A 72,089-nucleotide genomic window follows, 5' to 3' on the forward strand; every position below is an offset into this window, starting at 1 on the left:
TTTGTTATTTACAAGTAATCTGTACTTTAAAAATACACATTTTGAAACAGAGACTCTGAATACTTTTTTTTGCTGTAGTAATAACCAGGCATATATAAAGATACAGTCAATTTTCACCATCTTTAAATTTAATCAGATAATGACCTAATCCAAACTTACTAAAACAGATTCACATTTAAAACAGATTCTATCACATTAACAACAATGAGTGTCATCTTAAGTTCCAGCACCATACAGAGAATACACCATACATAAAATGCCCTAATAATGATTTTAAAAAATTGCCCTGTGTGCTGCTGAGCAAAGAATTTGGAATGAGGTCCAGGAGAGAGACTTCTGGGGTGAATATAGTGAGGACGAGGGGTGGCTGCGAGCCTAGCATAAGAGAGGGCTAGCTAGCAAGATTTGGAGAACTTGGGGGAGTGTAGGAGATCTGGAACTAGGGGCATCTCTGGAAGGCCGCGAAGGGGCTATTGGCAGAAGACAGGAGATGAAGGAGAAAAGAGAGGATGGGAAACCGTCACAAGGGCACATCACTATTCTTTAATGATCAATTGTAAGCCGCTCCGGGAAACTTTTAGGCTGAGGTGCGGGATAAAAATACTCTAAATAAAAATACTCTAAATAAAATAAGGGCAAAAGAAGAGGATTGGCATAGGGGGAGCCCTGGGGAAAGAAGAAAGAGAAATGCCCCTATGTGTGGGGTAGAAGAGGGAGAAAGGGTGCAGACAGGAGAGGTATGAGTGTCCCAGAGGGGAGAGGAAACAGAGGTAATGTTTAGCCTTGAGGAGAAGCCTGAGGGGAGACATAACACTCCTCAAATACTTGAAAGATTGACACACACAGGAGGGCCAGGATCTCTTCTCGATCATCCCAGAGTGCAGGACACGGAATAATGGGCTCAAGTTATAGGAAGTCAGATTCCAGCTGGACATCAGGAAAAACCTCCTGACTGTTAGAGCAGTATGACAGTAGAACCAGTTACCTAGGAAGGTTGTGGGCTCTCCCACACTAGAGGCATTCAAGAAGCAGCTGGACAACCACCTGTCAGAGATGCTTTAAGGTGGATTCCTGCATTGAGCAGGACTTGATGGCCTTATAGACCTCTTCCAACTCTATGATTCTATGATTCTATTAAAACAGTAGTGTAGATCCTGCCTGAGACACCTGGGCCCTGTACACCTAGGAAACCCAATGCATGTTGTTCAGTATCTAAAATATAGTCAGCTCTTGCCAGGGCTGGTCCAAGACATTTTGCTGCCCAAAGCGGAATAGCAAATGACATGACCCCCCACCCCACCCCCCAAACTCACAGTGCCAAGCCAGTAAAGTCATTTTGGCACTTGAGGCCAGTGGCCAACAGCTTATTAGGCCATAATAAAGTTGTGAGTCTTCCAGATCTCACAGGATACTTTACAGCTTTTGAACACAAAAGAAGAAGAGGACTATACCACAACCTGGCCTTGTGGGTCATGTAACCAGCAAGTCCAGTCCAGAAAGGAAATCCAGACACAAGCAATTCAAGCCAAACCACACCACATACCCACATACTGTATAAGAAGTCCTACAATTCTCAGCATACCCCAGCCAGCCATGCTGGCTAGGGGATTCTAGGAGTTGAAGGACTTTTTTCTGTCTAAAGATGCATAAAATTGTGCCTTTAACTTATCATGTCACACTAACAGGAATACAGGAATCAAATAGGATTTCCTTCTTCAGTGGGACACACTTACTTAGGAGTAAGTACCATTTTGTTATAGGAAAGGATAATATATTTTTAATTAAAATTTAAAAATAACTATCACCTGGTACAGAGTTTTCCTATGGAAGACCTGGCTGGTTCACTGTTGTAATTATTTGATTGGGACTGAAGTAGAGGGGCACTAATTTTGCTGTACTTATTGTCTTTAACTATGGTTAAATATCCCACAGTTACCTTGCTATTCTATTTCTACAATTCTTTTTCTCCTGTCCTTTCTTCATCCTCGCTTCACTTTCAGGCTGCATCCGGTGCACATTTACCTCAGAGTAAGTTTGATTGATCTCAGTGGGGCTTACTTCTGAGTAGACATACATAGGATCGTGCTGCAGCTCTGTTTTAAAGTGACACAAGAGACACACATACCATATTTACCAAAAGAATGGCTTGAAAAATAAATATTGTAGAGCTAGGAACAGTGTAGGCCCCTGACTGTAAGCCCCACCGCTGGCCGGCCTAGGGTTTATTTATGGAAGAGAAGACATCTGTGAACAGCTACTAGTCATGATGGCAACATGGAACACCCTATGCACATTTACCTGGGATTAAGTTTCATTGAAATCATTGGGGATTACTAGACAACTCCAGGATTTCACTGCAAAGATTTATAGAGTGATCCTACACCTGCTTCCTCAGAAGAAAGCCCAACCAAGTTCAATGAGACTTTATCCCCTCTCTGGATTCTGTATTTTGGTGTTTTTTTGTTGTTGTAAATTTGGTGCCAATTACCCTTTGATATTCTATGTTTCATTTTTGTGCAGATTTAAGACACCTTGAGACCAAACTATATAGGCCATATAAATATATACATTAAGTAACAGTAAATTATGACTAGGGTTGCAATCTTCATGCCACTCTTCATTCACTCTTCCCCTTTTTAATACATCCTCTTTTATTCAATCCTATGCCTGTTTAGACAGAAAAAAGTCCTAATACTTCCAGCATGCCCCAGGCTTCTATGCTGGCTGGGACATGCTGGGAGCTGTAGGACTTTTTTCTTTCTATAGGACTGCACCCTAACTCAAGCTGACTTCACAAAAGCACAAGCTCTTGGGCCTAGTTCTAACCTTAACCCTAAGAAGAGCCCTGCTGCATGAGACCAAAGGGCCACCTCCAGTGCAGCCCTATGCATGGCTACTCAGAAGTAAACATGCTGGCTGGGGCATGCTGGGAGCTGTAGTAGGGCTTTCTTTCCTGTCTAAACCGACATAGGATCGCGCCCTAAATGAACGAAAGGAAGAGAATCATAACATTAATCATTAAAAGGCAAGGAAAGTGGTTCCCAAGCCTGGTAGGGTAGTGGATTGGCGCATGGGTCAGTCTGTGCCTTGGCTCTCCCTTCCCTCCCTCCTTCCCTCGTCCCCTTATGACCATACTGTCCATGGCCGGGAAGGGCAGCGGCTGTACCCTGAGCTGTTGCTTCACCGCTGTTGCTTCTCCAGCCTGCAGGTCGAACTTGACGCTAGTGATGAGCTCCTGCACAAGGGCAGCAGCAGCAGCGCCCACTTGGCGCCCTGTTTCCCCCACGCAGACCACCGGGTCAAGAAGCCTCGCCTCCCCGGGCAGGGGCGGGGACAGTCACTCACTCACTCCACGCCATGGCTGCTCGGCAATTGGCTCCCACCTGCTATTAACCTACACCGTGTGGCTTCGCCACGGCAACTGCCTCAATCCGAAAGGGGGCCAAAGAGGTAAAAAGTGAAGAGAGGAGAGCCAGCTCCGGCACTAAACTGAAAGCCAACGATTTTCAGAGTGGCGTCGCTTGGAAGTTTGCCTCCTCAGGCCTGGGCCGCAGCACATTAGGGGGTTCAATGGAACCCTCTGCACCCGCTGTGCGCACGCCAATGCATGTCAATTATGGCCTAGAAATTGTTTTATTTACAAATGATTTGGTTCTATTCTGCATCATCATCAGCTTTCATTTGTTCCAAAGCAACTTATATTTTTTTGGCCCAAAAGACAATATGAGTTCTGCTACTGGCAGTCAATTTCTGCTTTGATATCAAGTTTAGAGTAACAGCTCCATCACAATAGTGATTTATCACACTCTCGCCATGCCTGGTATGTGTTTTTGCAGTGCGGTACACACATGATGTCATCCCTGTCTTGTGCTCATCTTGCCCCTTCCCCTCCCTTTTCCATCTTATTTTGGATCGGGGAACGTCCATTTCCCCCCCTCCATGCACAATAAAGCCACTCCTCCATTCTTTGTATTGCTGTCCTCGCGCTATATTGGACCATCCCATTTTTTTGTTGGGGGCGTGTGTGTCAAAGGGTGATCTTGCTGACAAAAGAGGTGGGTGGAGCAGTTTTCTGCTCAACTGCTCAACCGTGAAGGGGAGGGAGAGAGAAGGCGAGCAAGGTTGCCACCGCCCATGCCTCGACTTGGTCCCATTCAACTCTATGGTTCTTACTCCTGAGTAGGCATGTCTAGGTTTCCTCAACAGAACAGTGTCAGCTTCCCATTGTCATGACAACATTGACCACAAACTTCTCCAAAAACTAATTGTAATACTTTCTCTTCGCTTGTATGTTTAATATGATCTTAGGGGAAAACATAGTGTGTTGTTTTACTGTAATTGTGCAGTTGCAGGCTGACGTACTGTTGTATTTGTATCTATCTATCTATCTATCTATCTATCTATCTATCTATCTATCTATCTGTCTGTCTGTCTGTCTATTTATCTATATGGGGAAGGAGAATGTAGGGGGTAGGGCAGGAGATTTCGCCAGCACAGTAGTGCTACAGGTGAAAAGATACATGAACTGAAATAGCACAACAACGCACAGATGTGAAAGTGCCCAGTGCTAGACTCCTAAGGAAACGGAAGGGGAAACTGCGGACTCAAAGCGTGCGGGGGGGGGGAGTAGGTGTGATGGAGCTCTAAGAGTAAAACTGGTGACACAGAGTCACTTTCAACTAGAAAAGAGAGACAGTCATGAAGACCAGGCCTCAGACCCCTGCCCCAGCTGGACTTCCTCACAGGGCAATTACCACCAACTATGGGAAGATTTCCAAGAGAAGGAGGCAGGCAGGCAAAGACTACTGCAGGCCCTGTCTCCAGCAGGCTGCCCCTCTTCCCCACTCATTCTGGGCCTTCTATCATAAATTGCCCTGTGGGACGAATCTTTGTGAGTTTTTTTTTAAATTATTGTTTATTAATTGTTTTTATTAATATATCTACGTAGCTTACTTGTAAACTGCCCTGGGCGGATTTCTATCATGAAAGTTGGGATAAAAATAACTGGAACAACAGCAACACCCAACACTTGACTTTTATTTGTTTATTTATTTACTGCTTTTATATGCCGTCCTTTTTCATCCAAGGAACTCAAGACGATGTACATAATCATCATCCTCTCCATTTTTATCCTGTGAGGTAGGTTGGGCTGAGAGTCTGTGACAGGCCCAAAGTCGCCAGTGAGCTTCATGGCTGAGCGGGGACTGGAATCCTGATCTCCTGACTCCCAGTCCAACTCTTTATCCACCACGCCATACTGTTAGATTGGTATATTGCTCAACTGGCAAATATCCTCAGAGCAATTTACAATCCTATTATTATTATTATTATTATTATTATTATTATTATTATTATTTTATTTATTTTTTATATAGCACCATCAATGTACATGGTGCTGTACAGAGTAAAACAATAAAATAGAAAAACCCTGCCGCATAGGCTTACATCCTAAAAATAAATAAATAAATCCCCAAACCCCGAACAACAATAACATAACCAACCCAAAAATACAGCAAAGAAATATCAAAGTAATACAATATTAAACATTAAAAACCTGAAGGAGACAGTAAAATGAATAATCTGATCAACAGTATCATTACAATCAACTCTGTGACATCAATTTACACAGATGTGCAAGTGCTTGAAAGAATATATAAATCAAAACATTTTAGGGACTCCTGCTTTATGTTAAAGCTTACTCACTGATGCAGCTAGATTAGTTACCAGGTCTGTAAATTGCTATGGATTGTGTACTACTATGGTATAATATATCAGAAATCTTCTTCACACTCTCTTTCGAACTTAATTTGATCTGACCAATTGTTTGCACAAGTTACGTCTATTCCAGGCAAAGCTAAGCAGTTTTAGTCCCATTGATTTCAAAAGGAGAACTAAGTAAATGTTGAGATTGATATGAGTTTTTTATTTAGTACATAAAATGCACCGTATATGTTTCTGTTTCTACAACAATACTTTGTTCACTAGAAAATTTCCAGGGCACCATTTTAGAAGTGCAAGCCACTCATCAGCTCTTACCTTGGGCTTGGTTCCAACCCACTCAACAGTCTGCTTTTTCCCATATGGGTGCCTTCTTGAGCTCACTTCTCCAATGCCAGATTAGGACTACAAAGGGCCCCTCAGTTGTCAGAACCAGCATTGCCAAAATCTGAGTGTCTTTCAGTTGTATTGCCAAACTGTTTCATTGGGTCTTGGTTTGGGGCCTGAAGCTAGAATAGTCTGGAATTTTAATTTGTTGGGTACTGTTGATTGCATGTTAACACACTGCCTTTTCTTTTAATATATGTTTTAAGAAACTGTACTACCCTATTTCTTCGATTCTAAGATGCACTTTTTTCCCATATAAACATCTCTAAAAATGGGGTGCGTCTTAGAATCACGGGTGCGTCTTAGGTTTTTTTTTTCTGTTGGTGGTACTGAAATTAGTGTGCGTCTTACAATTGATTGTGTTTTACAATTGAAGAAATACAGTAGTTCTCATGTAAACCAGCCTTCCCCAACATAGTGCTCTCCAGATGTTGACTACAGTGCCCATCAACCCCAGCCAACATGACCAATAGCCAGAGGTGATGGGAGTTGTAGTCCAAAACATCTGGAGAGGCCATGGTTGGGGGAGTTCTTATTCATATATGGGGAGAGGCTACAGCACAGTGGTAGAGCACATGCTGTGCAGGCACATGTCCCTGGTATCTCCAGTGAAAAAGCTCTTTGATGGCAGTGTTGGGGAAGGCAGCTGCTTGAGATCTTGAGGAAGCACTGCCATTCCAACTAGACAACACAGGGATAAGTCAGACTCAGAATGCGTTAATCAGTGGAGTCACTAATATGCAGTTTGCACTGGTGAATATGTGGACATTTTGGACAGCTCCTTTGGAGTTCTGACTGGTTCTGCCTGAAACCTGGAGCAGAGTGACTACTTTTTACCATATGGGTGCCTTCTTGAGCTCAATTCTCCAATGCCAGATTAGGACTACAAAGGGCCCCTCAGTTGTCACTGACATCAGCCTCCACTGATGTCTGTTTGTTTGTTTGTTTATTTATTTATTTATCGCATTTTTATACCACCCAATAGCCGAAGCTCTTTGGATGGTTCACAACAATGACGCCTGCTTGGTGTAGCTGAGCACACAGTATAGCAAAAGCTTCAATGTACAGCAAAAGCTACAGAAGTAGGTATGAGTGAAGTTAATTTCAGATACATTGAATGTCTCACTTATACTTTATTCCAGTGATTTTAACATTAAGATGTTATGTAGAACAGGTTTGTCTTAATTGTGTGCTGTGAAATCAGACCTGTGACCAAGGCCATGTTTGGGTGGGCACGCCCCTTTGGGGGCTGGGCATGCTGGTGAGCACGCCCCTTGGGGTCTGGACATGTTGGTGGGCATGCCCCCTTGGGGGCTGGACATGTTGGTGGGCACACCCCCATGGGGTGGCCATGTTGTCCTCCTTTCTGGTTTCCAAAATATGGTCACCCTATATTATGTATACGGTTCCAGGAAATAAGTAGGCCTCAAGGTACTTACAATTTGTAAACGGGGGGTTGAATGCCTGAGTGTTGATTGGATGGTTGAGGGGGACTTCAGATTGGCTGAGTAAGAGTGGGAGGAGCTGGAGAAATGTATCTATATATGTAGTTAAGTGAGTGAGAGGAGGTGTGGTATGAAGTAGTATGAGATGGTATGAGGGTGTATGAGATGGTTATGTGAAGAGAGTGAGAGATACAGTGTGTAGGTTAGAATTCTGTGAAGTAGAGAGAAGTAGATGATTTTAGGACTATATAGTGGAACCTTGTAATAAAGAAGCGACAAAAACCTGGTAACCATACGCATTTGTACTGTGGAAACCATTAAGCTTGTACACACATTTACTTAAGTTAGGGTGACCATATGACCAGATTTGCCCAGATTTGTCCGGGTTTTTGCTGACAAATCCGGGAGGGGGAGGGGAAATCCGGATTTTTCCAAAGAGCAGCTCTAATGGGAATTAACAGAAATGCTTATAACTCCATCATTTTTTAAGATAAAGCCATGAAACTTTGCATGATGGTAGCTCTTAGGAAGGGGTTTAGTCATACCAAATTTGAAACAGATCCATTCATTCATTGGTTTTTTAGGTTTTTTAAAAAAATTGAGGTTTTAATTTTTTTAAAAATCATCATGAAACTTTGCACCATGATAGTATTTAGGTAGAGCTTTAGCCTCACCAAATTTGAAACAGGTCTATTCATCCATTGATTTTTTAGGATTTTTTTTTAAAACTGAAGTTTTTAAATTATTATTTTTTAAACTGTCATTTTTAAAGATAAAAAGCTGAAAGTTGGCACCATGATAGCTTTTAGGTAGAGCTTTAGCCATACCAAATTTGAAACAGATCTGTTCATCCATTGATTTTTAGGAATTTTTTAAAATTTGAGGATTTTTTTAAAAAAATTAAAAATATATTATTTTTAAAGATAAAGAGATGAAACTTGGCACCATGATTGCTCTTAATAAGGACTTTAGCTATGCCAAGTTTAAAACAGATGTTCATCCATTGAGTTTTAGGATTTTTTAAAAAAGTTTGAGGTTTTAAAATTATTTTTTAAAAATGACATTTTTAAAAGATAAAGAGCTGAAAGTTGGCACCATGATAGCTCTTAAGGAGAGATTTAGCCATGCCAGGTTTGAATCAGATCTGTTCATCCATTGTTTTTTTTAGGATTTTTTAAAAAGTTCAAAGTTTTAAAATTATTGTGTTTTAAAACTGCTGGAGCCACATCCTTCAAACTCAGGTTGTCAAACCTCCTCTTTGGGGTTTTGCATATTGAGCAGTTTCAGCCCTTGGCATTAAGGGGATCTCCAGTCTTTAGGTAAACTGCCACAACACCCACCCTAATGTTAGAGTAGAGAAACTTGTGACAATTATACACAAGCTTTTTTAAAAAAATTGAAATTAAAAAAAGCCAGCCATCCAGCCGGCCAGTAGCAAACCCTGTTAACAACAACAGCTATAGTAATCTCGCACACTGATGGGTGATGATGGTAATCACAATTTATTCAGAACATGCAAAGAGTTTATATACCATTTCTTCCCTCCCCTACTACAAGACTACTCTTGTAGTCTTTGGATGCTGGAAGACTACTGCAACTGATGTCTTCTGTACTGCAGTTCATCTGGGTTTCATCTTTCATTATTACTTTTCTGAGAGGACTTCTTGCATCTCTTTAGGGTTATGATGGTGTTGTCAAAAACCTGCATATTGGAAATAAACTACAAAGAGGTGTGGACTCTCTCCATCGCTGGATGAAGAGCAATAACAAAACAATAACTATGTACATGAATCTGTGCATCTTTTTTCTTTTTCTTAAGATTTAGGGGCTAATTTTTCACTCTGCACATGCTCTTGGCTAGGCTGCCAAGGGCTAATTAAAGCTGAGTGAAACTCTCAATCAGGGGGCTTTGGGGGTGGTAGCATCAGCACGGGCATTACCCTCAGCAATATGCTTAGGGAGGCTTGAATGGCTCTGAATTTGAGCAACAAAGAAAGGGTCTTGTTAGACCTGTTGTAATGTTAAAAAGAGAGCCATTAGATTTGCATCTACCTTTGGAGTGATATAAGCTCCAGGTAAATTAGCAATAACAAAGCACACATATGGGAAGTTCAAAATAAGATTCAATTCTGAAAGGGGATACATCTGTAGCACCAAAATAGAAGTGATGAGTCAATACACAGGAAAACCAAGGGTCAGGGGGGAGGTGAAAAGAAAAGATCCCCACAAACCCATCTAATGATGGCGTGCAACTATTGTGCAAATTTTCTGAAGGAATTTTTTGGAAGTGTTTGAGCGCTGAACTCTTTACTTCCCTGATAGACATAGCAAAGGGAACCAACCATTTCACACAGTCTTCTATGTTACATAATTCATAACTTGAAACTTTTTGCATCAGCTCACAAGAGGAGAAGTGATATAAAGCAAAAGCAGCCAGGAAGCCGTATGGGTATTCTAGGCAACCTACATTCAGCACACAGATCTAAAAGCTCAGCTATTTACATAAATATCTGTTGGGGTGAGATTTAAGAGTTAGCATTTGAAAGAGTGGCGATAAGAGATCTGTGCCTAGAAGCTGTTGTAACTCCATTAAGGAAATTTTTGGAGGAAGGGTTAGTTGTTTTTGAACTAATTCTTGTAAAGACAAACTTTTCTTGATCAGTTTTTGCCAGAGGAATAGTAAAAAAGCAGTCTTTCAAATCAATCACCACAACTTGGAAATCTTGGGGAATTAAATTCGGGTTGGGCGTGTCAAAGTTATAACAAGCTCCTTTTGGTTTAGCTCTTTTTACAAGAGCTACAGCTAAAATGCATATATGATGAGAGGCTGTGCCAATATTCTGGCAGATTTTAATTATATCTGCTAGCTCAGGGTTCATGCCTAGCCTTGTAATGGCATAGACACATCTGGAAAAGGGAGCTGGGCAGGGGCAACCCTGCATTAACGTGTGAAGGCATGCTGCTGAGGGCAGACAAAGCACACGCAACGAGAGAGGAGGGGAGGCAGCCTTTGAGTTTAAACACGAAAAGTCTGGCCTTTGTGGCTTCAGGGCGCGTGCGGGACTTAAGACGTGCTTGTCTGAACGCGGCCAGCTTGTTGCGCGGGGAGGAAGCGCTCTTCCTGGGCCCGTTTTCCCAAGTGGCCGCCTTCCCCATGCGACGGTGCGGGGCTTTGGTCTGCATTTCTGGCTGCCGCGTGCAGAGGCACCACTAAAGCATTTCTGAGCCCAGGCCAGCAGTCTGGGCAACTCGCTGCGCTCCCACCCCACCTCACTCGCTCTCTAGCACTGACTTGGTGCTTTTGTCTCCCATGGCTGGTGGCAGCTCCGCGGCGGCGGCGCGCTGCCCGGCCGCCTCGCCGAGAAATCTGGGCTCTGTGGGCAGCGGGCGGCGGTGCGGAGGAGGAGGTGGAGGCAGAGCTGGTAGGATGGCGAGGGAGCTTCTGTGCTTGCTGCCCAGGGAGGGAGGGAGGGAGGAAGGAGGCGCAGCTGCTGCGCGGAGCAGCGGAGGGATGCAGCGAAGGGAGCCCTCCTTGCCTGCCTGCCTGCCCGGGGGAGGCGGATGCGAGTGGCTGCCTATCCGCCTTCACAGGCCGGGCTGTTGCTCCTGGCAAAATGATCTGCGCTTGAGGCGTGTCAAAGACAGGGCATGGCGAGGGTTTATAATCTACAATACAGGCATTTTGTGGATTTACTTGGCCAGTATCGTGCACAGGACATGAGAAAAACATTTATGACAATTTTACTATGTCTCCTTGTTCGCAAGTTAATTGGACTTCTAAAACTTGCCGAGGTGAAACATATTGAGGTGGCTGCTGATCAGGAACTGGTGCTGATGTAAAAGCGGGGGTTAGGGAAGATTTTGGCTTTCATATCTCTATTGCATTATGGTGTGGTGGCGGATTAATGCTCAAACCGCTAGCAGCTACACCCTGGCGAGGTGACACATACTGAGGTGGGCTTTCCTTGGGAGCGGGTGCCAATGCAAAAGCAGGAGCCACGGGGGATGCTGGCTTACAAATTTCGACTGCCTTGTACTGGGGTGGTGGGTTAATGCTTAATGCGCCAGTAGGCAAAGTGGCTGAATTTAGATGGTGGAATTTTCCAAGAGCTACAAGACACTGAAACTAAGAAAGCAGAATTTCAACAGAGGTGCGGGGTTCTTGATGAAAAACAGTCCCTATCCTTTCCCAATGGGACAACCAGAGCGACCCGCACTCCGGATACCAGGGACATGCCTTCCCTATCTCACCAACCAGCTTCTGAAACGAGGACACTGTTCCTTGCCCTCCCGTCTTATGGACAATGCGGGATAATTCCGCCGCGTGTTTCTGCTGGAGGTGGGATAGATTGCAGCCCATACTTACCGCTGAAGGGGTCTTTAGAAGACGAGGGGTCTCGAAGAGACGAAGGTACCACGGGGCCTGTGCCAGGCGACGATCAGTATGTTTGGCAGCTGCTGGGTCCCTGTTCGGGGCGCCACTCTGTAGTAATCTCGCACACCAATGGGTGATGATGGTAATCACACTTTATTCAGAACATGCAAAGAGTTTATATACAATTCCTTCCCTCCCCTCTTCTTCTGCTCTTCCTATGTGAGGCAACCCAATTATCACCTTGCTCTTGTGTGAGGCGGAAGGTAAACAAGGTAAACAGGATGTTTGTTAGGGGTAAACAGAACGTTTGTTCCTGCGTGATAAGAAAGGAAAAAAGGAACGTGATAAGAGAGGCATGAGTTAAGCAATGAGGCAGGGGATCAGACCTTTGATTCCACAGAGGCAGTTTGCTGCCGTAAGGAGATCCCAGATCTGTCAACCCTACAAACAGCAGCTTGCAATGAGTGATGATACAGTCAGAAAAGATATTTGAATCATAGAATCATAGAATAGCAGAGTTGGAAGGGGCCTACAAGGCCATCGAGTCCAACCCCCTGCTCAATGCAGGAATCCACCCTAAAGCATCCCTGACAGATGGTTGTCCAGCTGCCTCTTGAAGGCCTCTAGTGTGGGAGAGCCCACAACCTCCCTAGGTAACTGATTCCATTGTCGTACTGCTCTAACAGTCAGGAAGCTTTTCCTGATGTCCAGCTGGAATCTGGTTTCCTTTAACTTGAGCCCGTTATTCCGTGTCCTGCACTCTGGGAGGATCGAGAAGAGATCCTGGCACTCCTCTGTGTGACAACCTTTTAAGTATTTGAAGAGTGCTATCATGTCTCCCCTCAATCTTCTCTTCTCCAGGATAAACATGCCCAGTTCTTTCAGTCTCTCTTCATAGGGCTTTGTTTCCAGACCCCTGATCATCCTGGTTGCCCTCCTCTGGACACGCTCCAGCTTGTCTGTGTCCTTCTTGAATTGTGGAGCCCAGAACTGGACGCAATACTCTAGATGAGGCCTAACCAGGGCTGAATAGAGAGGAACCAGTACCTCACGTGATTTGGAAGCTATACTTTCCTAAATGTAGAACTTGGCATTTATCCTTATTAAATTTCATCCTGTTGTTTTCAGCCCAGCACTCCAGCCTATCAAGATCACTTTGAAGTTTGTTTCTGTCTTCCAGGGTATTAGCTATCCCACCCAATTTTGTGTCATCTGCAAATTTGATAAGCGTTCCCTGCACCTCCTCATCCAAATCATTAATAAAAATGTTGAAGAGCATTGGGCCCAGGACTGAGCCCTGCGGTACCCCACTCGTTGCCTCTCCCCAGTTTGAGAAGGTTCCATTGATAAGTACTCTTTGAGTCCGATTCTGTAGCCAACTGTGAATCCACCTAATAGTTGTTCCATCTAGCCCACTTTTAGCTAGTTTGTTTGAGGGAAGGGGAGACTGTATCACACAAAGCATAGCAAAAGCTTTGAAGTACAGCAAAACCTACAAAAGTAGGAGTGAGTGAAGTTAATTTCAGATCCATTGAATCTCTCACTTGTTCTTTATTTCAGTGATTTTAACATTAAGATGCTATGTAGAACAGATTTGTCTTAAATGTGTGCTGTAAAATCAGACATGTGACCAAGGCTATGTTCGGGTGGGCACGCCCCCTTGGTGCTGGACACGCCCCCTTGGGGGCCGACCATGTTGTCCTCCTTTTTGGTTTCCAAAATATGGTCACCCTACTTAAATTAATAAATTCAAATTATATTTACAAACAATTGGTGTGGTCTGTGGAGTGTCTGAGGAGAAAACAATTAATGGTGGCAGTGGAATGGGAAACAGGGCTAGGTTGCTGGGCTGTGGAGCTGTGGGGCCTGAAGAATAAGGTGAGACAGGAGCAGCAGCAGTAGGCCTAAATCCTCACACACGTCATTAGCACAGGGGGGTTTGAAGTGGTCCTGGTTGCTAGTGGCGTGGATAGTCCTGTCAGGTACCTTGTGGGTGTCTCAGGTGAAGTTGAGACAATACAGGAGGGCAGGATGTGTCACAGTGGCCATCACCACATCTTGTGGTAGTGAATTCCATAATTTAACTATGCGCTGTGTAAAGAAGGACTTCATTTTATCTGTCCTGAATCTCCCACTAAACAGCTTCATGGGATGACCCCAGGTTCTAGTATCATGAGTTCTATCCTCCACCTATTTTTCATACCAGGTGTGATTACTCCTCTAACCAGCTCACTGTTTTCACATACTGAGCAGGAACTCCCAATTTAAACAATTAAAAGGTCCTATGTAGTAGGAACAAATGCCAAATGGATATAGCCTTTCACATGAAATTTAAAATGGACACAGGTGGTGGTCGTGGTAGTAGTAGTAGGAAACTAGTTTTGTTTTTACTTATGCTGTAACACTGCTGTAGGTTTAATATGAAGTGATCATTTCAGTGCTGTAACCATTGGGTTGGCTCTAAAGGTGCCCTTTCACATAGAAAGGCTGTTATATGCTACATGCTAGGGTGTTGCACAGGAAAAGTGAAAATTAACCCAGTGCTATACTACCATTTGTGGAAGAGCGTGCACACGAGCTTTTACAACCTCTTACGGAAGGATGGGAACTTCTACCTAAGGAACATAGGAATCTGAGCAACAACGTAGCCCAACAGCAGCCTGGGTTGTTTAAGAGTTACTGCCCATCCCAAACATGCAATGCTGCTTGGGGTTGGATGATACAGCAAACTGCGCTGGTGTGGGTAATTAGGGAAATCCAGCTGGCACATCTTGGCATGCACGGTGGCTGCAGCAAGCCACAGTGGCTTGTTTTAGCCACCGTGATCATGTGTGAACCGGGTCACTGAGTCAAACCACTGGTTCAGCTAGTCCACTCTTGTTGATGCTGGCTGGCTGTGACTCGCCAGGGTTCCAGGCAGGTGTTTTTCCAGCTCTCCCTGGAGATGCTGGGGAGTCACCTGGGATCCTTTGCATGCAAAGCCTGTGCTCTGCCACTGAGCTACTGCTGCTCCCTTCCACTTAAGCTTCCCTTGATGAATAGACAGCACTAATCTATTAATATGATAGCACTTGGCAAACTCGTGCACAAACTTTGCCCAAGTGTTTGCAGAACAGCGCTACTTCTTGGTTCTTTGGATTCATCCTACCCATTGAAAAGGACTATGCTTGCTTCAAGTATTTTTTAAAAAAATATATGTACAAACATGGGGAAGAAACGATGAATAGGCGCTTTCTTTTCTCTCTGAGGGCCTATCGCTTCTCTACTGTTTCAAGATGCAGATATATGTTCCGTATTCAGGTTCACCGTTTGACCCATTAAACTAGTATTGAGGAATAATTTGTGTGTTTTCCCAGTATGGCTGCATGTAGAATGGGGCTCATTTCCACAAGTTTGAATAAATTTATCCAGTTCAGTGAACCTGTTGTTAAGCTTAGCAAAACTCAGTAGGTGGCTTTAAAGTCCTGTAATTAGCCCATTACATAAAATCTGTACTTTAGATTTTTGCGCATTGGTTAATAAGCATAATGCTTCATATATATAAATAACATTACATTAAATGATGCCGCATAAAGGAATTAAAGGCCAAAGTAGTTAAATAAAATACTTGAAAGAGACCTTAAATTAGCATGTTTAATTCCAAGTCATTGAACAGGAAAAGACTTGCAGCCTTACTGTAACATTTCCATATGACAACATGCAATAATGGAAACAGAAATTTGGCCGCCTTGTTTTGTATACAGTATAACTGTATTAGTGCCAGTTATATATGATTTTGGATGAATTTTGTAATTAAAATATTCCCACATACCAGGAATGTACCAATAACTGTAATAAGCACCATTATGAGTTATCATAATACTTCTTGCTTAAACACTTTTTCTGTTATTTCTACAGATCTGCCACTGTTAGTGCAGGACAATCCTCAGCAGTTCCACGGAATTCAGTGTGACTTAATCAGTGTCACTTAGGGTTGCAGACTTTTAGTTTATTTATTCAGAAAAGAAAAAAAAATGGGTTCAATTATTTCAGGTGGTTTATTGCAGGGAGGACGTGTTGCCAATCAAATACAACTTCTGTAGTTTACACTTCTCTGGGTGGAATTTCACAATGGTGAATTAGAAAATTACAACTTGTTATTTGTAATATACTATAAACATATACATTTTAAACCCCAATTCGCAATATTTGGCTTTACAAAACCACAGATGTGGGGAAACCTTATTGATGTTAGAAAAGCAGATATGGACCCTTCCTCTTGTTTTGGACTACAACAGGATAGTCCTATATGCCACTGTGGAGAGCACTAGAGCCTCAGAGATATCCAAAGCTCTGACAGCATGCAGATGGCAAGGTGGAAGAGAGAATTCCCCACCATCACTGCACTGCCCCCCACACCCTCATTGGGTTTTCTTTTTAATAAAAAAATATTGCTCTCCCATTGTAAGCTGGCATACCTGCCCCCCACCCCCATGTTTGGTGTGTGTCTGGGGATGCAAAGCTTCCTCCAATCCTCGCTGTTTTTGTCTCTCCTAACATTGGATCTCTGATGTCAAGGAGATAAGGGCCACGGATATTTCCACAGAGACTGGGCTGGGTGGCAGTGGTGTGGATTCAAGTTCCTTCCTCTTTGAGGACAGGCCTCTCTCTCCACCCTTAGAAGGGGAGATCTGAAAAACTGCAGCCTAAGAGTTGTAGCCAATGTTATTCCTACTTAGAGTAGACCCATTTAAATGAGCAGGATTTGACTTGCCATGACCAATGTAATTCTCATTCATTTCCAAGTAGGAGTAACATTGGGTACAACCCTAAGGTTAGATCTGACAGCACATCTGCACACGGCAATCAAAATGTTCAACAATGAATTCATAAATACCTTAAAAACTTGGATTATTTTGTAAAAGTCAGGAAGGTTGGCATAGGACATATCAGCCTGAGTTTACTTGAGAAATAAACTGATGCACAGTTGGAAGTGAAATATGGTGCAATTCAAATGTTTACTAGCTTGCTAAGAAGCTAGTAGCCTGCCTTTCCATGCCAGCTACAGTGGAAGAAACTCTTCTCTGCAGCCAATATCCTGACATTCAGCCTCTTAGCTAAGGGTGGATGAATATCTCCGTTATGTTTTCTCTTTGTTTCTCATTTGTCCAATCTTAAATTAGTTTCATCCCATTTATGCATCATTTTGAATTTAAAAAAAGTCTGCCCCCACCCAAATTGAACACACTTTCGTGCACATTTGTCCCAATACGCGCTTTTGTAAACAATTTTGCCTAATATATTTATCTTGTTGCAGGCAACTTTCCCTAACACAATGTATTTTTGTATGTCATTTTCACTAACATACACACTTTCCCCTAATATCTGCAATTTTTGTAGACAGCTTTTGATTGGAGAACTGCACTGTAAAATTTAGAAAAGTGTGAACAGCATTTTGGTTTCTGAAGTGCGAATTTTGTAAGTTCACATGAAAATGAAAGCAGAATGAATTTCTCCCCCATCCCTACTCTTAGCTGGCTAGTAAATAATTATTATAATAAGCAACCTTTCTCACAAGACTATTGGTGAAGGAGAGATAGAGGGTTCCATTCATCCTCTACTAGCCCACAACGTTTCTGTACTGGTCATGGAGGAAGGGGTTCCTCACTCACCAACACTGAATTCCTGGTTTCCTTTGGTGACTAGGCAAATTGCTAAGTACAAGACTGTTTTTAATTATTCATGAAAAGTTGAAGTTGACATGCACACAAATTCTGAAGAATGTCTAAGAGACAATCCACAAATTATGCAGAATTGGTTGGTATAGTTGTAATACTATATTGTTTCCTAGACAGCAACAAGATTGGACTCTGTGCTTAAAATATGGAAGGAGGGTTGGTTCCCTTACCTTTATGTATGTATTTGCTTATTAAAAAACATTCATGTCATGTTTTTCCATTCCCCCCTCCAAGTTGGTTTACAAACAAATCTAAACACATCACAACATCATCAATAAAATTAAAATTTTAGATTGAAAGATGCAGTCAGTGGTTAAATCAATAAGCCACTCAGTGGTCAGCAGGTTCACTTCAGCCTGGAAGGCCAAAAGCCTGCTGGAAAAGGAAGGCCTTTACCAACCACCAGAAGACTTTCAAAATGGGGGTGGGGTGCCACGACACAGGCTCTGAACACCAGTCCTGGCTGCGGCTACTCCCTGCTCAAGCCAAGCACCACCGCTTGATACGCCTGAGGCGAGGGACAAACACCACCTTCCTCCATACTATGTGGACAAAGGGGTTAAATGGAGAAGGATTTCAATAATAAAACAATGCGCTGTGAGTTATATGTACTGAGGTGAATTATTGTTAGAATGGGTGTTAAATGTAAATAACTTCAGATCATAAATGCCAAACAGACACGTGGGATTTTTGTGGTAGTTATAACAAAATGATTAAAATTTATTTTTAAAAGTTCACAAGCTTTGTTTCAAATTAAAACATTTCAAAACCTTTTTGAAACCTTTCATCCAATCCTTTCATCCATTCACATACACACTTTCCTTTCTCTCACATATTCACTCTTGAACTTTCTTTATTATCAGTGTTGATTAATATACACCAACTATCACCACACCACCCTCAAAAGACACCACTCTCTACACTGAACCTCAAACTCTCCAGAACCCAAGTACTCTACACACCAAGAGCTAAAGCACTAAAGGCTAAAGACTCTAAGAGTACCTAAAAGTCTCCCTCAATCCCCTCAGTCATTCCCTTATATATCACTCCTCCCCACTCCTCGGACATTCTAACTCCACCCACTCAGGCCAACATTCGAAGCACCACAGACTTACCAATTGCAGACATGCATTAGGGAATTGACTTGTGGGGTGTAACGCCACAGGGGGCATCTTGAACCTCTCTGGGCAGGGAATTCTGTAATCCTGGTGAGCCCACAGAAAGGAGTCTTTACCATCACCACTGTCAGCTAAGCCTCAGCTACTGTTGAGAGCCATGTAGTTGCTATTGAGAAGGACCTGTAAAAGAGTCTTCTCAGCAGATCTTAGTTAAGTTCATATGGGAAGAGATGATCCTTTGAGTAACCTTTAGTACCAGTAATTTTAGCTACTGCTTCTAGAAGGCAATGGATGGGAGCGACAGTTACTGTTTCAAATGGGAGCTGTGAAAAAGGGTGGACCCAGATATCTTTTTAAAAGACTTGCTGGAGACTCAAGGCCTTGCTAGACCTACCTGATAATTCGGTGGGGAGTAGGGGCGATACCGCACTGCAGCTAGCGCACGCCGTCGCCCCTTTCTACATGTAACATGCGATGGGGTAAGGGAAAGCCCCATCACATCCTCCATTATTTTTATCTTAAAGGGCCATGTGCGCAGGAGCGCACCAACGAAAAAGTAAGTAGTTTTTTTAAAAAATAAAGGGTTCCCCGCTCCCCCTGCCCCTGATTTCCCCCCCACAATGTCTGATGCCCCCCTGCCCGCTTGCTCACCCGTCCTCCCCCCACTCACCATGCTCGTCTCCGTTCTTCCCCCCGCTTGCCATGCCCATCCCTGCTCGCCATGCCTGTCCCCATTCTTCCCCCCCATCCGCCATGCCCGTCCCTGCTTGCCATGCCCGTCCCTGTTCTTCCCCCCTGCTCGCCATGCCCATCCCCGCTCGCCATGCCCGTCCCTGCTCGCCATGCCCGTCCCCGCTCACCATGCCCCGTTCTTCCCTGCCCCCCCGTCCACCATGCCCTGGCCCCGTTCTTCTCCCCCCCCCGTCTCTCCTGCTGGGTCCACTCTTTCCCTGGCCCCCATCTCTCCCCCCCCTATGGAATGCTGTGCCCAGTGCGTGGCTTCTCCCGGCTACTCACGAGTAAGCGAGCAGCCGGGAAAAGCCATGGAAGTCGCTAGACTTTCCACAAACCCTGGCCTCAGCCCGGGGCTGCGGAAAAGCCGGGCCATAAGCGGATCCGCTTATCCCGGGTCAAGGGAGGACTTAGCCCAGCCTGACCCCGGGATCCCCTGTGCGTCATCTGGATGCACAGCAGGGAGACCGGGCCTCACACCGGGCTAACTCCTCATCTAGCAATGGCCTCAGTTCAACATTTTAGAATCTGAGGATCACTTTGCTAAGTGGGCAATCTTGTCCCCTTTACCCAACCTGACACCGTCAATGGCTGTCAAAATAGCCTAGATGTGGTCTTGTCTTGTCAATTTCCTTATATGTTTCATGCTGCACTTCATTCTCTTTGTCAGGCAAGGATTTGACAGCTATAGGTATGCACTCGTGCTGTTGCCAAAGACTGACAAACAACAACAACAACAACAACAACAACAAATTACAAACATGTTTGCTCAAATTTCTGGGGCCAATACCGTCTCTGGTCTGAATCTGGATCTTGAAATGAAGTGGGCCCTTTATGACCACCATGGTTTAAACATTAGATCTAGGAAACAACAGAGTTGTCATTTTCCTGAAAAATGGTGGCTCTCATCAGGGACAGGCAGTTGCTGGATTGGTCAAGTAAGTCCCAAGGGTGGGGCAAGGGCACTGGTTCGCCAGGTTTATGGGGTGAGCAGTGGGTGAGTGGGGAGAGGGGAAAGTGGAGGGGCAGATGAGCAGAGAGGGGGCAAGTGAGGAGACTGATGGACTCCTGGTCAGCCTCATGCCTAGCAACTTGCAACATCTAAGCCATTTTGGATGTCTAGATCTTGTTCCAGATCAGGATCCAAAGCTGGTCAGACTTGGCCCAAAGTGGCCCAAGACGGAACAGGACTGATTTGGAAACTCTTAATCAGCCTCCAAAGTGGGTCAGGGGGTCCCTGCACAGTCCTAATATATGGCCCCATTTATGCAAATTTCAGGGGCCAAATTGTTGTTGTTGGTATAGTTATTGTATTGTTACAGTTCAGCTCGTTTATTATTATATCTTTTTAGCTTTGTATGCCACCTTGAGAGTTCCCACTGTTGGTTGGGGAGATAAACAAATAGACAGATAGACTTCCCAATAAATGTGCTTAGGATTGTACATTTACTCTGCTTTCAGACGATGGTAAGATGTAGGCTTTCATGACTCTCCAATAGCATGGCCATACTTTATGTCTCACTTTACATTGGGAAGCCCTTTATTTGAAGGGGTGGCAGAGGACAACCCTATAGGTGAAAGGGTCCTCTGTTTGAAGGGCTGCCCGGTCCAAATCTGGTTTAAAAATAAAGAACCATTGGAAGAGAGAGCAAGGGCCTCGAAGCTGCCAAGTCAGCTATCAGCATCTGGACAGCAGACTGAGCAGGCACACAGCTGGTCACTTGGTCACATTCCCAAAAGGGAGAAATGAATTTGCATTTCTATTTAAATTATAGTATTTTTTCTAAATTTGCATATATGCAAATTTTATGCAAAACTGTGCCCTCATTTGCCCTCATCTTTAGGGATGTGTAAGTGGCTGGCCCAGTTTTCAGGTGAAGAAAAGTCCACCATCAGTTTATGGAAGTTTCCTAAATCTCAGATATTCACGTTTTATGGACCCTTGACATCAAATGGTGGTTTCTAGCTTTCCATGCTTGCTATCTGCCACCAAGTTTTCTTTGATTTGCAGTCTGTGTTTGCTTTATTTTCTGGATGTGAACTCATACTGGATAGGAATGATTAATTATTAAGCACTTGGACTACTTTGGAAAAGGAGGTCCATCCTTAATATGATGGTAGGACTGTACATTTTGTTGTGGGGTTGCCCCCAACATGGTGCCTCCGCATGTGTTGGACTACAACTCCCATAATCCAGTGGCCATTGGCCAGAGTGGCTGGGGATGCTGATAAGTGTAGACAACACATCTGGAGAGCACCAGGTTGGGGAAGGCGAGTTTAGTGCATAGAGTAGTTGACTTTGCTTCAAAGAAATGAATTTAGTAATTAAAATAAAATAAATACTTAGCATCTCAATAGAGATAAGATTATGTGATTGAAATGAAGGGGACCTTATCTTAACTAAGTGACATAGACAGTTAATTTATTCTTTGCAGAGTTATCCTTAAACACATTATGAATAAAATGAAACTCAATTAACGGACAATATTCTATCAGCACAGAAACATTTTTTCAGAGGAGACAGATGCAATTTAAATATGCATAGAAATAGGTATTTTAAATCTGTGGTTAATGATTTTACAGATATACCTGATGTAACCTTGCTAATGCTTTCAGTCATTTTGATAAGCAATGTTTTGTAATTTTATAGGCATGGAAAACTCATGTTTTGTTTTTTTGAGAATTGTGATGATTTTGCTCCAACCAGAACCAGACTGACATTTTGCCATCGGTGGGGGAATTTAATTACTATTTGTGAGTCTCTAAAACAATGACATAATTTAGATTTCTAAGATTTTTTAAAAAGTCCTTATAGGAAACATTAAACGTATATTGCTCATTGGATCTTATTTAAGCTAGTGTTGGGACCTAGAAGAGAAGAACATTTATGCAAGCGTAACTGAGAAAGCAAATGGTCAAGTCTTTGAATTAGGTGAAATAAATGCCACATTCTGATGTTGCTATCCCACAGTATCAGAGGGTAGTTCTGAAAAGCAGAAGCAGAGGCCTTTAGGGAATGGGAGGAAGAAGGAAACACAGAGAATTCAGTGTTTCAGTGCAATCCTACGCATGTTTACTCAATGTTAAGTCCCACTGTGTTCAATGGGGCTTGTTCCCAGGTAAGAAAGTGAAGTAAAATTATGATGTTAATGCAACATCTCTAACAACTTAGGCATAACACATTAATTATCTAGAGATGGGGGTGGAGACAGAGAGAGGGGGCTTGAGATCAGGGAAAGAATGGTTTGCTCCTGCTGTTGCCCCTGGAACTCCTTTATTTTCCCAGGGAGGGGGGAATAAACCACCCTAAAGCGCAGAGAGTTTAAACTTTTTTAAAATGCAGACATTATCAATGAAATCCCCAAAAGTTGCCCTTGTCTGACATTAATGTTAGTAAGGGAACTTTGAGCCTCTTTACTTGCTGTTGAAAAAAGTTGGGCTTGTTCTCTCTTTCTTTTCTTTTTAACATGGAGTTAAACTTTCGGAAAGTTAAACTTCAAAAAAGAAAAGGAGAAGAAGACATCAACCCCTAATTAGGCCGTCCATTGCAGAGAACAACAATCGCCCGCTAAGCATGTGGAATTATTAAAATGTATTGATCTGGGAAGGCAGTTTTAAAATCCTGGAGCCGTTTCAGCGGACGGACAGGCCTTGATTGTACTTGCGTGTCACACACCCGCTCTAATTGGAAGGGCCCCCATCATCAACTGCACGCCTTCCTTCCAGGCATACAAGAAATGATCAATGGGGGGAAACAGGGTCAATCGAGCCAGACTGTGAGTAAAATTAAAATAGTCAAATGTCTAAACATTTAGCTGCAAAGAGGAAATCTTTAGACCCACCCACGCCGTATTTTCTGGCAAAGAGAGCTCAGGCAACCATTATTCAGTTACCTCCAAGTAATTTGCAGCCTCCATAGAAAAATCTCATTGCCACGAAGAAATTGCTATTTCTGCACATTTATTCGTCATCTCCCGCCCTCCCTCTTCCCCCTCCCCTCTCCAAAATGCTGGCTAATTGCTGCAATGGCCATTATAAAGAATAATTTTCGCTTAGTGGGTAGAAAGGGTGGGGGGGCAGGGAATGAAGAGAGCATTTTCTGGTTTTGTTCCTCTGCTGAGGCTCTATTCAGGCCTGGCTGAATGTGCAGCGTTTCACTGCAAGATTGATTATGCTGAGAGGTCAAGTATTACACAGCATCTTGTATGACGCTTTGCATGCTAAGTATTTCACTTCACAAATTGACCCTTCGGTGTACTTACTGCATAATGCTTTACAACCCCGCTAAAACGCAGGACAATTAGCAATACTTTGCCTCTCGCTTAACAATGGCGACACCAATGAAGGTGATTGCATTTACAGTGGCACTTTCTTCCCCCCTCCCACAAAAAAACAAACAAAACATTTTTGACACATTAAGGTACTCTGGAATTGCTCAATAGATCAGTCACCTCGCTGCTTTCAATGGCTTCTCCAGAAAATCACAGGCTAGAAGGGAGATGTAGGGTGGTGCTTCCCCCTCGCTTTTTATGGAAGGATGAAATTGACCAGAATTTCAGACACAGCCCTATGAAGCACCAATTAAGGGGATATTATATCATATTTAAAAAGCTGCCATATCCATTCTCAGGCTCAGGCAGCAGCCGATCCTAAATAGGGTGTGGTTTTAAAAGAAGGATGTGCGCTTTGAACCCTCCAGACTGCTACAGTTAATTAGAAGTTCAGCGAGGGAGGAGAAGGGCTTAATTCAGAGCATGTGACCTGGGTCAGCCTCCATAACCTGGAGCAGAAGGGAGGAAGGCCACAGCAGCGAGATGCACGGATTGTTTCTTAGCGAGGTTGTCTTTCGCAGAAAGAGGTACTGGGGCTGAACCTTATGCCAAAGTCACACACACCCTCTGGCCTGGAAGGCCTCTGCCCCTCAAAGCCAGATAGATGGATAGATGCAGTTTTCCCCAACCTGGTGCCCTCCGGATGTTGGACTGTATAGAAAAGGGAATTTCAGCAGGTGTCATTTATATGCATGCAGCACCTGGTGAAATTCCCTCTTTATCATAACAGTTAAAACTGCAGGAGCCTTGCCCTCTTGGCCAGATACAAAACAGAGCAGGGCTCCTGCTGCTTTAACTGTTGTGTTGAAGGGGGAATTTCACCAGGTGCTGCATGCATACAAATAACACCTGCTGAAATTCCCTTTTCTATGCAACTGTTAAAGATACAGGAGCCCTGTCCTCCTTTTCATATGGTCAGCCTACACAGGTTTAAGGGGGGGAAGTGTGCCCCATAAAACAGGAGGAATTTAGCCATTTTGTTATAGGAAAGTATTCATATAACATTTAAAAATAAGTATCTGTCACCTGGTACAGAGTTTTCCCATGGAAAACCTGGCTGGTTCACTGTTGTGATTATTTAATTGGGACTGAAACATAGTTATGCAGGGGCGCTAATCGTTACTGTACTTATTGTCTTTAAATATGGTTAAACATCCCACAGTTGTCTTGATATTCTATTTCTACAATTCCTTTTCAACTGCCTTTTCTTCACTCTCCCTTCTTTTTCAGGCTGAATCTTATGCACATTTACCTCAGAGTGATTCCTATTGATCTCAGGGGACTTACTTCTGAGTAGACATACTTAGGGTTGTGCTGCAGCTCTGTTTTTAAAGTGACACAAGATACACACATACCGTGTTTACAAAAAGAACAGCTTGCTAGTTACTACATCATATCTGCTTGGAAAAAATGGGGTTGGACACCCTAACATAAGCAAGGGCAGATAGGACTTGTTTTAGCAAGCATTCTGGAAAAAAGTGCAGCTGAATCCTCCTTCCCTTTTCATCCCTGCCCAAATCCTCCTTAGCCAGGAGGTCCTCTCTCTCTCCCCGCCCCCACTTTATTTTCTCTCCCAGTCCTGCTGGAGTCCAGTTTTGGGGTGGGATGAGGAGAGCACAGACACATATTGTCTCTCTCATTCTCCCAAACCTCACAGTGGCCCCGTTAAGAAGACACCTTAAACCATGGCTTTAATCATGGTGAATAAAGCCATGGTTTAAGGTTTCTTCTGAACACGGCCTGGCTTTCTGGCTTAACCATCATGGTTAAATCCATGGTTTAAGGTGTCTTCTGAACGGGCCCAGTATCTGCAGGGTTGATTAGGAGAGGAGGGCAGCAGCTCAGGAGGGGAGAGGGCCCCAATCTGCAACTCCTGACGAGAGAAGGGAACCTGGAGATATGTTGCGGCAGCAGAAGCAGACCCACTTCTCCCCCACCCCCCAAGCTGGCCAGCCTACTGCTCTTCTTGGCAGCAGCTCTGCCCCCATGTGCTACTTCCTCCCCACAGTGTGGCTGCTGCTCCTGCCTCCTGAAGCAACTATCACAAGAGGTCAGGCAGAGTAGAGCAGCTTGCAGGATGGCCCTCCTGGGCAGAGGCAGGGTGGCCAGAGCAGCTGAATCCACAGTTCCTTGCCCCCCTTGGTGCCGCCACTCTCTGGTTGCCCTCTTCTAGACCCACTCCAGTTTTCCAATGTCCTTAAAATATGCCTAGAACTGGACACAGTACTCCCGATTCAGCCTGACAAATACAGAATAGTGTGAAACCATGATTTTTCTTGCTCTGGATGCTGGTCTTCCATTAATACAGCCAAAGTGCACATCATATACTTTACTGCCAAGTGAGGTCTCCCTAAGCTCCCACCCTATATTTGTGCCTATAGTGGTGGATTCATTTTGTTGGGGTAACTAAAATGAAGACCTTACATTTATCTGTGATGAATTTCATCTCATTGGTTTTGGCCCAGTGTTTCAGCTTGTCAAGGTCATTTTGATTCTTGATTCTGTCTGCTAATGCTTTAGCTCACCTAGCCTCAGGTCGTGTGCAAATTTGATCAGCATCCGCTCTACGTCCTCATCCAAGCCATTTATAAATAACCAGCAATGTAACACCTGCTCCATTTTTGTGCCATTTGGAGAATTTACTTTGTGCTGATCTTTTAAGAGGCTGAGCACTCCCTCTTATAGTGCTCCCATATTGCATTTAAAATCTCTCTCTCTCTCTCTCTCTCTCTCTCTCTGTGTGTGTGTGTGTGTGTGTGTGTGTGTGTGTGTGTGTGTAAGTGGGGAGGTAGAACAACAGCAAGGCTCACTCTCTCCTTTCCCCACTATTTATGCAGCACCCCTCTCCATCATGAGGGCACACATCTAAGCAGATTTTTTTTTTAAAAAAAAAGGGGGGGAAAGAAAAGGGGTATCGGTACCCAGGTGATTCTACTACAGCACAACTATTCCCTCCAGTAGCAAAACTGCTCTCCCAGCCTTTATGTGGAGTCATGGCACGGGGCTATGAGCCTAAATCCAGAACAGTCAAGTTTTACTCCCAACTTCAGCACTAGCAATAGAATCTTTTTCTTTATATCTAAGGATGCAGGAGAATTTCATTATGATTCATTTGTGACCAGAACTTGCCCTGTTTGCCTGCCAAACATGAGCACACTTTGTGGGCAAAGCTTGCACATTCCCGAGCTTGTGATGCTAGCTTGAAAACTGCGTGCTGTTGAAAAATGTAGACTTTAAAAATGTGCATTTAGTTGAGGGGGGAAAGTATGCATTGGGTGGACACTTAAAAAATAATAATTAAAGCTCACCCAAATGTGCATTTTTCTGATTTGAACAACAACAACAACAACAACAACAACAGCTTGTTTTTATTTATTTTATTTATTTATTACACTTATATACCGCCCCCATAGCCAGAGCTCTCTGGGCAGTTTACAGAAATTCTAAAATTGAGATAAAAACAAGTATGCAAAATTTAAAATTTTAAAACACAGAACATACACACATAAAGCATTAATTTGCACTAATTTGCAATCAGGAATGGAAACAAGGAGGACTGAGCTTCAAGGTGTAGCTCAGAGAACCTTGACAAGCTCAAGCTTAGCTGATTCTTCCATCTCTATTGATATCTGGAAAATCCTTAGTAAAGACTTCAAGTAGTTTACCAGTCACCAGAACAATGTTAAGATAGTTGACATATGACCTGATTGTAAATGCTGCTATACATACAGAGAAAGATGCACTGGAGAGTCAATGGAATATATTATTGATACCTCTCATATTTTTAAAACAAAGGATGTCAGAATGAACATTCATACATGCCTCAACCTGGTGCTCTGCAGATGTTTTGGATGGCAACTCCCATCTCCCCTGACCTTTGGGCATGCTGGCTGCAACTGATAGGAATTAAGAATATAAGAAAACCCATGCTAGAACAGACCACGGGTCCATCTAGTCCAGCATTATGTTCACACAGTAGCCAACTAGCTGTTTACCAGAAACCCACAAGGAGGACACAAGTGCAATAGCACCTTCCCACCCATGTTCCCCAGCAACTAGCGTACATAGGCTTACTGCCTCTGATACTGGAGGTAGCACATAGCCATCAGGACTAGTTGCCATTGATAGCTTTCTCCTCCAGGAATTTATCCAACAGCCTTTTAAGCCATCCAAATTGGTGGCCATCCCTACATCTTGGGGCAGCAAATTCCATAGTTCAACTATGCGCTGTGTGAAAAAATACTTCCTTTTATCCATCCTGAATCTAACTCCAGTCAGCTTCATTGGATGATCCTGGGTTTTGATATTATGAAAGAGGGAGAAAAATGTCTCCCTAAACACATTCTCTAGATTATGCATAATTTTGTATACCTCTTATCAGGTCTCTTCTTACCCTCCTTGTAGCCCAAAACTCCTGAAAGGCACCTGGTTGAAGAAGGGCACAGATCTAGTGTAGCATTCTATCTCAAACCAGATACCCCTGGGGCGGGGGGGGGGGGAATGAACAAATGCTCTCAATCTATCCAGGATACTTCTAGATGAGGCTTTTATCACACCATTACTGTAACGCATCTACACAAATTTATGGGGTGGGGATCCAGATGACAATGTTTTCCACTTGTAACTCTCCCATGTTTTCTCACTACTGCTTCCATTTTAAAAAAAATAGCATCAAAAATCCGTTGTGCAACAACAACAACAAAACAAACTCAGGATGGAATGATGGCACAATATCTGCTGACCAGTATTACTAGGAGCCCACTTTCTGGAAGCACCCTCAGTGAGGACAGAAACAATAAGCCTCAATTAAGAAGAGAAATGCAAGTTCAGCATTAGGATCAATGATAAGCACTTGCAGTGAACTAAACTACCTAAAGAAATAGTAGAACCTTTTTCTTTTGGAGGTTTCCAAAAGAAACTTCAGTGGGCATCTTTTATTTATTTATTTATTTACTTATTACATTTTTATACCGCCCAATAGCCGAAGCTCTCTGGGCGGTTCACAAAAATTAAAACCATCATAAAACAACCAACAGGTTAAAAACACAAATACAAAATATAATATAAAAAGCACAACCAGGATAAAACCACGCAGCAAAATTGATATAAGGTTAAAATACAGAGTTAAAACAGTATAATTTAAATTTAAGTTAAAATTAAGTGTCAAAATACTGAGTGAATAAAAAGGTCTTCAGCTGGCGACGAAAGGACTACAGTGTAGGCGCCAGGCGGACCTCTCTGGGGAGCTCATTCCACAACCGGGGTGCCACAGCGGAGAAAGCCCTCCTCCTAGTAGCCACCTGCCTCACTTCCTTTGGCAGGGGCTCACGGAGAAGGGCCCCTGTAGATGATCTTAAGGTCCGGGTAGGTACATATGGGAGGAGGCGTTCCTTCAAATAACCTGGCCCCAAACTGTTTAGGGCTTTAAATGTCAATACCAGCACTTTGAATCGGGCCCGGACCTGGACTGGCAGCCAATGAAGTTGTAAAAGGACTGGCATAATGTGATCTCACCAGCTAGTCTCTGTTAGTAAACGGGCTGCCCTGTTTTTTACCAGCTGAAGCTTCCGGACCGTTTTCAAAGGCAGCCCCACGTATAACGCATTGCAGTAATCCAAACGAGAGGTTATCAGAGCATGGATAACTGTAGCTAGGCTATCACTGTCCAGATAAGGGTGCAGTTGGTATATCAACCTAAGCTGATAAAAGGTGCTCTTTGCCACTGAGTTCACCTGTGCCTCAAGTGACAGTTCTGGATCGAAGAGCACCCCCAAACTACGGACCCGATCCTTTAGGGAGAGTGCAACCCCGTCCAGGACAGGGCAAACATCACCTCGCCGGACAAATGAACCACCCGCTAACAGTACCTCCGTCTTGTCTGGATTGAGTCTCTGTTAGCCCTCATCCAGTCCATTACCGTGCCCAGGCACTGGTTCAGAACAGTCACTGCCTCACCTGGGTTTGATGAAAAGGAAAGGTAGAGCTGGGTATCATCCGCATATTTATGACACCTCAGTCCACATCTCCGGATAACCTCTCCCAGCGGCTTCATGTATATGTTAACCAGCATAGGGGATAAAATAGAGCCCTGTGGAACCCCATGGCTTTAGAGCCACGGCACAGAGCAATAATCCCCCAGCACCACCTTCTGGAATCGGCCATCCAAGTAGGAGTGGAACCACTGCAACGCAGTACCTCCAACTCCCAACTCAGACAACCTATCCAGAAGGATACCATGGTCGATGGTATCGAAGGCTGCTGAGAGGTCTAGGAGAACCAACAGGGTCGCACTCCCCCTGTCTCTCTCCCGACAGAGGTCATCCCACAGGGCGACCAAGGCATTTTCCATTCCAAAACCATGCCTATTCTTCTAAGAATACTTCAGGAGTAGAACCTCCTATTTGAGGGCAGAAGACAGAGCTGTACTACAGGTTGTTCCCTTCCAGCTGGAGTAGATTCAGACATTCAGGAAGAAGATTGCACCAACTCAATATGCATGTGAGGAAGTTGCACATCTGAATGGGCCTGATGTCAACCCAATAGTCTTCTTAAGTGGCAGATTTACAAAACTTCAAATGACTGCTTCAGCATGGATCCAGAGAACCCACATTATTTCACACTATCCACTTTAACTATATGGTGAGCTTCATTTGAAATAAAAAAAAATCCCAAAAAGCCCCTATCCTGAGTGGTACTAGTTTGGATATTGGGTTTTAAATATGTTTTAGAAATTATTTTAATGGTACAGTACAGATCTGTGTAAAATTTGCAGTTCTATCCTGATGTCTTATTTTTCTTTTCTTTAGCCCATAACTTCTTACTAGGGATGGGGAGAAATTCTTGCATCATCTCTAACAGAGGGTGTTGATTTGAAGCACGCTTTGGAGCTACTCAGGGTTCCAGAAAGGACCAGCTCCTCCCCAACTCAAAAGCTGATCTGGAACTCTCAACAAGGTCAGCGCCCCTTGGATCTTCACAAGACTAGCAAAGACTTTCTGGGATCAGTATAGATTGGTTTTAGTCATGACTCCACAATCGAACAGTGCCTCTTTTAAGTGGTAGTTTTGTTTGTTTATTACACTTTTTTTCCTCTTGCGAGGAATCCAAGGCAGCTCACATGGTCCTGCCCCTCTCCACTTCATCCTCACAGCAACCCTGTGAGGTAGGTTAGGCTGAGAGACAGTGACTGGCCCAAAGTCACCCAGTGAACTTCATGGCCCAGTGTGGACTAGAACCCGAGTCTCCCGAGTCCCAATCCAACATTCTAACCACTACACCTCACTGGCTGTCTTCGTTGTAGTTGTTTGTATTTTAATATAGGTTTAACCTGCTTTGAGAGTCCATTCAACAGGGGTACAGAAACTGTGACTTTCCAGGTGTTGTTGAACTACAACCCCCATCTTCCCTGACCCACTGGCCATGATGACTGACCAATAGGCTAATGCTGTAGGATTTAAGGAGGTTCAAAATAAATTCACAAAACCCATCTGAGTCTTCCTAAAAAGCCACTTGATGGGTGCCTTAGAATACCAGGATTAAAGGACTATGTGAGAGTAGATATTTCTGTATTTGGAAGAACAGAATTGCTGCTCCTGGTTCTGGCACTGCTCCTGTGCCTTTAAGCGCTACACGTGTAAATTCACCAAGTAATTTTTGTTTTGTCTTGCCACATTTGTGTATCTATTTTTGGCATGAAGATACAGTCATGAGTGGAGGTGTGTGTGAAAAAGTAATTGTTGCCTCTCGCACCACTGTAAACGTCACAGAGGCCTGTGAGGTGGGGTGTGTGTGTGTGTGTGTTAGCAACCCCACTACCGAGGAATATTTGCAGCAGGGGGTTGCTGCTGTCCAGCCTCCCGGCACCTAGTTCTAATTTAATTTCTTTAAAATGCTTCTTCTTCACACTGGGGCTCTTTGTTTGTTTGTTTTTGCAAAGAAAGAGCCCAATATGCTCAAACACACACACCCCTCTACCAAAGTGTTGCAAAGGTGGGTGCCTCGTTTGTGCTTTATATTGAAATCACTGAACTGTACTCCGAGGCCATTGTATCAAGGTAATAATAACCAACACAGAGCCTTGGAAAGGTGCAATGTGTTGGGCAGGCTTTCAGTTCGCCTAATTACCAATCTTGTTAATCTCCATTTCAGGCGGCTTTAATACGAGCTGGGTAGAGCGGCTCGTTTCCCACTCGCCTGGGGGAGCCGTAATTTGCATTGCCTGCAGCAGACGCGCAAGGGGGGTGGCGTGGCGTGGCGTGGGGAGAGCCGGGTTCGGAATAAGAAAACTGCCGTAAACAATGCTCCCCTCCCCCTTCGCCCAACACCCCCCCCCAGGGGGGGGCAATATTGTTATTTACAGCCACAATGGTGGAAACAAACAAGCATGCCTTGCTATTAAAGACGAAGTTTTCATTGGAGATGTTTCTTAGGAGGAGGAGGAGGAGGGGTGAGTGGGGGGGGTGGGATCAGGGTGAAGGCAGTTGTTACAAAGCGCCAGTACCCAGCCCAAAGAGGGCCCTGCCTGCCTGATATTTCACTTTTCAAGGAGCAGCTCTTAGCAATCTCTTAGCCAAGGCCCTGAAAGTATTTTTAAATTAGCAAGCTGTAGCATCCTCTTCCGCTGTCACCTCGCTCACATACACATTTCATTTATTGGGAAGCTTTTCCTGTCTAGGATTGCCATGCCATCTCCCTCCTCCCCCTGGAAGTTTTTCCTGTGACTTTAGCAGCTGTGCCATTGGCAGAAACGCAACAGGTGAAGCTTTCCCATCACAGCATTTGTATTCTGGAAAGTTAAGTATTCTCATAGGAAGACTTCACTGTATTAGCCTTAACTACCCAAAGCCGGGCAATGCCAATTTGGCTCTTATCTGTCTGTCTTGCTCCCAGGAGCCTTAGGGAAAGCTCCAGGTGAAACCTGAAATTAGCCCATCCCTTGATAGAGCCTTCTGCACAGCCTTCCTCCTTCTAGTTCGTCTCAGGATGGTTATCGTGCAGACACCAAGATTTCAACATCAAGTCAACTCCGCCCACCCACCCACATTGTTTATAAGATCTTGCCTGACAAAGAGATCTGGCGATCTCAAAAGCTTGCACATTTTTTGTGACATTAATAAAGGAATTCCACTAATATGGATTTTTGACATTTTTGTTATTGGCAAGCTAGCTACATCTGCTTTCAAAAACTCCTATTAATTCTTAACCATGGAATCAGTCAGTCTGGTATAGCAGATAGACTTGACCTGGAGAAATGGGAGTTAACATCCCCACTCCTCTTTGAAGCCAAATGGATGATGTTGGGCCAATCAATCCCTCTCAGCTTAACCTACCCCACTTTTCAAAGGCTGCCTGGATAACCAGAAAGACTCTTTTTCTCAAGGCATATTTGACATTTCATTGAAATGCCAAAGTTTTACAGTTACCATTATTAGGGATCCACAATAGTTCATTTAATGTGCAACGTCATCTTGGATTCAAACTTTTATATCCTCTTCAGCTAGAAAGGGCCCCCAAAATCAGAAACAAGGCAGTCCCTGCCCATAGGCTCACCATCTAAATGGCATGACACAAAAGGAAAAGGAAGGGGAGAAACAAACTCAGGCACTAGATTCCGCGTTACAAAGTTTGGCAGGTGTTGGACTTGCATCTAAGCACAATGGAAGCAGGACTGTGGCTTCCTCTCCCTCTGATGGCCTCAGCAGTGGCGTCCAGGAGCTGGCACCAGAGGTGGCCCACAGCTGGAGTGGCTGCTTCCTCCTTCCTCTTGTAAAGTTAATTGCAAGACTATATAGAGGAGGATAGACAGCTGCCTCATGCCGGATCAGGGTACACATAAAATTAAGGAGCGGGCAGAAGTAGACCATGGTCAATTCTTCCCAGTATTGTCTACTCTAGCCTTACTCAACCAGGTGTCCTTGAGATGTATTCAACCATGCTGGATGTTGGTGGTGGGACCTGTTCACCAACACACCTGGAGGTGCCAGGTTAGGGAAAGCTGCTCTCCTCTGGGAGAAGTTCTCTTGGCTCTTTCACAACACCTGCCAGCTGAGCTGCTCTTCTTTGTTCTTTAACCTGGAGATGCTAATGAATAAAGCTGGATCCTTCTGCATTCAAAGCATGTTCTCTCCCACTGAGCTGTCACCTCTCCCCATACAACAGAAATGGATTGATGTCCGTTTTGTATGGTCTCCCTTTTAAACATTTTTGCTAGCATCCCCCAGTCCACTAATGTATTTTAAAATATACAAAGCCCTTTACATAGGATCTCTTCAACAGTTAAGGCAAATGATCCTGAATATGCATGCTTGTTTAAGAATGTAAGAAGTATGTTGCTGATTGGGTTAGGCCAAGATTTGCATAGCCCAACAATCTTTGCAAGAATCTTAGCAACCAGCAGGTGTGAGGTGTCAGAAAATGGCCTCTGGTCCATTGCTGGACCATGGTCTACTTCTGCCTATTCCTTAATTTTATGTGTGTGAGACAGAGGCAGTTGAATTATAGCTGCAGAAATAGTCTAAACCTGGGGTGCAGAACCTCTAGACCAAGAGCCAAATCTGGCTCTCCGGGCATCTTAATCTGTCCCTCTGGGTTTCCTCAGATGGCTATGTGTCCTTCCCTTTATCCTGACTAGGGCTGTGCATGGCCCCCGCCCCCCGATCCATTTTGTGGCCTGATCCGGAACTTCTGGATCAGGCCCAATCCTCTTTGGGCCGATCTGCCCGTCCCCCACTCTGCAGAGCGAGATCCAACTCCGCCGCCGTTGCCGTATGGACAGTGGCAGCGGCAGCACCAGATAAGCCAACCCCCCACCCCCTTACCTGTGTCTATCGTCGCGGGCTTCAATTGAGGCCCTGGGTTGAAGCCGGAACAGGCCATGGCCTTCACTTCCGGCTTCAACTGGGGCCTCAATAGAAGCCTGCGATGGATGTAGGTAAGCCTCCCTCCTCCTTGCCCCCTTACCTGGCGCCGCCACCTCGTGGATGGCACTGCTGCCGGTGGCGCCAGGTAGGCCAACCCCCCTGCTCCCTTACCTGTGTCTGTCATGGTCCATCACAAGCTTCAATTGAGGCCCCGACTTGAAGCCGGAAGAGGCCTCACCCTTCACTTCCGGCTTCAACGGGGGCCTCAGTTGAAGCCCACGATGGACCGCGATGGATGCAGGTAAGCCTCCCTCCTTCCTGCTCCCTTACCTGGCTCCGCTGCCACCATTGCCGCATGGACGCCGCCGCCGCCGTTGGCGCCGGGTAGGCCAACCCCCCCCCCCTTACCTGTGTCCGTCATGGTCCATCACGGGCTTCAATTGAGGCCCTGGCTTCAAGCGGAAGAGAAGGCCATGGCCTCTTCTGCTTGAAGCCAGAGCCTCAATTGAAGCCCGCGATGGACTGTGATGGACACAGGTAAGCCTCCCTTCTTCCTGCCCCCTTACCTGGATCCATCGCCATCGCTGCATGGACTGCGGTGGCAGCGCCAGATGAGTCCCCCTCCCCCCCCCCCACTTACCTACATTCGGAGCACTGGATCGAGGCGATCCTCTTCACCTTGATCCACAGCCCCCCTGATTCGCTTCTCCTCTGACTTTTCCAGAGGCAAATCAGGCCGCCTCACTATCGCTTCTATGTGCCGAAGCAAAGTGAAGCATAGCCCTAATCCTGACCACTGGTCATTTTGGGGTTTCCCAGCTTTTGTGCAACTCTCCCCCACCCACCCCTATAAAGCTTTAAGCTAAAAGCCTTATGCTAGTGTTTTCAGCCCAACTCCTTTGCCTTTGGCTCCATGCACCACTGGAATGTGTCCCCTGAGAGCTTTTCCAAAATAGAATTTTGCCCTTGGGCTGAAACTGGCGATTATATAAGCCAGGGATCAGTGATGTATCCCAAATCACAGTTTACACCAGTTGAATGAAAAATTGGGCTGCTTCCTTCAGTAACTTGTTTAATGGCCAGATTGTGCTTCAACAACATAACTTTTAGTATTATGGCAGAGGGAGATATTTTTCTCCCTCTCCCATAATACTAGAATGCTGAGTCATCCCAGGAAGCTGATTGGTGGAAGATTCAGGTCAGATAAAAGTAAGTACTTCTTCACACAACACATAGGGGGATTCGACACGTCGTACTGAGGGCGCTTCCATGCGCCCCCAGTGCACCCCCAAAGCGATCGTGTAGCTTGCCTGGCGAAGAGACGAGGAAGAGGCGTCCTTGCTGACGCCACCCACCTACCTCCTCGCTGGCCGGGTCGGAGAGCTCAGCGGAAGAAGGCGGGGTGGAGAGCGGAAGAAGCTTTCCACCCCGCCTTCTTCCGCCGAGCTCTCCGACCCGGCCGGCGAGGAAGTAGGTGGGTGGTGGCGGCGGCAGCGGCAAGGACGCCTCTTCGTCTCTTCTCCAGACAAGCTACACGATCGCTTTGAGGGCGCATGGAAGCGCCCTCAGTACCACGTGTGGAATCCCCCATAGTTGAACTATGGAATTCACAACCCCAAGAAGTGGTGATGGCCACCAGTTTGGATGGCTTTAAAGGGGTGTTAGATAAATTGCCAGAAGAGAAGGCTATCAATGGCTACTAGTCCTGATGTCTATGTGCTACCTCCAGTATCAGAGGCAGTAAGCCTATATATACCAGTTGTTGGGATACATGGATGGGAGGGTGCTGTTGCACCATGTCCTACTTGTGGTCCATGGTCCTACTTGGTGAACAAAGCATCAAGTTAGACCCTAAACAGCCTTTCCCATTCTTGGGCCCCCTGATATTGTTGAACTACAACTCCCATCACCCCTGACCATTCTGGCTGAGGATAATGAGAGTTGTTGTAATCCAAAAATGTTTGGGGACCCAAAAGTTGGGAAGGACAACTGCAAAGTGGTACGTGAGATTGTTCTGGAGTTGACTTTCACCCCGCTCTACCTAGGGCAGCAAAGAACACTGAGCCGTCCCTGCAAATAAGCTTTACTAAACTGCTCCCTATGTTTCAATTCCCGACCATTGCTTTTCAACAAAAACAGCCTGAGTCTTTGCAAGACAACAACAACAAAAACAGACCTTGGATATGATTGCTTTTCTCTTAAAGGCAAAAGGCCACAGGAAAACAGGCATTTGCTGTAGTATGAAGTAACATAATTTTGTTTCTAAGGGCTTAATAATAAAAAGATTGCTTTTATGGGCTGCTGTTCTGAGCTGATTTTCTCCCTTGAACTCTGCAAGCAGCCTATTTATTCTCTCCTTCCTTAGAACCAGTCGCACATGTGCTGTCAAGCCTTTCACATACTCATACTTTTTCCTTCTTGAATTCCCAGCTGCCTGTACTGAGCGTTAGGGGAGCCACCCTCAACCTGGTGCCCTCCAGATGTTTGGGATGACAACACCCAACATGCTTGACCACTGGCCATGTGGGATGGCACTGATGTGAGTTGAAGTCTGAAACATCTGGAAGGAACCCGTTTAAGGACGGTTGCTTTAGGGAGATGAGGTGAAGAGGCAGGGGACTGCCATCTAAACTGCTGTGGTGCTCATTGAAAAAGCAGAGACAGGCTCAGAAATTATGAGGGCTTTGGTTCGAATCAGGAACAGTGGCAACCTTCAGCAAGTATCTGAATTCAGTACACATGAAAAAAGAAAAGAAAGATTGTGTTCATTTATTACATTTCTATACCACCCAATACCCAAGGCTCTTTGGAAGCTCACAAAAATTAAAACCCTGAAATACATGGTAATACATAATATGAAACCTTTGCAATCTAAAACAAAATTTTAAAAGTATTATCCAGAGTAAAAGCCAGCAGCAGTGGAAATATTTTTAAAAACAAAGCAACAAAAACAACAACAAAATAACCATTTAAAAACAAAATAGGACTAAAAACCTTGGGAGGAGGAGGGGGGAGTTGTTCAGTCCTGGTGCTGAAAACGTGAGTCTCTCTGTAAAGACTATTCTACAACTAGAGCATTACCACTGATAAAACCCTGAAATGAACATACATTGCAGCTAGCAAATTTGTGTATGCCCTAAAAGGAAAACAAACATTATTTTAAAAGAAGATATGTGGGCTATTGAAAGCCAGCAGTGTAGTGCTTAGTTTGTTGGACTGGGATGCAGGAGGCCTGGGTTCCCCACTAGGCCATGAAGCTCACTGGATGACTTTGGGCTAGTCACTGAATCTCAGCCTAACTTACCTCACAGCATTGTGAGGATGAAATAGAAAGGAGGAGGATCATGTAAGCTGCCTTGGGTTCCTTGCAAGAGGAAATAAGGAGGGATGTAAATGTCGTAACAACAACAATTGTGTTAAAATAATAATTTAAAAAATGCTCCCCAAAGGAAAATTGACCCCTTGATATTACATGGTTAAATGCAGTCTTGACAGTTGCCTGTTCAGACATCCAAGTTGTTGATTAAATGAATGTGTATATGGGAAGGATGGTAGGCTCCACCTCTTCCCCTGCATAAGATCATTGAATGACATCATAGCAAGTCATAAGCACCAAAACCTAATATATATAAAAAGTAAAAATAATGAAACGACCAGCCATAACCATGTATATGTATAGCTGGCCGCTCACTGATGATAAAATATTTTATTTGTTCTTTTTTAAAAAAGAGAGGTGCTGACGCTGGGCCTGTTTGCTGAGTTATCATTTGGGGGCTCCTGAGTTGTAAGACCCTCGACTTCGGCCCAAAGGTCCAGTTCCAGCTGCACCACTGGATTTAAGTGCCTCATATTGCTGAGGAAGTGTTTGGCTCTAAGAGGCATCCTCTTATGGCATCATCATCAACAGTAAACATTTGTGACCTTGGTTTACATAAAACCCAGTATAACAAATCCGTAGGACATATCCCTCCCATAGTATTTCCAGAGATGTTCCAAGACTTTGTGGTGCCTCACGGAGAAAATCCAAATGATACCCTATCTCTGTGGTAATTGACAATTTGCTTCCTTTTTGTGGTATCATAAAATATTCTCCCTTTGTGCCACGACCTCTCCTTGCTTAATGGTAGGGCCTACTCTGCATATTCCAGACTGTGTAATTGAGAAAAATGAATAGGTCTGTCTGTCTGTCTGTCTGTCTGTCTATCTATCTATCTATCTATCTATCTATCTATCTATCTATCTATCTATCTATCTCTCCTTACAAAAAGTAGTGGAGAACACAAGGATCGCCCTGTTTTAGTTTTTAAAATCCTGGCTGCAGTCATATATACCAGGAGTTGGCAGCACACAGTCTGTGGTCTACATGTGGCCCTTGAAGAGCAATTGTGCAGCCGACCATATGCCTCTGTGCTGCCAAAGCTGCTGCGGTTGGTAGAAACAAAGTGGCCACATTCCTCTTCTCCTCTTTGCTCCCCCTGGAACATGGGCTTTTCTACATGAGGCATTTATTGTGCACTCCGCATTCCTTACATTCATGGTTGTTTACAGGTTATTTGGATGATGTGACCTTTATCTAGCCAGCACTTTTGCCAAAAAAAATTTTTTAGAGAAGGGAAAATGTGGCATTTAACTGTGAAAACGAGAGGAAGCTTGATTTCCTCTTGTGTATTTGCACTATTCTGCTATACCACAGTGCCACCTAGAGGTTATGTAGCAGAAAAGCAGGAAAGGAAATTTTCCTCATGGAGTGCTAGGATTGCAATTCTGCAATGAAACCAAAAGTAGATCCAGTGGATTAACAGCTGAATAACAATGTAGAATAGTTACATAACTGTGCTGATTTCCATCTGCCTTGCTTGCCTCCCCTCCTCCTCATCCCCCCACCCACCTTGAGCCAAACTGCCACTGCTTTCCCCACCACCTCTTACCTTCCCCTGCGTCCTCTGTAAAACTGCCTCTCATTTCTGGAATCTCCTCCTTGTCAGAGACACTCTGGTCTGTGCTCTCACAGTCATCCTCTTGCACCATAGAGCTGCCTGCTGTTGCTGCTGCTCTGTTTGACCAAAGTAGGTGGATTCTAAGATCACTGGGGTGGTGGTTGTGGGGACACTTAACCAGTGGTGCTAGTACTTATATGCTCATGTATGTGTGACCCCCGGCCACCCACAGAGCACCGCATGTGGTCCATGTGTATAGTGCCACTGTAGACTTCGTTGGTTTTGCTGCAACAGACTCACATGGCTACCCCTCTAGAAATTGTCACATTAACATGTGGGAAACTCTACTGTCAGCTGAATCTCTTGTTTATGTTGTTAGTATTGCTGCTAAGTCAAGACATTCATTGATAAAGTATTTCAATTAACTATAAAGACTCGCACAGCTAATCAGTTACAACTGACGTACATTTGGGCTAAATACCTATAATTACAGTTGTTTCACACCTGAGTCCCTGTTACTGATGTTGTGTAACAAGCAGTCCTGATTGCTGACATCAGCCCACTTAATGCGCCTGCATTTATGTCATAATCAGATAAAATCAAATATAGAGTTAATAGTAAAACTTCTAAAACACAAGGATGAATCCACTGGCAGCATCTCCTGCACAAGCCCCATTGAAATGAACGGGAAGTGTACAAGGGGAGGGATCCCAGGTTGATTGTGCCCTCAGTCACTAAGATATTGGTGAGGAAATTGTGAATCTCTGAAAGGTTCCATGGCACAGGCAAAGGAAGAAGATCCAGGCATTGAATGATCTTCCCAGGTGGTCAAAGGCTCCACTTTTCACATCAGCGCCTGCCCAGCGCCATCAGTGCGATTTGCCAGCTCACATAATGGAGAGGGAAAACTTTGTTACAGGAGTGAGGTGTAATTCTAAATAGTACCATAAATTAAAAGAGATACATTCTGCCTAGTGCCCAAATCTATCCTCTCTAGACACAACCATTCAGGCTGCTTTCATACACACAGTTTGTGTCTTCCATGTGGAGCTGCAGTATATGGGGCTGATAGATATATATATATATATATATATATATATATATATATATATATATATATATGAATGAATATTACAATCAAGCATGGTAGGGGAGAGCCACTACGGAGCTTTTCCATATGATTGGCATTCCACAGGAGGGAGAGGGAGAGAAAGAACTGGATGGAAAAACTCCATGTGATTAGCCTGCTCTGCCTACATACATGAATACATGCTGCAGCTCTGCGGAAACATATCATGAGGGACCAGCCTAAATGGCTGGAGACCGAGATATCTGCAGGACCGCCTTGTCTATCATCTGTGTTCATCTTCAGAAATCCTGCTTCACATTCTGCTGCCAAGGGAGTAGCAGTTGTGGGGATGTGGGATGGGGCTTTTTCAGTGATGGCACACAAATTGTGGAATTCCTTCTTAAGGCCTCTTCATTGATTGCTCTTCAATGGCTATGGTCACTCTTCCCAGTGATAGTCAAGTCCCCTGCTGTCCACATCCCTGCTGTTATCTCTGATCTCTCTGTGGCCGTATTGAGGAGTCTGGCAGGCTGGATTACCTTCCCATGAAAACAGTGATGAGACTACCAAGTTTTCCTGGATCTTTTAATTGAGTTCGTTCATCTTGCCCTCTTTCACAAGTGCTTCAAGCTTCTTCCTTCCTTCCTTGACAATAAACACCCCCCTTTCTACTCTTTCAAAGAACCAGGCAAGTTATTTACCTCATTTTCTTCAGTTTTTAATGTACAAGTCTATGACCCATGGACCTGAGATTTCCTTTGTGTTGTTCCACAGAGGGAAATAGTTCTATCAGAGGAACTGGGAAGGAGACGATTCCTCCTTGCCCCACTCAAGTCCCTCATGCACCCTCAAAACCTGCTGTTGACCATGAAAGATGAGTGAAACACTCTCATATATATATATATATAATGAATGAACTTATTTGAATTTGTGATTTCCTTCATAAATGGGACAGAAAGAACTTGAGATTCTTAAAAATTGAATTTGTCCATCCGGGCAGATTTTTCCATCCAGACAGTGCTGAGGCCTTAAAAGTCTGGGCTTGAATCCCTTTTTATTCAGACATGTTTGTGGTGCTAAATTAGTCTCTCCATCTCTTTTTCCTACATGTAGGCTCCTTGTCTTTAAGGGCTACATGGAAGGAAGGTGTAAGATGATCCTCTCTTGGGCTGGGAGTAGCTGGACCTTTTGCATTTCGATGGTGCAGAAAAAGAGTGAGAATTTCATTTGTAGGTTTTTATAAGAACTTACCAGTATTCACTCCCCTCCCCCAGCACCATAGACAGGACAGTAAGAATTTGAGATTTAAAAGGGGGGAAATGAACATGAGACTCACAAAGAAAGAGTTACATTATTTAAGTTGCTTGCAGTTAGGTTTAAATGGACATGAATTACACTGCAGATCCTATATTTCTCTAAATGCATGCAATTTTACTTTAATTCATTTGTTTTAAATATATAAGGAAGTAACTTAATGGAACCCTTATTCAGAAGAACTTGCTATAAAATGTTTCTATTCGCAGGCAAATGAAGCCTATTTAACAAAAGCTATTCTGGTATTAAAGTACTGGGGCCTTGGAAAATGACTTTCATTTCCATCCTTCAAACTTATGCTGCTCCATTTGTCTTTCTCCTCTTTTGCTTCCCAACTGCACACAGCTGCCTTTTGTCCTTTAATGTCTTCCAGCCAACCATTAGCAGGAAAATACATTTCCATGCAACTGCGCCTTTTGTATTCCCACTATTTCTTTTCTGATTTTTGATGACAGTCGCATTTATTGATTCTTTTTAATTGAATTTATAATATATATAATATACAAGAGAGAGTGGAGGGCAGTGGGTGGGGCAGGGGTGGAATGGAGAGAGAAAATTCATCACCATAATTGAAAGAGATTTTATTTACCCTTTGAAATTTTTAATAATCTCAATTTACTCTCCTTTGTTTGAATTAATTCTCATGAGATTGGATATAGACAAATAATACCTATATCACAATGAAGCCAATATGCTATTTATATTGGTGTTAATATCAGGAATAAATGAGCAGATATTAATGATATCTGAGTGTTATAGCAGTGTGTGCAATGGTGCAGCTATGTATGTATGTATGTATGTATTACATTTCTATACTGTCCAATACCCGAAGCTCTCTAGGCGGTTCACAACAACTGAAACCACAAAATGCATCATAAAATGCAATATAAAATATAAAAGCTTAAAACTACAATATAAAAGCACAAATGAAAATAAAACCCAACAGCAATGCAGAGATTTAAAATACAATAACAGATTTAAAACAACAGAGCTAAAAGACTAAAATGCCTGGGGAAATACAAAGGTCTTCACCTGGCACAGGAAAGAGCACAATGTAGGTGCCAGGTGAGCCTCTATGGGAAACTAATTCCACAACTGGGGGCCACAGGAGAAAAGGCTTTCTTCATTGTAGCAACCTGCCTCATTCCCTTTGGCAGGGGCTCCCAGAGAAGTACTTGTAAAGATGGTTTTAGGATCCGAGAAGGTACAGCCATTTTGGGCTTTGAATGTTAATACCAGAACTTTGAATTGGGCCTGGAAATGGCTTGGCATCCAGTGCAGAAGGAAAGTACTGGCATAATACGATCACATTGCCCAGTTCCCGTTAACAATCTCACAGCCCCATTTTGGACCATTTGAAGTTTCCTGACCGTTTTCAAAGGCAGCCCCACATATAACATATTGCAATAATGCAGACGAGAGCTAATCAGAGCACAGATAACTGTAGCTAGGCTAACTCTGCCCAGATAAGGATATCATCGGTATATCAGCTTAAGCTAGGCCTGGATCTTGGGTCCAAAGATTGGGGCCACCTAACGTATCACCCAGAGAGCAGCAGGTGAGGAGCCCATCAGAAAAAGAAGCAAATTCCATTTTATACCTCTAGTCTGGTGCTATGATTTAAGAGAGTTTAATACTACACAATCTTCAGAAGATTTTTTCTTTTGAAAAATCAGAGTTGATAAATATCTTTATTGTCCTAGCACAGGGGTAGACTATTTATTTATTTATTTATTTATTTAAATTTAATACATTTATATCCTGCCTTTTACAGTGGCAGGTTGAACAGTAATGTTAGCTATTAACATGTAGAACACACAGTAAGGAATTAGGCACTATACCTATTTAATAGCTACAGTTGGAAAACTTGGATAGAATATGTTGTCAAACCAAGTTAGTGAGAACTTCAATAACATTAAACATAATTCTTAGACAAACCTTGAATTCCACTCTTTTAAGGCACAATCCTATGCAATCCTTTAGAAAGGAAAAAAGTCTTACAACTCTGGTCTGGGGCATGCTGGGAGTTGTAGGACTTTTTCTAAGCATGCATATAGGATTGTGCTCATGCACTAATTTTCATTAAATTATGGCTGGGCTGAATAATCTTTTTCATGTTTTTGTCTTTCTTGACATTTTTCATTATTAGAAACAGATGTGTGTGAGCTACCAGTAAACCCAATAACCTAATGGTGCTATTTGTCAACAACATAACATTTCCAGCACACACACACACAGCCTTCTTCCAGCATAGAATATTATTGGATGCATAATATTATACAGCATCCTGTGGAGGCAGTTCCCAGCTGTAGAGACCTCTGAGCCTCAAATAACTATGGCGATTCTTTAAAAGCCAAGTTTACAGCAAGCACTCAATGCCAAGAAAAGGAGGAACCAAATGCCTCTGCATCCATTTCAACAGAACAAGTTGTCAGGCAGTACTTCCACAAGAGCATGAGATGTTGCAGTGCTGCAGAGGAACCTAGTGCATTATGGGGATTGGAGTGCAAAACAAAAACACCACTTTTAAACCAAGAACAACATCTTCAGGACAATTATTTTTTGTACTGAAAATGGAACATCATGAAAATTCAGCACAGTATTATTATTATTTATTTATATAGCACCATCAGTGTACATGGTGCTGTACAGAGTAAAACAGTAAATAGCAAGACTCTGCCGCATAGGCTTACAATCTAATAAAATCATAGTAAAACAATAAGGAGGGGAAGAGAATGCGAACAGGCACAGGGTAGGGTAAGCAGGCACAGGGTAGGGTAAAACTAACAGTATAAAGTCTGCACAACATCAAGTTTTAAAAGCTTTAGGAAAAAGAAAAGTTTTTAGTTGAGCTCAAGTATTTATGGTTATTCTGGAATCTTCAATACTTACAAAAGTCACAGGCTTTCTTTATATAGAAAATAAATCCTCTTTTGAAATGGAGTCTGCCCTGACGTGTGTGCATCATCTAAAACTAAAAGGTACTGATTTGTCCTTCACATGTACCAGGTTTATCTATACTTGAAATTCCTTGATGTACAACAAACTTTGGGTGGGTACTACCTTCTGCAATTTTTCAAAATAGTTTAAAATATTTGTTTAGGTTAAATTTGACTTGATTGAGCAAGCGATGCTTTCTACTACTCTCTATTTCCCTTGTCCACAAGTAAATTTTAAGTATTTTTTAAAATATTAAAACTGGCAAAGTCGCGAACTGCTAAAATTTCCAAAACCCAGTTAAAACAGCAAGGCAAATCTTCGGCCTAAAATCATGACATGGGTCAATCTTCCCCAATCTCGAATCCTCCAGATGTGTTGGACTGTAGCTCCTATCATCCACAGCAGGAGGACCATGCTGTTTGGGAATGATGGGTGTTGTAGACCCACACCTGGAGGGAACCACGTTGGGAAAGACTGGGGTGGTTGCATCTTAGGGCCTTGCTAGACCTACCTGTTAATATGGTGGGGAGTAGGGGCGAGCCCGCACTGCAGCTAGCATGGGCCATCACCCCAGTCTACACATGACATGCAATGGTGTAAGGAAAAGCCCCGTCGCGTCAGCCATTTAAAAAAAACTTAAAGGGGCCATGTGCGCAGGAGCGCAACAACGATAAGGTAGGTCTTTAAAAAAAAGGGGTTCCCCGCTCCCCCTGCCTCTGATTTCCCCCCCCCCCAATGTCTGATGCCCTCCCCCCCCGCCTGCTAAACCCTCATCTAGCAATGGCCTTAGTGTATCTTGAGGCATTGCAGGTAAAAATGAAGGGGCACAACCCAAAGCCCTGCATCTAGTTTGCCTGGGACTGATGAATTGACACAGAGCTACAGGAAACATCTCTTCTAGGGCCTCTGGGTTGGATCTACAGGGTGTGATGATGGCCACCAACTTAGATGGCTGGATCCTCTCTGGATCCTAGCAAGGCAATTTACAAATTAGACAAATTCCTGGTGGATGAGGTTACCAATGACTTCCAGTTATGGGGATTAGAGACAGCATGCAACAGGAGAAGGCTATGAATCTCATGCCCTGCTTTGAGGTTTTCCATGGACATTTGGTTGGTCACTGTGGGAAATATGAAAACAGATAAGACAGGCCTTTGGTCTGATCCAGCAGGGATATTCTTACATTCTTAAGGCTTAGTTAGTCAGGACTAATGTGTCCCATTGATTTTAATGGATCTACTCTAAGCATGACTGAGCCTGGATCCAACCCTTTGTTTCTGCAGGAAAAGACTAGTGGGGGACTTCCCACATTCTTTGTTTATATACACCATTTATAAAGAAATGCAATCCAAACATTTGGACCCTCTTCCTTCTGTGAAGGACCATTGGTCCAATTTAGAAATAAACGGAGGCAAAGTATACTGGCAAGTTAATAATGAAAGGAGTATAACTGCAAACATTGCTCACTCTGCATTCAGTTGGATGTGTGTGTCATACATTTTTAATTGATTATTTCTATGAATCTTCATTTTGTGATTAATATAACTTGACTTGTTATGACCTACAGCATGGTGAGCTCCAGATGTTTGGACTCCACTCCACCCCCACCCCACCCCATAGATTCCTGACCATTGGCCATGCTGGCTGAGGCTGATCAAAGTTGAAATGCAAAATGTATGGAGGGTGCAACTAAAATTGATTAACTGTTCAAAACTCACACAACTAATTGATGATGGCTGCAATCCTATGCACTAGAGCTTACTTTGGAGTAAACATACGTAGGATTGTGCTGTAATATTTCTTTATTTTAGTGACAGATCTCATTTGGATGCATTAGAAAGATTATGCATGTCAGAAACATCTCTGTTCACACCCTGATCTGCTGAAAATTAGCTCATGGCTGGTTGAATAGAATTAAATTCTTACAAATAAAAGAAAACATATGGAGGTCTCACTACACCAAACTATGATTTTACAGTGCATCTGAGTGCACAGATAGAGCAAAATTACATTTCTTTAGCCCAGAAAGCAATGACTCAAATAAAAATAAATATAGGAACTAATAGTTCTTTCTTCATTTCTGCTTTTCTCCCATCTACATAAATATCTAAATTGGATCAAATAAACAAGAGCTTTATTAAAGAAAATTTTCCCTTTCTCAAGTGATCACACTGAAAGCGATACTTATCAATGCAATACACTTTTATTCCTATGCTTATAATCCATAGGATTATACTCTTTTGGTTGGCCTAATAAAGGTATACTGCTTATATGGACCCTGTATTGCTAGTTAGTGATAATAGATTTGTCCAATGAACTCAAAAGCTATTTCAGTGATGTATATATACTTTCAAAGGCATATTTTGTGATTAATTTACCACTTGAATGTTTAAAATTAAAGCACTAAGGTTTTGGTAATTAAAATTGCAGCAATATTTGTGTGATAGATAAATAGATCAATAGATAGACGTTTTTTTAATGTGAAAATGTGAATGGCTGATACTTTGAAATTCACACATAAAATATAAAAAATGGGCAAGTTAAAAATAATTTTAAAAGAAAAACATGAATGGGACATCTATGAAGCTCTCTGAATTGAATATATTTTAGTTTGAAAATTAAATAATTAGTATGATATTATTTGTTATTGGAAATGAATAATGGCAAAAAAGGTTTCTATGCATTAGATGCTAGAGATATTCATTTACTACTAAACCAGAAATACATTTTCTTTGCCGACCCCTTAAATAACAAGCAGACACATGATGCAAACTACTTTGTCTCTGTAAGCAGAAGTCTTTCTACTCTCTACACCTAATTAATGCCATTCTAAAACCTTATTCACATTTTCCCCAATAAAGGTGGCTCTGTCCAAGACGGCTATGTGTATTTACAACTGAAAGATTTCATAGTATTACCTGTTCTATGAGAAACATTAAATAATTGACACATAATTCTCTTCTTTTTTTCTCTCATGCTGAATGATTTGCCATCTTTAAGATATTTGTTCCAAATTTTGTTGCAAAGAATAATAATTCTCAAACAATATCTAATATAGATTGTAGCATTTAAAATAAAACAAACTGAAAAGGCACAGAAGCAAGCCTATGTTCATAATTTTAGAAAAGTCAAAAATCTGTATTCATCAGATTTGGTTTTTAGAAAGAAAATGGGAACCCCAAATATGGCAATATATGTTGCAAAATTGATAAAGCATTTTGGAACAACCCAGACTTCATGGATTTGCATCAGTGAGACGTTTTCAGTTTGTGGGAAAAGCAACCAACCAAATTTGTTGGTTGCTTTTAAAGCCATAGAAGAATTATGCATACCTGTTTGAACATTATAGATGATTAAAATTTTCTATTCATGCTCTACTAATCAAAAACATAAAGTGTAAGTATTTTTTGTAAAAGGGGGGAAATCTGAATGATATTTGTGCCTATCACAAAGTAGCAAGTGTATCTTCTTTGCAGCCAACGGTACTGAAGCAGGGAGAGAGAATCAGACACTCTTTTTGATGGCATTAAGCAAAATAGCAATATTTCATATTTCTAACTTTGCTCAGGATACCTTTAATTCAGACATAATTCATGCAGTGTGGCACTTCATTATTTGCAATGCATTAATTAGACTATTTTGCATGAGGACTTGTTAGAAAAGAAAAAAATAACTATCTTGTAAATAATTTTTAAAAAGCAATGGGATTGTGATAAAACGAACACAGAATATCCACTTTCAAACAGTAAATAAAGCTAGATAGTGTGCAGCCTGATCCCACAGCTCAGTTAATTCCTGAAGTACTCGGATTTCAGCTGATTTTGTTCCATTTATGTCATTGGGGCTAAATCAACATAAGTAAATCCAACCGCTTTGGGCATGACTAGGGTGTGTGTAGATTGTCCTGTAAGAATAAAATAGGATGGCAAGCAAATACGAGCACTATCAGGAATGGTCAATGCTTATTCTGTTCTTTAGCAAAGAGTTTCAAACCCCCTTTCACTCCTTATTGGAAGGATTCATTGTGATGCCTCCAGATTTTGAATGGCTAAAATGTTTATTTTCTGGCAGGTTTCTGCATGAAGCATGTGGGCAATATTTACTCTACGGCTCAGTTAGAAGACAGGGCAGTAAGAAATGTTGCAGAGCAGCCAGCGATGACTAGAGCTAATTAACTGTGCAATGCTGTGCTCCTTGTTCTCATTTTAAGCAGGGCCATACTGCACAATGCCTTTTTTTAAAAAAAATCTGGCTTTCAATTGGATTTTTCTTTTTAAAAACCAGATGAACACTTTCGGGGTTCCCCAAATTCCATGCAATCTCCTCCTGGCAATTGTTAATAACTCTTGCTAGAGTTCACTTGAAGTCAGAGAGCCGTAATTTAGAAAATCTTACGTGTATTCTGGAAACTGGCTGCCGTATTACTTCCAAGTCACCACTAAAGTTTTCATTTCTAATGATGCAACCAATATAGTCATTGATCCTTTGCACGGCCTGATCCCATTTTTTTTTAAAAACACAAACAAACAACCAGGTATGTTTCTTGACCAGGTAGTCTCTAGCTAGAAATTAGAAATGTAAAATTGACAATCCAAGTTGGAACACTGATCCTGCCCCCCCAGCTCCCCCCCCAAATAGGAAGAAATCCAGGAGACTCCATAAAGTCTGAAAGAAAGGGTAGAAATACAAAGTCCTAAAATTAAGCAAAGAAAAACTTAGAAGCACAAATCTAGGATATTGGGCTCCTTACTATGTTTTAAGTGTTGAAGCTGCAAAATAGGATAGTGCTTTCCTCTATGTATTCTACCCCACTCATAAACATATTTGCCCCAACAAAGAGCCAGCAGATTCTTATCTGCATACCCAAAGAGGTATTTGATGGGGCAGAGATGCGACCGATATGGTGCTCAATGGAAGAAAAGGCCTGTGTCTGTCAATAGGTTAATCCATATGGAGCGCTATGTGTTGTCCCATTCCGATTTTGTTCAGTCAGCCAGTTAAGGGCATCTTCTGAGAGCAGTGACCTTTTCTTATCTACTGTTCCTCAAAATCAGGATGATTACAAAGAATGCAACATTCTTTTATAGCGCTGGCTGATCAATAAATGTTCAGGAAAATTGTATTAAAATATTTATTTATCTATTTATTTAGAAGTGTGAACTGAATGAAAATATATAATTTGAGGGACTGTGTACTTTAAACAGTTAAATCAATTGGTTTATCAGCTAAAGCTATGCAGCCCAATCCAATACATTTTACTCAGTCATTAGTCTCAGCAATTTCAATGGTACTTGGTCCTAAAAAAGTGTGAATGAAAATAAAAATATTAAAGACAGTCTTTCCTTCTGACAATGTGTGGGAGCTTTTATTCATTAAATTACATGTAAATAATCAATTGGTTCTTTCAGTATCTCTAAACAGATATTTATCCAGTGGAGGCTGGTGGCTTTGAAGTCAGTGGGGTAGTGAATCTGCTCTGGGTTTCAGTCAGGACTCTATTCAATGAGTCCCCAACCCATCCTTCTCAGTATGGGATTGGCTTTGGGGTCCGCATGAGCCATACACACCATTGTGGGGGGAAGGCAACTTTTACTTCATCTTACAGGATATACGATGAGTAAATGAGGTATAAATGGCATACCAACTAATTTTGTAATGTGTGAAACAACTCTACAAAGAAGACGAATAGGATTGGAATTTAAAAAATTTTAAAGAGTTGAAGAGAGGTCAAAGTTATCCTATGTGCACTTCTCTGGGAGTAAGGCCATTTGAACATAGTGGTTTTTGCTTCCAAGTAAACATGCATAGGATTGCACTGCACAATGTAATTGGTTGAGGGATGCTGGCTGTATGAGGTATAGGGATTGGTTAGATTAATATATATTCTATATTTGAGATTGGCCACTTTGGCTATACCTAATAGTTTTGTATACCTTGGTTTTGTACACATTTTCACTTCACCACTGAATAAATTCAAGCAAAGCCTAAGACAAGGATGGGCAACTTGTGGTTATACTGGTTAGGGCTGATAGGAGTTATAGGCCAAAAGATCGGTGGTCCACAAATTTCCCACCCCTTGCATAAAACAGCTAGGCATGGGGAAGATAAGAGATTTCTTAGGATCAGGCATGAATGCAAGGAGAAACTTCATCATCAAGATCGATCTCTCTCCACATGACCAAATGCAAGAGGCACCACTTAGCAAGAAAACCAAGACATCCTGATTTCTATCGCACCCCAGAGGGCACAATCAGAATCTAAATTTGTAATAAATGCCAGGACTCCAACCTGCCCAGAATCCATGTTTTCTGCATAGTAACCTTTCTCCCTGTATGTTGGTTGCTTAGTGCTTGGAGAAAGGCACTTTGAATGAAGAGGGTGCCTCTGAGCAAGGACAGAGGATTTGCCTCAGTCTGATGCAGCAAAGACCACAAAAAAAGTATTGGATGCCTTCAGGTGAAGAACAAATGTTCACGATTCTTTAGTGGGCAACTTGATATTTTGGCCTACAACTTCCATATTCCTTATTATTGGCTATGCTGGCTAGAGCTGATGGGAGTTGTAGGATCCAGAGGGCCACTAGTCCTCCCTGCCCCCCACCCCAAGACTTAGATTAAAAAGAGATGTTCAAATGAAACACCAATCAGCAATTTCAGCTCAGGGTGGCAGGTATGGGAAGGGAAGCCCATCCCCCCTGCTGTCCATCTACTCCTCTCCCTGCTGTGTTCAAATACCTCCTGCTCCTGGAAGGAAGAGCTTCTGCTCCAGTCTTTACTTAGGTGTTGTTCGTGATGTTCCGATGGCCAAAAAAGAGAGACAATGCTGTGAGGAGGACAGCAAGTGCTGTTGCTGGGTGGGCTGCTGCTGTCCAGCATTGATGTTACATTGCTGCTCCTCTTTGACTCTGGGCTGGGGAGGCACCACACCTTGCACCAAGCTACATGGCATGACTCAGCATGTCCAGCTAGTGCCTGTCTCTCTCTCTGCCAACTGGCTGGCATTGCTGCCCACCTCCTCCTCAGTAATTAAGTGTGCGGTGGCCTCAGGCAGCACTGTGACCCAGGCCAGATTTCTTCCTTAAAGAAGACATAGAAGGCACATGATTAGAGATAACTGTGCCCCCAGCTCTTGAGCAAGGGGCAGAGTCCTGACTTAAGCCTCGGTGCCACTGCATGTCTTCTTTCTGCTTATGGTTTTGTTGACTTGACCTTGCCTTGTCCATAACTTGTTCCCACCTTTAGTCCTGTCCTAAACTAACTCCTGCCTTGCTTATTACTTACTTATTCAAAAGATCTATAAGATTCCTTTTAGGGTAAAGCATCCCAATGTGGCATACACCAAAATTTAAAACCACAAAATATTGCAAAATAATAAGAAAAAGAATAAAAAGAATTATAAAATCAAAATTAAGAACATGAGAACAAAAGAAGTGCTATGCTGGATCAGACCAAGGGTCCATCTAGTCCAGCATTCTGTTCACACAGTGGCCAACCAGCCATTGGCCAAGGATGAACAAGCAGGACATGGTGGTGCAACAGCACCCTCCCACCCATGTTCCCCAGCAACTGATGCACACAGGCTTACTGCCTCGAATACTGGAGGTAGCACACAACCATCAGGGCTAGTAGCCATTGATAGTCTTTGCCTCCAGGATTGTATCCAAAATTAACCATTAAAATGACAGTACCATATACAACCCAATTAAAGACCGAGGTAAACATGTCTTGGACATCAATTGGCACAGTGTTCCACAAGTGGGAAGCCACTACCAAGAAGACCCTTATCATGCCTGCCAGCTGCAATATTGATTTCAAATTGTGAGCAGGTTGCTATGAACAATCGCTGTCCTTCAAGTAACCTGGACCCAAATCATTTAGGGCTTTACAAGCTGCTACCAACATTTTAAATTATGTCTTAACCCACATACAGGGAAATAGTTGGAACCATCTGTGGTTATATGAACAGGTTTTCTAATATTACTGCACAGGAACATAAGAAAATGCCTCATACTGGTCCCTCTAACTTAGTATTGTCAACACTGACTGGCAGCAGCTCTTTAGGGTTTCAGGCAGGAATTTTTTCATCCCTTCCTGGAGACACTGGGAATCAAATCTGAGACATTCTGCATGCAAAATATGTGCTCTCCCACTGTTGTGGCCCCTTCCAGTAACTTATTTGCTCCCTTCAAGAGATGTTTGCTCACACATAATGACTTGTAGACTTGTTTCTTACTTGATGCCTGAAGATTCCTGTTGTGAGTTGATCATGTTGTCGTCTTGTCCTATATCCACACTCAGACGCTGTAGCCTCAGCTTTATTCTTGCTTCAGCCCTGCACTTATCGCTAATCTTGGTCTTTCCTCTGACTGTACAATTACGTTAGGCTTGGTAACTAGATCTGCAGTCTTATACCCACTTACCTGACTGTAATTCCCATTGAACTCAATAGGATTTACTTCTGAGTAGACAGCTATAAGATTGCAGTCTAAATCCACTATTGCCTACAAGCTGCAACATGCCTTTGTCTTTATAGTACAGGATGGTAATATTGCTGAGTCAAATAAAAAATCCGTAGAGAGATTATCCATCCTCCAGGTAAAAATAGAATGAGGAAAATTCCACCTAATCTGAAAAAGAACTGGAGATTTGAGGATAATGAGAAAGAGGCCACATTCATAAAAGAAAAGCTTAATACATACAATCAGTGATTGAATTCCATCAAGCTAGTGACTATTGAGATTAGCCCATCTGTCATTCCAGTGTGGTGGATACATTCCCCATTCTCCATGGTAGTATGTAACCAAGCTAAACTTAAACAGTGTCAGCTGCTGTCATCATTTCTCAGCAGTAGCATGATAGTGCTATACATGGAAAATAGTCATAGGTCACTTCTGATCTGATGTATCTTGCTGTTCTCTGGCTCTTGTTGTATTATTTTCTTGAAGAACTTCTATTTGCTCTTCTCTGATATTCCTTTTGACTTTGCATCTGCAATCTATCATATGTGTGTGTGTGTGTGTGTGTGTGTGTGTGTGCGTGCATGCGTGTGTTGCCTCTCTTTGGAAGCAGAGGACAACTGGATTAGCTGTAGCAACAATGTATATAATACATTACACATTGTGCCTGGGAACAACCTTGTGTCTTGTTTTAGATACTGGGACTAGTATGGATTCAACTAGAAATTATGGGGGTCTAGTCAACTAGAGATTCATCTGCCACCTCTGATCGCAGGGCTGAGCAACATGTGACCCTCCAGATGTTTTGGCCCAGCCCATCATGCTTCCTAATTGGATATGCTGGGAACCATAGTCCAGAACTTATGGAGGGCCACAGTTTGCCCCACCCCTCTATTAGGATGGTACATTGTCTCATCCTTCCCTCTCTCTCTCTCTCTGTTTCTGGCTTGGCCCATCTGCTGCCCACCTCCAGCCCCATGGCCTTCTCCCATTGCCTTATTGTTATTTGTTTATTTATTTATTTATTTATATAGCACCATCAGTGTACATGGTGCTGTGCAGAGTAAAACAATAAAATAGCAAATAGCAAAACCCTGCCGCATAGGCTTACATTCTAATAGAATCATAATAAAACAATAAGAAGGGGAAGAAAATGCACCAAACAGGCACAGGGTAGAGTAAAACTAACAGTATAAAAGTAAAATCAAAATCAAGCTGTATTTTTTTAGCAGTATTTAATCCTGCCAAAGAACGTTGTTATTGGCCAGATTAAAATATAACAAGTAATAGTCATTGCCGTATTTCCCCTCTCTTATTCCTTCCCTCTCGCCCATCTTCAGGCCCAAATTACATGTTACATACGAATACAACTAGCTGGAATAACGGGCTCAAGTTAAAGGAAACCAGATTCCAGCTGGACATCAGGAAAAACTTCCTGACTGTTAGAGCTGTACGACAATGGAATCAGTTACCTAGGGAGGTTGTGGGCTCTCCCACACTAGAGGCATTCAAGAGGCAGTTGGACAACCATCTGTCAGGGATGCTTTAGGGTGGATTCCTGCATTGAGCAGGGGGTTGGACTCGATGGCCTTGTAGACCCCTTCCAACTCTGCTATTCTATGATTCTATGATTCTATGATAGAATGGTAACCTATAAGTAGCCCAGATAAATGAGGAAAAGGCACTTTTGGTGGTAGTAGTGGGGTAATGGAGAGTGGGGCTTGCAAAAGTGGTTGAGCACATAAACCATTCCCCATACACCATTCCTCTGTGCCACTTCATGCCCCCACCCCCAAGTGTCTTTCCCTTTACAGGGCTTTTAATATATGTTTTCCCCCCACTTAAAATCCTACAGAGGGAACAGCCACTTGGGATAGGGCAATTTGGCCTACAGAAATGGAGGGTGGGAAAAGGGTTAAGTGCCTTCTCCTTCCCACTGTTTCTCTGTTCCCAGTCACTCCATCAGAAGTGGCATTTCCTCCACTAAGTAGGCCATTAGGATACTATTACACAGTCTCTGCCTCCTCCCTCCTATTTTCAAGTATGTTCAGCAGTGTTATAGATTGGAAGAAAAATTAGAACTACTATTAGTCTTGTAATCTCACTTCCTTCTCCTCTAACCATGATGATTTAGCATTCCCCTCCCTTAAGAAAGGCACATCCGTTCTTTAAAGAACATACAAAACTCAAATGTATTCATTCCCTACATTTCCAATGTCCAGGTGTGAGTGCTGTTTCTCATGTAGCCAAAACGGCAGCACCCACCCACAGGTTGGAGGTGTCGACAGGCTTGGGGGAAACCCCAATGTTTGCAGAAGTTCAAAGAGTGTTTAGAAAAAAGAGGTCCAATGAGGACTGTGTGTGCACAGTGGTCACAGAATGCTGATAGGGTGGCCACAACATGCAGGGGCTGGATGGGAGATGGAATGGAATGGAATGATTATGGAGGAGGGCATGGCTGGCTGACTAGAATAGTGAACAAGAGCCCTCCATGCTGCAACATTTGATTGTAGGTCCCACTTGTAGAGATCTATTTATGAATACTTTTGCACAGCTGAAAACCTTTATGCCAGTACTCCCTTCTTAGCCACATGTGTTCACCAATGCTTCATTTTCTTAAGGATGAATCCTATGCACTCTTATTTTGTATGTATTTCTATGTTAGTTCTTCAAATATTTTGACCCTGCCTTTCTATTTTATTTGCTTTTAAAAGCACAGCAACAAACAAACACAACCCCATAAAATAATGATACAATAACTTCACTAGAATCATACAGCTTACAAAGCAGCAGCAAACAAATCTTATCTCTGAACATTAACCAGAAAAGAGCCACTGAAATAAAAGTCTTTTCCATGCTCCCATTGAAAAGGGGTGAAGCAGTGGAGGTAGGCAAATCTCCCCTGGAAGCAAGTATCATTGAACACATTTACTTTTGAATAAACATTCAATGGACCAGACTATAAGAAGCTTCTTTGTCTTTCTCTTCCTCATTTCCTTTCCTCCATTTACCACCAAATTCTTTGGGAGAGTAGGTCACTGATCCAAGTTCTCTAATACACACATAGACATATATGTATCATTACATTTATAACCCACCTTTTCTCTTCCTGGGAACCCAAGGTGGCTTATATGTGTGGACTCCTCTCCATTTTATTCTCACAACAACCCTGTGAGGTGGGTGTGACAGTTTCTACACCTGCCTTTTTTCACAGGATCATCCCTAGATTGTTCCTGTGCATCCAAATGCCACACAGGGGATTCTGGGAGCAAGCAGGGATGATAGGCCTTAGACTGAGAGTCAGTGACTGACCCAAAAGTCACATAGGCCCTTTCTACACCTAAGGATTATCCCAGGAAAATGGAGGGATCATCTGCAAGCACAGGGATGATCCCAGGACGATCCCTGGGGGGGTGGGGGTGGGGGTGGGGAGGCAGGTGTAGAAACAGCCCCAGTGTGCTTCATGGCCAAGTGTGATCTTGAACCCAGACCTACTGAATTCCACTCCAACACTCTAACCACTGCACCACACTTGCTTGACAACCACATTGAATTACATATGCTGCAGGGAGGATAAACTTCTTGTTAGTAAAGCAGGTTTGTCGGTCGGGGGGGGGGATGCAACTACTACTGCATTTGTAGACTCCCTTCGCCTCTAACCATGCCAATTTAGCACTTCTCCTCTCCCCTAAAGAAGGCATGCCCCTTCGTTAAAGAACAGCTGCCACTCAAATGTAATCATTCCGTATATCTGCAATGTTCAGGCGTGAGTGCTGTTGCTTATGCAGCCAAAACTGTACTGCCCACGCAGAAGAGGAAGGTTTCAGCAGGTTTGGCTTGTTTGCAGGAATAGAACAAACAAACAAACAAAAAACTTTGGAAACCAACAGCAGTTCAGATGAGAACTGAATGTGCTTGGTGGTTCAGAAGTTTGGAGAGGAGAGGGGAGTCATTTCAGCACTGAAGAGGTGGGAGATGAAGAACTGAAAACGCAAACAAATTTCTTGAAAAGGCAGAGTATTTCTGCATGGCTTCAAGATGGGAAGAGGATAGCAACGCTGGTGCTCGCTGTCAAAGCAGAGGAATGCTCCTGCCCTTGAATGATATGGTGGGAGGGATGCTCAGTCTCTGAAGAAGGGAGCCCAGCGGGAATCATTAAAGTGAAACTTTGAAATGGTCAAAAAGTGGAGTGGGAGGCCACGGAGGACATGTGTCGCTCAGCACCAATGATGTCACACAGGCGGTATTCCAAAAGTGCCCGGGGCCTTTGCACAACCAAATGTTGTACAGCCAAGAGTTCTGGTAACTATAGAAGTGTGTGTGTTTGTGTGTGTAAGCAAATCATCAACATCATCATCATCATCATCCCTGTATTTTGAGTTCTGAAAAAAAAGTAGTCTCTCCATATTAGCAATGCTACCTTGAAAAGAAAAGGTGGCCATATCACAGTGAACTACCGTGTATTTGTAATATTTAAGAAAAAGAGGAAGGAAGGAAGGAAGGAAGGAAGGAAGGAAGGAAGGGAGACTCCTCGTGGGGGTCAGGTCAATTTTCCCAATATATGCTAGTTTGATATTTGTCACTAACATACATGCATAATTTTATTTTCCTAAATTTGGCTCCACATTTGCTAGTTTTCCTCCTTAAATGTTGGTTATTCTCAGTCCATAATCCGAGTCGTTGTCGTCCCAATTGTTAAATAAAAGTGAGAAACTTCAGACCCGTTTGCTCTACTCCTATATTTATTTATTTATTTGTTTGTTTGTTTATTTATTACACTTATATACCACTGCCATAGCTAGAGCTCTCTGGGCAGTTTACAGAAATTCTAAAATTGAGATAAAAACGAGTATACAAAATTTAAAATTCTAAAACGCAGAACATACACACATAAAGCATTCTTCTAGAATGCTGTTGACAGCATCCTCATCCTATACACAGATTTACTTGAGAGTAATTCGCCCTTATTTCAGGGACACTTGTAGCTCACCCCCAATGTAAATTGATTCGGTGTGTAAAAGGATTTATAGCCAAGGTTTCCAGAGAAGTGTACTTCGGATAGGAGCTTTCCCATCCGACAGACACACACACACACACGACTTCTACTCGGCCGCCTGGCCCTCTGCCTGCAGTTCCTTATAAAATTCTTAGCCCCGAGAATTGGGCAATTGTTAAAGATGCCAACAATTGAAAAGTGGGGTTGGGGTTGGGTTTCATCTTTATGACATTCTGAACGCGTTACAGTTCTGTAACTGGTGGGGTGGGGGTGGGGTATCACTAGTAGAAAGATTGTTTAAAATAATCGCGAGGTTTTCCTCCCCCTCCTCCCCTCCCCCTTTTTAATTGGAGTAAACAAAGTGCAAGAAATCCTAACTCCAATGTGATTGCGCTGAGATTAGGGTCTAATTGCTGAAGGTCCAGGCGGAATCCGCAGGCTAAATCCTATAGGGGCGAGCTGCATTTCTCAATCATTCTGTCAAAAGCGGAGGGGATGAGAGCCCACACGCTTCCTAACAAGTCATTTTAACAGTTACAAGCTCCTTACAAAGACCACACAGGGAGCCTAAGAGATGCAAATCGAATTCTAATCCGTGGTCATTCCGCGGGGCCTGCAACAAAGATGTGCTAAAGCCTAATAGAAAAGAAATCAGTTCTCTGTCACCAGCTCCTAGGAAAATCTATTAGAGAAAGTACAGATCTTGTATTTACAGCCTTTGCTTTTAAAGGTTAAGGACAAGTACATACAAAAAGGTAGCCAGAAGGAAGGTGGTGGGGGGGTGGGGTGGCGGTGGGGTGTTTTTTCCGTGTGAAATATTGGACAAGTCCTAATGATTATCTTCTCATTTTATCCCTCAACGTGCTTTGATAATTTAGTTTGCATTCACCGGACAAAGGAATAATCCTTTCAAATCCGTTGAAAATAAAAAGGGGGGGGGTAGTGGGGGAAATGGTGCCCGATCCTAACCAGTTTTACTCGGAAAACAGGTCCCGTTGATTTCAGACGAGTTCTTTCCGTTTAAGTTTAGAAAAGTGAAACAGCCTTGCATCAAGATCCAAAACGCAATTGCGTAGGAGTCACTCAAGTGAATGCCAGTGACGTGAATTTCCCCGCATGCGCGCCAAGGATCGAGTCCTGGGACAAAATTGACCCCCGCCTCGCCTTCAAAGGGTTGTATGGGTTTAAGGATTAAATAGCAACAGATCACAGTAGAAGTCAGTTGCACTGAAACGAAAAGAACATTTCCAAGTACTCTGTTTAGGATGATGGCTTAAACCTGGATTAAGCCTGCAAGCCTATGCACACTTAAGGGTAATGGAGCTTACTTTAGAGTAAACCTGATTGCTCCAGCAGTAAGACTCAAATACATTTTCGTGGAAACAAATTCCCCTTAGTTCACTGAAAATTGCTTCGAAGGCGGATAACGTTGGAGACCAAATATTGTTAAATTCCCTGAGAAATTGTGTTATTCGGAGAAGCGTGTCAATCTGATGTCGTGTTGGGAATATATAGAAATTGAAAGCTGAATATAAAAGGTGGGCCTCCGATAAGGAGAGCGGAGAGTGCGTGTCCCTCCCCTTCGTTTACCTTCTCATCTCGCTCAGTGTTGCTTTAAGGTAAAATGGATTTACGCAGAGCTGCCTGGGTCCTCCCATTATTTGTGGAGTGTTCCGTGTCCCGCCTGCCACACTTCTTAAAGCACCACATGTTAAAGCCTCCTGACTTGGAAAGAAGCCCCGCTCCACCGAACAAGGCTCGCTTCTGAGTAGTCTGCTTAGGATCCCTGTACAAATCGCCTGTACCTCGACCCGTTTTAAAACGGCCACTACAGAAGGCGATTAGAAACAAATCTCTTTAGAAAAAAGAGATGAATTGACATGTTTGCTTGCACCCCCGCTTCCCCTCCCAGGTTGGTCTGTTGCACTTTTACATGCGGAAATTTAGTCCGCTGCACGTGTGAATGCTCAATACTGGGTCGAAATTGGTAGTGATTCCCTCTGCTTCATTCTACTCGATGACCATTTTCTATTTAAAGCAATTTTGAGTCTCTGTTCTTCCCTTGCTGTGCATGTGTGGAAGACAAAAATGCAGGTTTCTATGTGCTTGTAACTAAAACGAGTTTTCAAAAGATCCACACACTAGGTATGTGGGAATGTTAGGTCTTGCTCTGAAAAACTCACCCCCACTCTTGATCTGATTTAGTTTTATTTATTCGTTTATTTATTACTAGTAATATTTATACCTCTTAATATACTACCATCCTTAAGCGGTTATTTTATTACTTTCTTGAGAGCCAGGGCCAGTTAATTGTGGTCACTTATTAATAATTGCCAATCCACAGCGGGAGAGCAATGCAAGGCAGAATTCTCTTTTTCAAAACTTCTACTTCGTTTGGACATCTTGAAACCTCAGTGGACCTGGCTTGGGAGTGATGTGTTTCGGCCCTGGGGGTAATAGCCTTATAATAAAGGATTTGCCGGTGTTCTTCTAAACGGAGCGCTTTGATGCCATCTTTGATGAATGCGGGGCAGCGAGCGCCCTTAAAACCAGGGAGCTTTGCTAGGCAATCATGAGAGAAGACATATGGACGCAGCTCTCGCTCGCTGTCTCTGTGTGTGAGAGAGTGATATATCTCAGCACTCTGATTTCCTTAAAAGGGGGATCCACCCGGGCAAACCCACCTCCAGTTGCTCTCCATGGGACCAGGTGGGGCGGGGCGAGAATCTGATCTCCCAGAAGAGACGCGGTGATCGGATTCGCTCTGTACAGCTCGCGGCGACAGTCCTGTGCTTTATCCCTGCGAACTTTCCTCGTCTGCTTCTCTGGAGCAGGGAGGGGAAAGACTTGAACTCTACCCAATCAAAGCGTCTCCTTAATAGGGCTTTGTTTTCTTCTGCATTTATCTGGGAAGGATCCTATGGCTGCGCCTGCTAGATATTGGGCAGTGAATGACAGCTGTCACTCACAAGCCTAGCTGCTCACGCAGGCACGCTCCGGTCCACCCTTCTCCCCGCTCCCGAAAAAGGCCCGAGGTGCTTGGGACAGGCTCCGATCGCCCGCCGGGGCCTCAAAGGCTCCGCGCGGACAATGCTCCTCCCGAGGTTTCCTGCCTCGCCGTAGGGAAGCTCTCGGCTGAAGTCCCTTTGAATTATTGGGAGGGTGGCGGACGGGGGCGGGGGGGGGGGGAGGCAGGGCGAAGTAATTGTTCAAGGGCCCTTAATTGCGACACTTCTTCTGCTGCTTCTTCGGCATTCCGAGCCAGACGGGGTGCAATCCAGACCGCGTTCCAGGCAGCGCCGGTTTGGTCGTCCTCCACTTGAACCCGGATGCCGAGCGCCTCTAGGCAGACAGCTCTGCGCCACCGCCTCGGAAAGGACAGGCGCTTCATGGGGGAAGGAAGCGGGGGGAGGGGCGAAGCCACCGGCAGCGGACGCTTGAGAGAGAGGGGGGGTGAGTGCGTGTGCGTGCGTGCTTGTTTAAAGCAGGGAGGGGGTGGGCAGAAAGTAGATCGGAGCCTGCGATAAATCACCAAAGGCTGCTGACTTCCAGCTGTTCAGCAATAGCAACAAGGAACACACACACACACCGCCACCCCCATTCTAAATTAGGCTGTTGAGATGGCAGAAAAATTTGGGCGAAAAACCAGGAGTGGATTTTTGAATGGCACGACTGTGAATTCAGGTCTGGGTTCGAAAAGAGTTGCCTGTGTTCAGCCTTGTGCTCAGAGGCACCCTTGTTCCTTCATTCTAAGATTATGTCCTCGTCTCTTCCCCCAATTTTTTTGCACTTGGCTCTGGTTGGCGGACGTTCAGGTTCTAGTAAAAAGAAGCACAAACAAGAAAATAGTTCCCCCAAGCCTGAAACCTGCCTCCAACGGAGGCTGGTGGTTCTGATTTCGGTGGGGCTGTGAATCGATGCTGGGATTCAGTCAGAACCAGCCAGAACTCTATAGGAACCATCCAAGATGCTGAACTCGTTTTGGGGATAGGGTTCAGCACCTTGGACAGGTCCTTTAGTATTCTGACTGGTTCTGACTGAAACCCAACTAGGATTCACCGAAATACACAAGCTGCCACTGCCTGCCCCATAACTACTTCGCAGTTCCCTAAAGTTGGAGCCACAAGCTAACCCGGCCAAATTCGTTGTTCATTCATTTTAGGGACATGACTATGTTTTTCTTCTTTGAACAGAGACACCAGAGCAGGGTAGCAGTAACCTTCAGGCCCTGGGTGTTGAGCTCAGGGTTTCCGCCACTCCCAACGTTTGCTTGAGATGCCCAGCGCTCACGTGAACATCTGCACTCCCCTCAATGTGAACATTTAGGCTGCAACCCTATCTCTATTTACCTGGAATGAGCCTCATTGAACTCAGTGGGACTTACTTCTGAGTAAGTATGAACAGAACTGCGTGTTACTCTGACTCCCAGTCACTCGCTCCTTCCCTCATTCTCTCTCTCTCTCTCTCTCTCTCTCAGACACACACATCCCACATGTCCAGTTAAAATATGTGCAACCCAAAGCAACTCCCTTTTCCATAGAATGATTACCATTGACTCCAGTGGAACTCTTACCCCAGTCTTAGATAAACAAGAATGTAGTGCCAAGAAGACCGGCTTCTAGACTTGTTTACTTCCAAGTAAATCCCATCAGGACCACAATAATACTAAGGCTTTTCGAGTCCTCCTGAAGTCAGCGGGAGAGTTAAATCTTTCCCAATGAAATCAATGGGACCTTCAAGGGCTTAATTTTAGGTGGATTGTGCCTTTACTCCCAAGAAAAGGTACTTACAATCACATCTACTTATCTGGAAGTACAGTCCACTAATGTGGTGTAGTGGCTAAAGTGTTGGACTATGAGTCGGGAGATCTGGGTTCTAATCCCCACACGGCCATGGAAACCTACTGGGTGGCTTTGGGCCAGTCACAGACTCTCAGCCCAACCTACCTCACAGGGTTGTTATTGTGAGGATAACATGGAGAGGAGGAGGGTTATATATGCCGATTTGGGTTACTTGAAGGAAAAAAGGTGGGATATAATGTTGTAAACCGCCCAGAGAGCTTCGGCTGTGGGGATGTATATAAATGTAATAAAATAAATAAATAAATATAAATGTAATTAATAAATAAAATTATGTAATCGCTGTTTGCTTGTGTTTTAGTGTCTAAAAAATTAAAACTTTTATTGTCTAAACTTTAATTGTCCAAAAAACTTTCACTTGGGAAAAGTTCCCATAAATTCTAGTAGCATTTTTCCCCACAGGAGCGGAACCCAAAAAGTACTGTGAAATCCAACCATTATTTCCATGCCTGGGAAGACTCCTCAAGCTCTCCTCCAGGGGTGTTAATACTGAGCACTATTTCCTCCAAATTGCATCACAGCTACATCAGAAGTTCGATCATATCTCAACTCGAAGTAGGTTGACTTCAGGGGCAATCCTATGCATATTTACTTGGGAGCAAAACCCCGTTGGACTCAGAGGGGCTTACATATAGTATTTCAATCTTAATCTTTATGTAATTGAATTGGACTAAATGGTTTTAAACCTCAAAGCTTCGAATTAACTGTTTTACCAAGAAGCTAAGAAAGGCACTCAGTGGCAAATTACTTAGGTCGGCAATTTAATATATATTGAAGCTTTTTCAAGAAAAGAGATCGTTAAGTAACCCAAACAATAAGTTGACTGGAAGAAAAACCTTACCCTAAATTTGAACACTAATTTATAAATGTGGGCTTAAATGGCGTTCCACCCCAGAGTTTCGGGATCAGAAACAATAAGCAGAAATAAATAAAAACCACTGAAGTAGAACAGCGCAGACATGTACTTAATAGATAGGATCAGGTAGCACCTCTCCCCTAACAATGCCCTAGCTAGGACTCTGGAGAACCTCCAAAGATCTGGGACTCACATGCAGCAGCACATCAACAAAGTTCATAGGAACTAAAGGTGCAATCCTATGCATGTTTAGAAAGAAAGAAAAAATTCCGCAGCTCCAAGCATTCCCTAGCCAGCATACTCCCTTAGTTACCAGCAATAAATACAAGCCCATAGGGAATATCCAGAGTCAAAAGCTGTGTTATTTTTAATGTATTATTGTTTGAGTTACTTAAAGATAACCGTCTCTTTTCCTGAAATAGCTTCATTATATTGTCCAGTTTAGGGATGCTAGTGTATGTGTGTGTGTGTGTGTGTGTGTTTCTTTTACATTATGGAATAATCATAATCACAAACCAATCTTTTAATTCACAGAACGGTGGTTGATGCCCAAAGACTTTCCTGGTTGATTGTGCTTAGTGGGTCTGAGATGCAAATCAAGGCAAAGTTGCAAAACATTCAAAACTTTTCTTTTTCCTAAAGCTTTTAAAACTTGATGTTGTGCGGACTTTATACTGTTAGTTTTACCCTACCCTGTGCCTGCTTACTCTACCCTGTGCCTGTTGGCATTCTCTTCCCCTCCTTATTGTTTTACTATGACTTTATTAGATTGTAAGCCTATGCGGCAGGGCCTTGCTATTTACTGTTTTACTCTGTACAGCACCATGTACATTGATGGTGCTATATAAATAAATAAATAAATAAATAAATAAATAATAATAATAATAATAATAATAATAATAATAATAATAATCCCAAAGTCGAACCCCGCCATTGCCAGCGAAAAGATTCCTCAGGCAGCTGGGCTGGAGCCTTGGAAAGCCGCTTGGGGCATTTTCGTACGACTTTCCTACCGGGAAAGGCCTTATGCCCTAAATTGCTAAGCAAAGTTGCTTGGATTCTGCACAGTCACAACCCCCTGGGAAGTTCTCCTGCGCAAGCACGTTGAACGGACTGGGGGTTGCACAGTCTCTTAGAGGTTGTACAACCCGGTGGTGGTTGTGCCCCTTGTTAGTGAGGAAAGGGCAAAGAAAGCAGGCGTCAGTAATGTGTGTGTGAGAGAGCTGGGAGGGGGCGGGGCGGGAGGGAGAGTTCCAGGTACCGAAATCGTGATTCGTCCTCCAAATTGCAAGCTGTGAGCGGCGCTGCAGTTATTCAGACTCCGGACTTCATGGTCTTACAGGGGCCTCCCTCTTTAAATGGGAATGTGCATCATGACCTCATACGTTCACTCGCTCCAAACGGCACCCGAGCTATTATTATTATTATTATTATTTATTTATATAGCACCATCAATGTAGATGGTGCTGTCCCTGCTGCTCATCCTGCTGAATGCGGCCCTGGACTTCTTCCCACAAGGCCAGGCCTGCCGGCCCCACTGTCCGCGGCGATAGTCCAAAGGGCCGATTACTTTTCGTTTAGGAAGGACTAGCAAAAGTCTCGGGAACGAGCCTGGGGAGCTGGAGAGAGGGCGCGGTGGGTGGGTGGGTTTGATGAAACAGCTGCGATCAGCTCAACAGGGAGTCAAGATTATCAGGAGGGAGAAGAAAGTGAGCGGTTGTGTGTGAGGGGGGTGGGGAAGTAACTGTTAGCAGAACTCGGGCTGCAGGTCACTGAACCTGGAGCTAAAGGGTTAATGTGTACCTGAACAAGGTGGGAGGGGATTGCTGGGGTGTTTGTTTTTCCCTTTCCTGTCTCCTCCCTTCTACTTCCTTCTTCTTGTTGTTCCCTGCCTCATGGGTTACTGACCACATGGCGGAACTGAGCCATCCTACCCTACGATGGAAAGTTACTCATTCCTAAAGTAAAGTTTCTTTCAAACCACGACTGGAGTGTTTCTTTTGTCGACAGGCGTGGCTACTCGCAGGGAGCTGATTCCGACGACAATAGTAACACCTGCATTCCTTCTCCCAGTCTGAAATCAGCACCAACACTGACCAGCACAGCGCGCCAGGGCCAATCTCCCACTCCCGCGGATCTTAATGCTGCCGGATCGCACCCTCATCTTGTGTGGGTTCTCTGTGAAGCCTGCCAGGCCTCGACTTGCTTCCCTCAACCTTCTCTGCATAAATAGCGATCACCGTGATTATTTATTAAGGAGCAGCTGGACCTCTTAACTTTCACTAAGCTGCTGGCACTTGACTGCCAAGGAAGGGTGCTTCTTGCTACCAGCACAGCGTGCATGCAAAATGGAGGCGGCGTGGCGAGAGGTGCCTCGGAGGAGGAGCGGCCCGGGGAGAGAGACCACGACCGGGTTATTGTCATCAAGGGGCGCCTGTTTGGGGATGGACAAGAGACGTCCTAAAGCAGCCTTCCCCATCCTGCCGCCCTTCAGATAAGTTGGACTATGATCCCATCATCCCCAGCTGCAACGCCCATCAATCCCCACCAGGAAGTGTAAGCCAGGCTGGCTGGGATGAGGGGATCGTACTCCAACACACCTGGAGGTCGCAGGTTCGGGAAAGCTGTCCTAAAGAGCGGTGTGTGTGTGCGCGTGCGTGCATATATGGTCCCGGAGGGTTGCGTTGGTGGCGCTGACGTTGTTCTCCTTGTGCGCAGGGCGCGCCTGGGGACCCAGGCGGCAGCTGTAGAAGCGCTCCTCTGGGGCACGTAGGAGATCGCCCACTCCAGCTCTCGGCGTCTCGCCTTGCAAAGATAGGAGGGTTGGGATAGATCCATTTGAAAGCCGCTGCCAGCTGGAGAACGACGATGTGTTAGATCAACTTTCCCCAACCTGGTGTCTCAGATAGGTTGAATTCCCCGCACCCCCAGCCAGTCGGGTGGGGATGATGGGAGTTGTAGTCTGACCTATGTCGAGGCCAGCAGGTTCGAGAAGGCTGAGATAGATGATCCAAGGGTCTGACTGAGTATAAGAGACCATTCAGTATGTATGTCAGGTGTGGTTATTATTGTAAAGAACAGAAGAAAAGCCATGCTAGATCAGACCAAGGATCCATCTAGTCCAGCACTTGGTTCACACAGTGGCCAACCAAGTAGGACCAGGGACCACAAGTAGGACATGGTGCAACAGCACCCTCCCACCCATGTATCCCAACAACTAGTGTATATAGGCTTACTGCCTCTGATACTGGAGGTTGCACATAGCCATCAGGATTAGTAGCCATTGATAGCCTTCTCCTCCAGGAATTTATCCAACCCCCTTTTAAAGCCATCCAACTTACTGGCTGTCACCACATCTTGTGGTAGTGAATTCCATAGTTTAACTATGAGCTGTGTGCAGAAGAACTTCCTTTTATCTGTCCTGAATCAGCTTCAGGGGATGACCCCGGGTTCTAGCATTATGGGAGTGTAAGAGAAATGTCTCCCTGTCCACGGCCTCTTATTATTCCTTGTGGTCTCAGATAGTAAGGGCGGGCTTTGACCTAAATGCAGCCACTTTCTCTCTCTTTCCTGCCCCCTGCACGTTTCCCTCTTCTCTTCTCTAGCTTTGCAGTACGCTCCGTGGGATGAATAAGTTTGTAAAGCAGCATTCGGTAGAACAGATCCGATCTATTCAAAAGGAACCTGCTCCTTGTAACGTCAACTTAGCTGCACCAAGCTCTGAAAGTCCTGCAGCGAGGATTTCGGCGCGCGCGCGCACCACCACCACCACCCCTCCAGAGATTTAACTTGCCCGGCAGCGTTGAGGAGATTGGCTATTCCTTGGCAGACCGGTCCTAACCATATTTCTTCCTCCTTCGATTTCAACAGAACTTAATCCCAAAGAAATGTGTTTTAGACTTGAGCTGTGAAGGGAAGAACGAGAACGACCCACCCAGATAGAGAAGGGCCCTGGTCCCCTTCGCCCAGTCGAGACAGATGCAAACCCTCGTTCCTCCCTCCCCCCCTCCCAACCACCCCTCCCCGTCTTTGATCGCCTCTTGCAAATGTTCCTTCTGTCGCTACATTAAGAAAACACAAACCACACAATAATACAAACCAAGTTAACGTTTTACACAAAACCTTTTTACCCGTGATGTACTTCCTCTTGATTAAATGAACGCCAGCCCTAAGAGGCGAGCAGGACAATCAACATGCCTTCCCCAATCACCTGATTCTTTCAGGATTTTTCTCCCCCCACCCCCACCCCCCACCTCCCCGCCAAAGAGTTCTGCCTGTGGATCACACCGCGCCTTTTTTCCTCCTTCTTAAAGCAATTAAGCTATGTTTTTCGAAAGGAATGTTAATTTTAAAAACACACACAACAATAACACACATCTTGACTGGTGCATCGTGCTTAAAGTAAATAAATAAGGGCCTGCAGAAACGGGCAGAAAATCTTTAGTGCTTGCCTGCCACTTCTCCCCCCCCCCCCCACCACACCACCCCGCCTCCTGCGCGCTTCCCCCTCTCCTGGGCACGTTATTCTGTATCTTTCAGCGTGTCCGGCTCTCATGATTGCAAATAGGCCTGTTTTCAAATGGAAATAAGACTTCCAAACTGATTATGTGTATTGAATCGGAGTCGCTCGCTGGAGCCTCTTGTTTAAAATGTATTGAAAAAAGGATGATGGATACAGACCTCTGGAACCAGCTCGAAGAGGTCGATTTATTTTGCAACTTTTGGCCACGGGAGAAGATTTCAGCTAGATAATTAGGACAGCATGGTGTGTGTGTGTGTGTGTGTCTGTGTGTGTGTGTGTGTGTGTGTCTGTGAGGGGGTGGGTGCTGTCACACAAACGTGTACACACAGAGAGAGAGAGACACAAACACACCATCACCAGCTTCTAAACCCAACAAACCATAGAAAGATAGATGATAGATAGATAAATATCCTAACCTTCCCCAAACTGGTGCCTTCCAGATGTTTTGACTTCAACTCTCAGATGCCACAGCCATCACAACCCATTGTCAGGAATACTGGGAATTGTAGTGCTACCAAACCCACAATACACCCTCTCAAATAATTATTAGGAGGAACAGTTTTGGAAATATACCAGTGTGCCAGGATTTTAATTTTTTTAACCTACATAAGCGGGATTTGGAAGGGAGGTGGAGGTGGCTGGAAATAGTAGAGAAGGTGGCTGAGGCTCCCCTAGGACAAGAAGAAAGACTTGGATGAGGACTTCAGGAGAGTGATGATAACTAGATGTAACACTTTAGAGTGTCCAGGGTGTTTCACCTATATGATCTTTCAGCTGTCCTTACAAAAGCCCTGTAAGGCTACTGTTCCCTTTCCCAAATCATAACTGGCGGAAGCAGAGAGTGAGATCATAGCTTGCCCAAAGAGATCTAATGAGTTCTTGACAAATGCAAGATTTGAATCAAAACCTTAGCAGAGGGACCATAGTTCAGTAGCAGAGCACCTGCTTCGCCTAGACCTTTGTATATAGGGTGGGACTTTAGGGCAGAGGTTCAGGGCCCCATCCAGCAGAGCAAGCAGCCCCCTCCAAAAAGCAAAGCAAAACAACAACAACACACATGACAGGGCGGGTGGCTTACCATATTGAAGGGATGACGTCATACCCATCACCATCTAAAGTGCAGCCCCCACCCACCCAAACCCATAAAAGTACAGAGTCTAAAATTGCCTAGGTGTACCACTGTGTCATCAACCAATAGTACCACAGAAAATATATTATTCTTTTAAATATTGGTGTATCTTTGCACAAGTCCAGACACATCCATCTCAGGAGTATTCATGCATTCCTGCCAGTCCCCACAGGCTACCTTTTGGAAAGCACAACCCTCATCCAAGCTGTGGATCTGACTAAAGTGCAACTAGACTAATTGTGGATTGACAACATAAATTATGAGCTTATACTGTGAAGCTCCACTGCATCCCTGCCCCCTGGCCTTGCCAGATGGGCAAAGAAAGATCACAAATAAAGTCCCAGGTATCAACAATTTGTGCCATTGGTTCCTTCCTGTTGCAGATGCTCCACAATTGTCCTTCCACAAAATCCTGGGGTGCCACAGTACTTCCAACACCCCCATGTATTCTTAGAAAGTGGTTATCCTTTCAAGTGACATTATAATACAGTAGGGTGGATTGTAGGTCCTGTGCAGAACACCTTGTTTGGAAAGTCCAGCATCTGTATGACTTCATGCAGCCATGACTATGCTTTCCAGTGGCCATTTGGAAAAGCAATGCTTTTATGTTTGACCATATTAGAAGAGTTCCTAAAAGGACTATTATTGTAAGCTGTTTAGAAGAAATGGTCACATTTCAATGACCTTTCAGTGTCATCCTTTTTAGTGTGCCCTTCAGAAGTTCATTTATTTTGCTTTTAGGCACTGGTATCAATCAGAAATGCATAGCAACCGTATGCTTTGTTTTGTGTAATCTGGGTATTTTATAGGAAGGTCCCATGTGAAAAAATACTGATTGTTAAAGCAAGAGCCAGAAACAAGATTTTCACCAATAGAAAAAGAGTAAGAAATGCAGAATATGGGAGTGGGGTGGGAGGGATAGGACCCATCATATTTCATGTTAGGTGATGTTAAAATAATTCATAGAATTGTGTCATACTTCTCTATCCACACCCATCTAAAGTCTAGAAATAAGGTTGTACAGGTTTCAGAGAGGTAGCTGTGTGACAGCAAATGAAAAGAGTTTTGTGGCACCTTAAAAAGTTACAAATACAAACAGTGGCACAAACTTTCCTGGGCTAGAGCCCACTTCAGTTGGCCACAAGCCAGAGGGAGGAAGAGATAAGCAGTGAGGGCAAAAGAACTCGAAAATGAAAGTTGTTGTCTCCCAGAAACTGTAGTTCACAGCTTTTCCTCCCACATGGCAAAATAGTAAATAAGGGCACAGCCCTATGCATGTTTAGACAGAAAAAAAGTCTTACAACTCCTGTCTGAGGCATGCTGGGAGTTGCAGGACTTTTTTTCCGTCCACACATGCATAGTATTAAGCCTTAAATTACCCTTTCCCAACCTGGTGCGTTCTAGATGTGTTAGGCTACAACTTCTATCATCCCCAGGCAACATAGGGATGATGGGGTGTTGTGGTCCAACACGTCTGGAGGGCACCAGGAAGTTTGAAAGAAAACCATTCGTATGAACAGAACTTTTGCAGAGTTGAATGAGCTGTGGATTCAGGCCCCGAAGGCCACCTCCATCTTGGTCAGGCTGAACACCAAAGCTCCAAAGCTCCCGTCCCTGCAGACTTTCACTTTCCCAGCCCCTCCAAGGAATTTTGGGTGGCCTAAACTCCATTCCTCAGAACTTGTGGATGCATCAGGTTCCTCTCTGAATGAGGCACTTGGAAAAAATGGGATATGGCGAGAACGTGGGTCAGAAATCAGAATTCACAGGCAGGCAGGCAGCAGCTTCATTGTGTACATTTGCGGTGGGGAGGACCTAGGACAGATATGCGACCCCCCCTCCTACCCTTCATTCGTTCCTGGGTTTGCCTAGTTTTCAGTGGAGGATGGTGGCTCCTATTTCACTAGAGCAGTAAATCCGCTCGGGGGGGGGGGGGTTAGTCGGAACAAGTTAGATCTCTAAACGAGCTACCAAAGTGCTGAACACTATTCCCCAAATGGGTCCAGCACCTTGGAGAGCTCTTTAAGAGTTCTTACCGGTTCTGAGTGAAACTCAGAGTGGATACACTGCTCCACTGAACTAGGAGTCACCAGCCTCCACTGCCAGTTTTTCGTCATCTTTTCCCCGCCTCCTTCCCTCCCTCCTCCCCAGAACTCCTGTCCTGCCTTCCCTTTCTCGGCTTCTCATTGGTCGGCCCTGCTCCTATGCTTCAGAATGGACAAGTGTGTCGCTGCGCGCAGTTGGGATGCATAAATGATCCATCTCCCACCCCATGAATATTAATGAAGACGTCTACCAGAGTGATCCGTGTGTGTGTGTGTGAGAGAGGG

This window comes from Elgaria multicarinata, chromosome 2, assembly GCF_023053635.1.
Source record: "Elgaria multicarinata webbii isolate HBS135686 ecotype San Diego chromosome 2, rElgMul1.1.pri, whole genome shotgun sequence".
Taxonomy (NCBI): domain Eukaryota; kingdom Metazoa; phylum Chordata; class Lepidosauria; order Squamata; family Anguidae; genus Elgaria; species Elgaria multicarinata.